We start from the raw sequence: 71,496 nt of genomic DNA, 5'->3' as shown, positions 1-71,496 counted from the left end.
CCCGCGCTGACAAGGTACATATCTGTCATTCTGCCCCTGAACAGGCAGTTAACCCACTGTTCCTAGGCCGTCATTGAAAATAAGAATTTGTTCTTAACTGATTTTAAAGGTAAAATAATAAATTTAAAAAACGGGCCACTAAAAAAAAAAAAAAAAAAGTACATTTTTTCCATCTCAATGTCAGATGATCTGGGCCACGTAGCCTAATCCTATTACATTTGTATTTATTTTATAGCGGACACTGGTGTCCAATTATTTTGAAAGCCAAATTTTATATTTTCTGTACATATATGAATAGGACTTCAGTTTACGCATGCTGGCTTTCTCTCACTGCACTACTTCATGATCAAACCATGAATTTATCTAACGGTCTTCTAAGCTCTCAAAGTTAAGTTGTTTTTGAATAACCCAAAAACATGATAGGCCTACGGTAATAATGAGAGCGGCAGAACAAACAATAGGAAAATAGATACATCTTACAATAGTTTGAACAAACCTTAGAGTTGAGCAAAGCTTAGTCTACTATAAAAGAAACACATGCATCCCCCTCCTTGCGATTGGGAACCAATGCCAAATCCTACTAATTAAAATAGCCTATCAAAAGCTATGCAGAGTATTTCCCAAATAAGCTATTATGTTATGTCCTAAAGTATCAGCTTTCAAATGGGAACTTAAGGTCAGTCTATATGAGACTCTTCACCACAGCTTTATTTTGAAAGACAAATATTAGGGGCAACAAGTGAAACTGAGCAAACAATATCAAAACGGAAAAATTTAAATGAGAAGTCAAAAGAACTTACAGCTGAGCACAGCTTCTGAAATAAATTGTGTAGTGTAGGCCCTTTTCAATGATAGTAGGAGTATAGAAGCCTAGGCATAACAAGAGGGGAAGATTGTGCAAAAATGTGACTCATTGAATGATTATCCTGTTCTGGGGACAGCAGAGTTGCAGCAGGGCTCTGATTCAGAGGGGTTGTGTTAAATGTGGAAGACGCATAGAGTCCTGTGTGGCTCAGTCGGTAGAGCATGGCGCTTGCAACGCCAAGCGTCGTGGGTTCGATTCCCGCTGGGGCCACCCATATGTAAAAGTAGTGGCCCCAGCCGACTTGTAAGTCGCTTTGGACAAAAGCGTCTGCTAAATGGGATATATTATTATATATTACGCATTTCAGTTGAATGCATTCATTTGTACAATGGATTAGGTATTCACCTTTCCCCCTTGGTGATGTAAAAGGCGCTATATGGTCAATCCATTATCTGTATTGATGTGCAGCATTTACGGTGATATGGCCTCTGCAGAAGCCAGGGCATTCATACTACTTGCTCTTCTCCAGCGCAGAGCTGTTATGAAGGAAGTTGTCAAGGTAGTGAGTTTGTGTTTATACAGGACCTCCCGCCCTCACCTACTGTCAACCGGAGCCCTCCGAAATTTACAAAACATTACAGGCGCACAGCGATGTGGTACAGAGCTCAATCTGGCATCTGCGTGCCCCCGGGGGATTCGAAATTACGTCCCACCGTCCAGGGCGCCTCCGACCACATTTCGGATCAAGCATAAATTTCATCTTACAACACTTCACAATATGAACAGCCAGCGAGGGCTCATCCTTGACTGTCACTTGCATTACCGCGCGCACACACGTTTTACGTGCAACAGCTCCAACAGAGAGGAATAGGTTACTAAAAAAGATTAGTCTACAAAATATATTTAGTCATGATTCATGTTTTATGGGTACTTCATCACGATAAGACAAAAGGTTGACATCGCCCAACCCTAATGGCAACATACATTTTTACATGAGCGTAATAAGCATACTTTTACCAGGCTGGGTATTGTTTTCAAACAACTGGGTCATCTGCTCGACCTTGGTCTTCAGTTTCACGTTCTCATTTTGTAAACTCGAGGAAGCCACTAGGAATAGTTGGCAGATTTTACGAATAGCCTCTCCCGTCACCAGATTCATAATTGTGCAAAGCTGTGTAAAGAATAGGGGGGGGACACACGTTACCTAAGAAGCCAGCTTTCCATACGTACTACAGCAAAGATGTGAAACCAAAAAGTAAGCTAGCTAACTTGCTACGTTAGCTAGCTTGATAAGCTAATTGCATGAAGCTAACGTGGCTAGCTTACTTTTGCCAATTACATTAGAGATGATCATATGTGGTTAAACACCAATGTTTGATAAACTATCTAATAGACAACATATTGCAGCTAAAGTTAGTTACCAGTAAATGTTGGTGCAACTTTAGCTAACGTTAACTTGTGCAACTCCGTAACGTCATTAGTCACGCTGTACTCACCTCTCTCTCCGGATTGTACGAGTTTGGCACAACGCGCAAAAATGGACTAATTTCTGTAATTACCGTCTCGACGACAACGGCCATAATCGATGTCGTTTCTGACTGAAACATATTGTAAGCTGTAGCCATTTTGCCCTCAGACTCATTCGCATAGAATAAGAACCAAGCTAACTAAAAACTGTAGCTACCTAGCATGCTGCAAGCAATGTGAAGCTGGTCAGATATGGTCTTGTCTCCGCCCTAACAGGGTTGTTGTCCCAAAGGCGGGAAGGAAGGGGTCTGTCTAGAAGGGATACGGTTTTTGTCAAAATTGACTTTACGTAGCAGGTTAGAACGTACACAGCAGATAAAGAGAATTATAGGTTAGGATTAGCAAAAATTCACATAACAAAAATGTGACGTTAAATTACTGTATCCATTCTAGACAAGACCGGAAGGCATGTGTCCTTGCATGCCGCCACCAACTGTGTGGGCTGTGTCCGCCTACTGTTCTGGAGTGTGAATTCATTTCACTTTGTGACAGAAAGGGAATAGGGAACAGGGAATAAAAATAAAAATAAATCATTTGGGGGTGCTTTTTATTTGTCCTGTTTTTATGTGTATGTGAATAACTCAGGTCGGAAAGTTTGGTTAAGTTCAAGCATAATCCTTTACTCAGGTATAACATGTTACAGGTCACAACGTCCCAATCAAATCACATTTTATTTGTCACATACACATGTTTAGCAGATGTTAATGAGAGTGTAGCGAAATGCTTGTGCTTCTAGTTTCGACCATGCAGTAGTATCTAACAAGTAATCTAACCTAACAATTTCACAACAACTACCCTATACACACAAGTGTAAAGGAATGAATAAGAGTATGTACATAAAGATAAATGAATGAGTGATGGTCGAACGGCATAGGCAAGATGCAGTAGATGGTATAGAGTACAGTATATACATATGAGATGAGTAATGTAGGGAATGTAAACATTATATAAAGTGGCATTGTTTAAAGTGGCTAGTGATACATTTATTAAGTACATTTTTCATTATTAAAGTGGCTAGAGATGAGTCAGTATGTTGGCAGCAGCCACTCAATGTTAGTGATGGCTGTTTAACAGTCTGATGGCCTTGAGATAGAAGGTGTTTTTCAGTCTCTCGGCCCCTGCTTTGATGCACCTGTAGTGACCTCGCCTTCTGGATGATAGCGGGTGAACAGGCAGTGGCTCAGGTGGTTGTTGTCCTTGATGATCTTTTTGGCCTTCCTGTGATATCGGGTGGTGTATGTGTCCTGGAGGGCAGGTAGTTTGCCCCCGGTGATGCGTTGTGCAGACCTCACTACTCTCTGGAGAGACTTACGGTTGTGGGCGGAGCAGTTGCCGTACCAGGCGGTGATACAGCCCGACAGGATGCTCTCGATTGTGCATCTGTAAAAGTTTGTGAGTGTTTTTGGTGACAAGCTGAATTTCTTCAGCCTCCTGAGGTTGAAGAGGTGCTGCTGCGTCTTCTTCACCACGCTGTCTGTGTGGGTGGACCATTTCAGTTTATCCGTGATGTTTACGCCAAGAAACTTAAAACTTTAAACCTTCTTCACTACTGTCCCGTCGATGTGGATAGGGGGCTGCTCCCTCAGCTGTTTCCTGAAGTCCACGATCATCTCCTTTCAATCAGACACTCATAATGCACCTGTTTATATATCCTAGATAGGTGCCCCACTAGCACCATCTCTGGGTTGGCATTATGCCCATTATCTTAACAACACACAAGTGTGTAATGGAAATGTGTTCCTTGCATATCCCAAATCCCAATGAGACACCTGCAGGGAGTGGGGTCAAGGCCAGGGTCACCATTGCCCAGCGCCCCTGGAGCAATTGTGGTTGTGGCTTGCTCAAGGGCACAGCGACAGATTTTTTTTCTTCTCTCACCTTGTCAGCCCTGGAATTCAAACCACAACCTTTCAGTCACTGGCCTAATGCTCTAACCTCGAGGTTACCTGCCACTCTTAAATTGCCCTACACTATTAAAACTACAACACTATTCCACTACCTTTTCCCCATCTCAGTAGCAGATTTAGGTATGAGCGACATGGGCAGCTGCCCAGGGCGGCATCTTGCCGGGCCTAGAACGGGTGTCCGCACAAAAAAAATCGGAATTGGTGACATTTGCGCAATCAGTTTTCTATCTCTTATTTCCATGTCACCTCAATGATATCATGTCACCGTGTAGGACTGTGGGTCAATTAACCTTGTCGGAATGGGCGCCCTGATTCTAGTTTGTGAGCTAGGCAGGCCATTGCCTGGGAAGGTCTCCCACTCAGAAGTACGAGATGGGGAGGGGGGCGGGGGTATGTTGACCTCAGGTCTCCCCACTGGAAGCCCGAGGTAGGGGGAGCTGGGGAATCTATCAAATTGCACACCTAACTTTGTACAGTACTAATGCAATTAGTAAAATCATTCACACTACAAAATGCTACCACAATTTGGTCCCACTCCTCTTTGCAGATCTTCTCAAACTCATTAAGGTTTCGAGACTGACGTTTGGCAACTCGAACCTTCAGCTCCCTCCACAGATTTTCTATGGGATTAAGGTCTGGAGACTGGCTAGGCCACTCCAGGACCTTAATGTGCTTCTTCTTGAGCCACTCCTCTGTTGCCTTGGCCGTGTGTTTTGGGTCATTGTCATGCTGGTATACCCATCCACGACCCATTTTCAATGCCCTGGCTGAGGGAAGGAGGTTCTCACCCAAGATTTGACGGTACATGGCCCTGTCCATCGTCCCTTTGATGCGGTGAAATTGTCCTGTCCCCTTAGCAGAAAAACACCCCCAAAGCATAATATTTCCACCTCCATGTTTGACGGTGGGGAAGGTATTCTTTGGGTCATAGGCAGCATTCCTCCTCCTCTAAAGACGGCGAGTTGAGTTGATGCCAAAGAGCTCCATTTTGGTCTCATCTGACCACAACACTTTCACCCAGTTTTCCTCTGAATCATTCAGATGTTCATTGGCAAACTTCAGACGGGCATGTATATGTGCTTTCTTGAGCAGGGGGGCCTCGCGGGCGCTGCAGGATTTCAGTCCTTCACAGCGTAGTATGTTACCAATTGTTTTCTTGGTGACTATCGTCCCAGCTGCCTTGAGATCATTGACAAGATCCTCCCGTGTAGTTCTGGGCTGATTCCTCGCAGTTATCAAGATCATTGCAACTCCACGAGGTGAGATCTTGCATGGAGCCCCAGGCCGAGGGAGATTGACAGGTCTTTTGTGTTTCTTCCATTTGTGAATAATCGCACCAACCGTTGTCACCTTGTCACCAAGCTGCTTGGCGATGGTCTTGTAGCCCATTCCAGCCATGTGTAGGTCTACAATCTTGTCCCTGACATCCTTGGAGAGCTCTTTGGTCTTGGCCATGGTGGAGAGTTTGGAATCTGATTGATTGATTGATTGCTTCTGTGGACAGGTGTCTTTTATACAGGTAACAAACTGAGATTAGGAGCACTCCCTTTAAGAGTGTGCTCCTAATCTCAGCTCGTTACCTGTGTAAAATACACCTGGGAGCCAGAAATCTTTCTGATTGAGAGGGGGTCAAATACTTATTTCCCTCATTAAAATGCAAATCAATTTATAACATTTTTGACGTGAGTTTTTCTGGCTTCTAGGGTCTCTGTAAGGCATGGATATAATATGACACTGTAACAGCAACTGTTCTCTATCACCTCCTCTGTTAAGTGGCTGTACAACTTCTAAGCCCTGGAACCTGTTGGCACACAGGTGTGACTGCCTTAAAATGTGTGGCTACAGGGGACTTATCTCACCAGTTCTGATGTTGCTCTTGTGTTCTGTAATACAAACTTTTGTTGGGTAATTGTGTTTCTAAAGTACATAATGATACACAGGACAGCTTATTTCCCCCTAAACCTATCTCTCCTAATGATCAACCTACTGTATTTGTGTCCACTAAAAAGCATTGGTATATTCTGTTTACGACACCTCTGCAAGCACGGCTTTTCAGAATATCACTCCAGTCGATTTTGAACGTGCTAGAAACCTTATTTTACCGTATGTGTACATTAGTACGCGGTAAATTGCCGCGTACCACTCCGGCCGCCCAGAGTGGTTCGCCTGTGGGTGGGCTGGCAGCATATAGCAGCACGTTCGATTAGGCATCAAACATTTTACATAACAATTAAGTATATAAAGGTCTGGTTATTAAATGGGTAAATAGTTTAATCCAGTCTCCATTTTATGAATTTATTCACAGGAAAATAGTAATATGCTCTAACATTTCTAAAAAACAGTGTTTTTCTTTGTCATTTTGGGGTATTGTTAGCCCACAATGACAAAGCAATTCATTTAGCACATTTCTAAAATTAAAATAAATTAAAATGAAATATTAAATTTACATCAGTACTTTGTTGAATTACCTTTGGCAGCGATTACAGCTTTGAAGCTTCTTGGGTATGACGCTACAAGTTTGGCTCACCCGTATCAGGTTAAAATTTGGGGAGTTTCTCCCATTCTTCTCTGCAGATCCTCTCAAGCTCTGTCAGATTGGATGGGGAGCGTTGCTGCACAGCTATTTTCAGGTCTCTCCAGAGTTGTTTAATCGGGTTCAAGTCCGGGCTCTGGCTGGGCCACTCAAGGACATTCAGACGTTTGTCCCAAAGCCACTCCTGTGTAGTCTTGGTTGTGTGCTTAGGGTTGTTGTCCTGTTGGTAAGTGAACCTTCGCCCCAGTCTGAGATCTGGAGCAGGTTTTCGTCGAGTATCTCACTGTACTTTGCTCCATTCATCTTTCCCTCAATCCTGACTAATCACCCAGTCCCTGCAGCTGAAAAACTTCTCCACAGCATGATGCTGCCACCACCATGCTTGGCATTCAGGCCAAAGAGTTCAATCTTGGTTTCACCAGAAAGTCTTTAGGTGCCTTTTGGTAAACTCCAAGTGGGCTGTTATGTGCCTTTTACTGAAGAGCTGCTTCCGTATGGCCACTCTATCATAAAGGCCTGATGGGTGGAGTGCTGCAGAGATGGTTGTCCTACAGGAAGGTTCTCCCATCTCCATAGAGGAACTGGAGCTCTGTCAGAGTGACCATCAGGTTCTTGATAACCTCCCTGAACCAGGCCCTTCTCCCCTAATTGCTCAGTTTGGCCGAGCGGCCAGGAATAGGAAGCGTCTTGGTGGTTCAAAACTTATTCAATTTAAGAATCATGGAGGCCACTGTGTCTTGGGGACCTTCAATGCTGAAGAAATGTTTTGGTACCTTTCCCCAGATCTGTGCCTTGACACAATCCTGTCTCGGAGCTCTATGGACAATTCTTTCGACCTCATGGCTTGGTTTTTGTCATGTCCAATCAATTGAATTTACCACAGGTGGACTACAATCAAGTTGTAGACACATCATGGATTATCAATGGAAACAGGATGCAGCTGAGCTCAATTTCGAGTCTCATTGCAAAGGGTCTGAATACTTATGTAAATAAGGTATTTCTAAATAGCTGTTTTCACTTTGACATTATGGGTATTGGGTGTACATTGATAAGGGAAACATTTATTTAATCAATTTTAGAATAACCCTGTAACGTAACAAAATGTGGAAAAAATGAAGGGATCTGAATACTTTCCAAAGGCACTGTACATGCAGACACAGCAGCATTCAAAGACCGGAGTTTGATACTCCTGATATTGGATATGACTGAAAAATAATGTCTCTCAGACATTCATACCTGAACCGCACCTTTATTTGCCAAGGAAGGATACATGATCAGTGAATATATTCAATGTACTGGCTTGGTAATAACTACATGTATATACGACTTGCACCCTTGGCACAAGTTATATTCTACTCAATCCATTGGCTTCATTGATGCCATTCAGACTGTTTTGAAGTCGATACAACCGGCTATGATAGCTGAGGTTCATAGCTAGATTCTGAACTAATATTTATACCAAACATTTTAGGGTCCCTACACAGATCGGCTACATAGGCCGCTACACTTCCATACGCATATAGTTATTTTAATCATCCACTACACAATAAGCAAGAACATAGTTAGCTATGTTACTTCAGGTGCATTGCATGGCGAGTATCAGCAAAGCAAGCGTACAAAATTGTATGCAATTTCAGTAAATGCTTAAGCTAGCTAGATTATTTACATCCACTGTTTAACAAGGCAACCCGATTTGGTGGTTTTCTCAGGAGTCCCGAAAACATTAAACAACACAAATTACAATTTCATAACCTACTCAATGCCCATTCAAGCTAGCTACGTTAGCTAGCTGGCTAATATTAGCTAGTCAGCTAGCTTGCTAAATAGCGATTTTCGTAAATAAATAAATAATATGTCATATTCATATGTGTAAACATACTGAATTGTAATTAGATGCATTTTACCGCCATATCATACTGTGCTATGATTGGTTAAGACCACCCAAATGGTTAAGTCATGGTCAGTTTGATTCTAGTTGGCGATACTTGAACATGCCACTTATAGCTAGCTTAATGAAGAGCTACGTTGAGAAATATCCTGTAGTACTGCCTTTTATTATTTTGTACAAAGTGTGCAAAACAAGACATAATTGTTTGTCTCTATGTTAACTAACATATTACTCTCGACTGTAAATGTTTTGCATGATTCCTAATTTAGTGATAATGCCCGGTGTTTGGAGGATATATTGGTACGGGTTCGTCTCGGGCCAGCAAACCGTGCCAATATATCCTCCAAACACCGGTTTTGAGGGCATTATCACTTTTATTCAACGGGTTACCAACATATTCAAATAATGACTTATATATTTTCATTTTTTTTATGATTAATTTATTCATTCTATTTCATCCTTCCACAAGATGTAGTCCCGACACAAATATAGGGTTACAGGAGACGCGACTATTGTTCCATTGCCATACTGGCTGGCAACCTTGTTATCTCTTGCTTACTAGCCATGCCAACTACGGCTAATTTAGTCATCAAAATAACAGACAGAATAACAGCAAAGTAGCTGCATTTGCATAAACTGTTTTCTAGTGACATTTATGGGTGATTATGCAACTTCGAAACTTTCAGAAATTAAAACTTATTCAAACACCATTTTACCAGTATTGTACTCTTCTTTGATTTGTCTAGAAACAATATCTGATAGTGGCTGCGATCGTACTATTCAGGAATGTATATATTTTTGTCATTTTTCCCAGACAGCCATAGACAAATGTAATTTCCATCACGTCATTAAACATCCATTTTAGTTGGAAATGAAATATCGAACAGTTGATTTATAACGGATGTCTTATACATTTGTACATGAACTTGTACTGAATATTATTTAAAATGATTCTTAAGGTTTTCCTAATATGAATAATTCAACACGATGCGTGAATGTATAAACTTGCCTTGGTGACAGCTGAAAACATTTATTTTTCATGAAAAATAAGATATTTCCAGCCAACCTTTTTGTGAGATTATGATAACAACCATATGATTTCCATATCTAAAACAAATAAATGTATGAAATTATGCATAATATATTAATTTACCTCAAAAAATGGGGTGTGGTGGAAATGACATCTATGTAAAAAAATAATGTATGTATGAAAACAATATTTTATTGCAAACATTTTGAACAAAACACCAGAACAACATGAGAACAATGTGTTACAGATGCTACAAATAGAAATTCTAGCACATATATAGAGGGAAGAGTTCATTGAGAGCTACACATTTTATTTAATGTATGACTTTATGCCCTGCTTTGTATGTACTGTATAGTGAGTTTCCAAGTGTATCTAAGGCTTAGAAAGAGAGCTAAGTTCCTCCCAGACCAAGGCATCCAGCTCCATGTACCTTTTGGTCACTGGATGGGGCTCAGGGACAAGTCCAAGGACATGCTGTGGTCTGTACCATATGATGTCGTCTCTCATTGGCCAAAAAAAAAACGGTTGGGCCAATGCGACTCATGGTTTTCACAAAAGCCCCACTCTCTGCGTGAACGTCTTGCACGATACCAGGGTAAACGTCCTGATCATACTCAACTACATACCACTTTCCATTCAATGCTTCACTTAGATCTTCAATGGGCTGGTAGGTGCTTTGAGATGAGAATTTTCCATCTTGGTCTGCCTCAGTTTTTTTCAACCAGAGTCACAGTCTGTGGGCTGAAATAGCTGCAGTGATGTGGAAAGGAACAGAAGCAACTGAGTAGCCGCCAAGTTATCCCCCCAGGACTGTCGGTGACGATCTGGAAACACAGGAAATTCAAAAAGTTATGCACATTCGGAATATGTAATCATAACATAGTCTAGTGATACAAAGTGTAGTGATAATATGTTTGTATAACAAATGTGAAATCAACATAAAATAACCCACAATTATTACCTGGTGTATCTTCATTGTCCCACTGATTGTCTCCAGGTGATCCGGTAGGAGGGCCTCGATGCTCTCTAGCTCCTCCTCTGAGATATATAAGAGCTTGATAGCTGACTGGTCTTTTGACAGTTCCTCAAATAGTTTTTGCATTTGGGAGGTCCTTGCCTTGTGCCACAATTTCATCCGCTCTTCATTTCACAGCTGCTCCTACCCCATCAGCTGGGCCCTTTCCATGTCCAGCTTCTAGGAATTTCCACGTAACTCTCTGGAGGCCCATTTCAAAGGGGAGGGTGGAGAGAGTAAAAATTATTTTTAGACATATATTGGGTTGTATGCCCATCACTCACAAAGTGTACAGCAGTAGCCGATGGGCAGAGCTCAAGAAAGTAGGCCAGTGTTTTTGAGAGATGGGCCCAGATAGCAGAGGGGTCATGCCGCATAGAAGAGCTCAGTGAGCAAAGTGAAACTGTATCATTTGTGGTATATCCAACACAGGTGTGGAGGGTCACCTGCTTGTGAGAATCACCAAAGTGAACTGCCTGGATTTCACTGGTGTATTTACACAGGTAGTTCTCTGCAAAGTCAATATGCACAATGATCTCTTCCCCCAGATTCTCTTTTAATTCTCTCAGTTTGGAGTATTGGTGTCGAATGTCGTACACGTATTTCCCCAACTTCATTTCAATCCTTTGGCGAGGTCCTCCAATAGAATCTGCAGTGTGCCACATATATTTTATTTTACTGTCAAATGTACAGTGAATTTCTCCATGTTTCCCTCTTTGTTTTTCTTCAGCTTTGTTTTTCCACTCAAACCACCATGTCTGCTCACCAGCATCACAGTCAGATGTTTTAAGCTCTTTTGCTTGGCAAAGGGAGAACTATTTACATGCACTCTTTTTATCAGGTTCCCACAGCACAAAGACTCAATAACTTTCTCAACGTTGCTGCAGCTGATCGCTTTGTGATGCTGTAGTTTGTCCGCCATGAACTGGAGGTTGGCTTGGGTTTTGCAGAGACGTGTCCCTATCCTGGACTGTTGGCTTGACAACCCAAAAAGGATGTATTTTGCAGAAATCACAGTAGGACATTTTAATTTTCTTAAACTTCTGATAAATGTTCTAAATTGTGCCATTCAAGAAGCGCTTCTGCTTTTTCTTCTTGTTCCTCATTAGAGTGTCCTTTTTCCCTGTTGTTGCTCTGCTGTTGTCATCACGTTCATAGAATCTAATGATTTTCTCTTCTGTGGCAGTGCTAATTCTGTTACACTGATTTTTCCTGGAGTTATTGAAGACTTGATGGCTTGTTTTCACTTGCCCTTATTGCTTTTGCTGAAAATCCAAATTCTATGTTTGCGGCTTTGACAAGGCCATACTTTCTCAGGATGTTGCCTCTGAGCATTTTTGAAGCCACTTGTTTGTCCTTGGCACTGCACATTTTTTTATACTTTTATTTTAACTCTGCAATTATGGCATTTTGAAACAATAAAATCCTTCTGAAGATCTTCGGAGTTCCCTTCATTTGCTATTTTGTCTTTGTTGGAATCTTGTCTCTTCCTTTTGTTCATCAGTCAATCATACCTTTTTTGTATTTCTCAGCTTTCCGTAAAGCATTATCAAGTTTGACATATTCTCATACTAAGATCTCTGTATGCTTTTGAGCGACCTCTTCCAACCCTTTTCCTTCCAGCAAGTATTTGACTTCTCATTCCTGTTGCAGATGATGAGGAAGGGGTATCAGGATGTGCATCAGGAGCAGGTAAGTTAGGGGAAGGTATGATGGCTGCAAGTCATCTGGTGACTGAGGTGTTGTGTTGCCTGATAGGTAGGTCTCCATTGCAACTGTTCTCTTTAAACTCTGATTTCTAGTCTGTTGGTTACATTTCCATTGCCATCTCTTGTTTCTTTGTTTTCGCGTTGTTCTTTGTTTTCACTTCTCCCTTCTCTTTTTTATTCCAGTATCTCTCCCTGTCTTTTTGCAGATGTTCCTGGTATCATATAGGATCATTTTTAAAATGTTGTTTCTATACAGTGGGGAGAACAAGATTTGATACACTGCCGATTTTGCAGGTTTTCCCACTTACAAAGCATGTAGAGGTCTGTCGTTTAAAAAAAATCATAGATACACTTCAACTGTGAGAGATGGAATCTCAAACAAAAATCCAGAAAATCACATTGTATGATTTTTAAGTAATTCATTTGCATTTTATTGCATGACATAAATATTTGATCACCTACCAACCAGTAAGAATTCCGGCTCTCACAGACCTGTTAGTTTTTCTTTAAGAAGCCCTCCTGTTCTCCACTCATTACCTGTATTAATAACTGCACCTGTTTGAACTCGTTACCTGTATAAAAGACACCTGTCCACACACTCAATCAAACAGACTTCAACCTCTCCACAATGGCCAAGACCAGAGAGCTGTGTAAAAACATCAGGGTACAATTGTAGACCTGCACAAGGCTGGGATGGGCTACAGGACAATAGGCAAGCCGATTGGTGAGAAGGCAACAGCTGTTGGCGCAATTATTAGAAAATGGAAGAAGTTCAAGATGACGGTCAATCACCCTCGGTCTGGGGCTCCATGCAAGATCTCACCTTGTGGGGCATCAATGATCATGACGAAGGTGAGGGATCAGCCGAGAACTACACCCAGAACTACACGGCAGGACCTGGTCAATGACCTGAAAAGAGCTGGGACCACAGTCTCAAAGAAAACCATTAGTAACCATTACCATTACACTACGCTATCATGGATTAAAATACTGCAGCACACACAAGGTCCCCCTGCTCAAGCCAGCGCATGTCCAGGCCCGTCTGAAGTTTGCCGATGACCATCTGGATGATCCAGAGGAGGAATGGGAGAAGGTCATGTGGTCTGATGAGACAAAAATAGAGCTTTAAGGTTTAAACTCCACTCGCCGTGTTTGGAGGAAGAAGAAGGATGAGTACAACTCCAAGAACACCATCCCAACCGTGAAGCATGGAGGTGGTAACATCATTTTTTGGGGATGCTTTTCTGCAAAGGGGACAGGACGACTGCACCGTATTGAGGGGAGGATGGATGGGGTCATGTATCGTGAGATCTTGGCCAACAACCTCCTTCCCTCAGTAAGAGCATTGAAGATGGGTCGTGGCTGGGTCTTCCAGCATGACAACAAACCGAAACACACAGCCAGGGCAACTAAGGAGTGGCTCCGTAAGAAGCATCTCAAGGTCTTGGAGTGGCCTAGCCAGTCTCCAGACCTGAACCCAATAGAAAACCTTTGGAGGGAGCTGAAAGTCCGTATTGCCCAGCGACAGCCCCGAAACCTGAAGGATCTGGAGAAGGTCTGTATGGAGGAGTGGGCCAAAATCCCTGCTGCAGTGTGTGCAAACCTGGTCAAGAACTACAGGAAATGTATGATCTCTGTAATTGAAAACTAAGGTTTCTGTACCAAATATTAAGTTCTGCTTTTCTGATGTATCAAATACTTACATCATGCAATAAAATGCAAATTAATTACTTAAAAATCATACAATGTGATTTTCTGGATTTTTGTTTTAGATTCCGTCTCTCACAGTTGAAGTGTACCTATGATAAAAATTACAGACCTCGGCAGTGTATAAATTACTTGTTCTCCCCACTGTATGTCTGTGACCTCTGGTGCTGTTTTATGTGGTATCTTCTAAAAATAAAGACAAATACTACTTAGTTTTCAACTTGTGCACACCTTGGAGCATTTTCTAGATCAAATTAATTTAAAACATGATTAAATAAGCCAAGTTAAAAATAAAACAATTAAGTAAAAACGAATAAGATAATGGATTTGTGTCATTTCCACCACTTTCTGTTATTTCCACCACACTTAAGTTTGTGATGGAAATGACATTTCTACAGATTCTGGAGAAAATTGACAGACAGCTTAGCATGATAAATGCTTTGATTAGTATTACAGCTAGCATATCGTTTACACTAAATACATCAAATATATACAAAAATATATATAAAGTTCTACCACAAATGAAATAAATTATAGCCTGTTTGAAACTGACTGACAATTAGAATATTCTCTACACAAGCAATATTTACCTCGATTTTTCTTCAACTTCTGGACATCACATCTGGAACAACTGTCCACTGTTTCCATGGTAACTAAATTAACATTCTCTTGAAAAAACTTTATTAATGAGGAATTTGTCCCAAAGGACAGGTATATTTTGTGTAAAAAACAATATAAAGGGCATACTCGCAATAAATATTGATATAGATTTTATTTAATTGACTCTTTCTGTAGTACATAACATTATATAATGTGAGTATGGGGTGATTCCAGTGTGAACGTAAACATACAAGTATTTGTTTTATTTTTTCATAAAATCCCCAAAATTGACCCGAGGACATGGAAGTGTCCGTAGTTGCAGATTCACCCTTATTTGGATACATCCATAACAATGAGCTAATGAGGCGCAATTTCGCCTTTCATAGAAAATGTGCTCACTTGTCAGGACACTGTTGTTCAGATGAGCTAGCCAACAACACAGCTACAGTAACACAATCACTTCAATCTGAAGCTGGAAAGACAGGCAAATTAGCTGTGTTTAGTTTGACCTTTTTTCAATTGACCTTTTTTTGTATATATCCATAAAAATTAAGCGAGTTGATACATGATTTCGACTGGCTAAGAAACACTGCCTGCATGCCTGTCTGTCTCGTCCCAACTCGTTCTTTAAAATGGGACAGCAGGAGATCGAATTTCAATATTGAAACAATGTTGCAAATGTCAAAGAGACAGACAGCAAGGTTTATACAAATGTCCGCTGTTGAAATCTAAATATTAGTCTAAAAGAAATGTGAGATAATGTCTAGATGCTTTTTATAGTGGAGATTAAGTTTATAAATTCCCTGGCTGGGTTGATGAGATAGTGGATTGCACAGTCAAACGGAACAGAGTAATTCGGCATTTTCAATGTCATAGATTTAGCCAGTGGCAACTGATGGAATGGACACCGACTGGAATGCGGTTTTAACCAATCAGCTTTCAGGATTAGACCCACCTGTTGTATAAGATGTTATAATTACTAACATTTGCTTCCATCCTAGTATTTTTGTCAGCCATCATTGCTGAAGAAAGTCTGAACTTTTTCAGTGGTGTAAAGTACTTAAGTAAAAATACTTGAAAGTAATACTTAAGTCGTTTTTTTGGGGTTATTTATATTTTTGACAACTTTGACTTTTACTTCATTACATTCCTAAAGAAAATTATGTACATTTTGTTTTGTTTGTTCCTTGTATAATTACAAACCGGGCATAGGTTTAACATTTAATAGACAGATACTTCAGCTAGTAATGTCCTTGTATAGCCATGTAAGGCAAAATTCAACTCCACCACCCTCACATAGCTTGCTGGGTAATGTAGTCTTAATGTTATTAACACATCTTCCTTCTTATAAAAGAAAACATATTTTCCTCTGTAACTAAACATGTCACATATCAAATCTCACATTTGTTTACCCAACCTGAATAAGATGCAATTTTCAAGAACACACATTTCTTTTCCCTTTTTAAAATAAATGTTTTATCTCTCTTTATCACTTAAGAGGCAAGAAACATATTTTGAGTGTGTTTATATATATATTTTACTAAATGCAGTCTCTGTCCAACAGTAATCTATTGTGGCTCTATTTGTTTTCACATAAACAAAAACATTCAGTCCAGGTGCTTTTAGTTGTTGTTGCAATTCTCAATAATCCTTTCAGGGGCTCTGACAGTCTTTTTTGGTCGTTCTGCTGAAGTGCTTACTGAAGCAGTTGGACAGTGTTCATTGTCAGTCAGGGTGTTCTGACTGAATTGTCCATTGCTAAAGGCATTTGACGCTTCAGCAGTATCCTCCTGATGAACCTCAATTCCCAGGCTGTCATTAAAAATAAGAATTTGTTCTTAACTGACTTGCCTAGTTAAATAAAGGTAAAATAAAAAATACCTTGAGTGAATGACTGAAGCCTTAGATCCACTCTGTTTCGTTTCAGTTGTGATCCATGCTCCATTTGGGTCTCACAGGGTCGTGGTGCAACTTCTCTCTGCACACCCCCTTGCTGCATCCAGGTTCCTGCAGTGGCGTCTCAGAGTTGTACATGATTTCCAGGTTTCAGTTCAGGTAAGTGTCTTGCACTATTGTCCTGTCTCTGTTTTTGTTTGTCTTTCTGTTTTCCCTTTGCGAGTTTGACTTCGTGAAAAGCTCTGGGTGTTAGCAAGTCCTCATGGATGGGTAGGTTGGTTCGTTCCAATGCGACGTTCATTTAACATTTGTGCAGGTGAAAGTCCGTTCTGCAGCGGTGGGCTGAAGTAGATCAGACTTTTCAGGAAATCCTCCTTTCCACCGTGTGCCTTTTCCCATCAGACCTTTGACAATTATGACTGAACTCTCCGATAAGCCATTGGGTTGGGGCTGGGGGTGTCGATTTCAGGTAGGTGATTACAGCTTTGCTGGAGGTAGTTGGCAGTGTTGCTACTTCAGGGTAGTTTGAGTAGTAGTTGGTCAAAATAATGTGACTTTTGCCATTGCAGTCAAAAAGGTCAATTCCAATTTTGTAGTAGGGTCGTTTGGGTACTGGATGAGGTATTAGCGGCTCTGCTTGCTGCATTGGCTTGTACAGTTGTGGCCAAAAGTTGAGAATTTTCACAAAGTCTTCTGCCTCAGTTTGTATGATGGCAATATGCATATACTCTAGAATGTTATGAAGAGTGATCAGATGAAGCCCCTCTTTGCCATGCAAATTAACTGAATCCCCAAAAACATTTCCACTGCATTTCAGCCCTGCCACAAAAGGACTTTCTCGTTAACACAGGTGTGAGTGTTGACGAGGGCTCGGCTGGAGATCACTCTGTCATGCTGACTGAGTTCGAATAACAGACTGGAAGCTTCAAAGGGAAGGTGGTGCTTGGAATCATTGTTCTTCCTCTGTCAGCCATGGTTACCAGCAAGGAGAAACGTGCCGTCATCATTGCTTTGCACAAAAAGGGCTTCACAGGCAAGGATATTGCCGCCAGCAAGATTGCATCTAAACCAACCATTTATTGGATCGTCAAGAACTTCAAGGAGAACGGTTCAATTGTGGTGTAGAAGGCTTCAGGGCGCCCAAGAAAGTCCAGCAAGCACCAGGACCGTCTGCTAAAGTTGATTCAGCTGTGGGATCGGGGCACCACCAGTACAGAGCTCGCTCAGGAATGGCAGCAGGCAGGTGTGAGTGCATCTGCACGCACAGTGAGGCGAAGACTTTTGGAGGATGGCCTGGTGTGAAGAAGGGCAGCAAAGAAGCCACTTCTCTCCAGGAAAAACATCAGGGACAGACTGACATTCTGCAAAAGGTACAGGGATTGGACTGCTGAGGACTGGGGTAAAGTCATTTTCTCTGAAGAATCCCCTTTCTGATTGTTTGGGGCATCCGGAAAAATCTTGTCCGGAGAAGACAAGGTGAGTGTTACCATCAGTCCTGTGTCATGCCAACAGTAAAGCATCCTGAGACCATTCATGTGTGGGGTTGCTTCTCAGCCAAAGGAGTGGGCTCACTCACAATTTTGCCTAAGAACACAGCCATGAATAAAGAATGGTACCAACATATCCTCCGAGAGCAACTTCTCCCAACCATCCAGGAACAGTTTGGCGACGAACAATGCCTTTTCCAGCATGATGGAGCACCTTGCCATAAGGCAAAAGTGGCTCGGGGAACAAAACATCGATATTGTGGTCCATGGCCAGGAAACTCCCCAGATCTTAATCCCATTGAGAACTTGTGGTCAATCCTCAAGAGGCAGGTGGATAAACAAAACCCCACAAATTCTGACAAACTCCAAGCATTTATTTTATTTTACTAGGCAAGTCAGTTAAGAACAAATTCTTATTTTCAATGACGGCTTAGGAACAGTGGGTTAACTGCCTGTTCAGGGGCAAAATTACAGATATTGTACCTTGTCAGCTCGGGGATTTGAACTTGCAACCTTTCGGTTACTATTCCAATTCTCTAACCCCTAGGTTACCCTGCCACCCCATTGATAATGCAAGAATGGGCTGCCATCAGTCAGGATGTGGCCCAGACGTTAATTGACAGCATACCAGGGCAGATTTCAGAGGTCTTGAAAAAGAAACACTGCAAATATTGACTCTTTGCATCAACTTCACGTAATTGTCATTAAAAGCCTTTGACACTAGTAACATCTGACAAAAATATCTAAAGACACTGAAGCAGCAAACTTTGTGGAAATTAATATTTATGTCATTCTCAAAACTTTTGGCCACGACTGTAGGTAAACACAGTTCACATAAAGCAGTGGTCTGGCCGATTTTCTTGGTTCATTATTGCCCAGTACATTTATATTATTCCTCACTCAAGTGGGCCACCTTTCTTTTTTATTTATTTATTTTGCATTTCTTTGCGTAGTGTCATGGGAATGACAATCTTGTTGCCTTTGAACACTATGTCATTCACAATGGTGAGCTCCGCTCTGCACATCCAGTAATCCTGTATACTTCTTGGACAGTTGTTTTTCTGTGCGGGCCATCCTATCGGTATTGTTTCTTTCAACTCTGTCATTGTTTGGTCAGCTGAGGTCCCTCGTTTGATCTGCTCCATTCTCTCAGAAGACACAGGAAATGGTGCTACGGTCATGTTGATGTAGGCCTGAGTCTCAGTGTTTCTATGTGTCGGCGCTCTCTTTTTTGTCGACTGCTGGAGAAAGAGTGTCAGTGGCAAACATGAACTTTCCCAGGGTGGAAATCATCTTCACATCATACTTTTGCAGTCTGATCAACATTCTCTGGATTCTCATTGGACAATCATTCAGTGGCTTAGACATGATTGACACCAATGGTTTATGGTCTGTTTCTACTTCGAAGGCTTAGCTGTGTTTTTCTGTGAATAGGTGCTGACTTAACATAATCGTTTGTGGTGCTTTCGCTATAAAGCCTATTCTAAATCGGACACTGTGGTGGGATTAACAACAAGAGTAGCTTTAAAATGGTATAAAATACTTGTATGTTTGAGGAATTGTAATTATGAGATTTCTGTTGTTTTGAATTTGGCGCCCTGCACTTTCACTGGCTGTTGTCATATCGATCCCGTTAAAGGGATTTCAGCCCTAAGAAGGTATTGGCAAAGATACTTCAGCTAGCGTTATCCTTATGTAGCCATATAAAATATTTGATTTGTTTAACACTTTTTTTATTCCATGATTCCATGTGTTATTTCATAGTTTTGATGTCTTCGCCATTATTCTACAATGTAGAAAATAGTCATAATAAAGAAAAACCCTGGAATGAGTAGGTGTCCAAACTTTTGACAGGTACTGTAAATAATTCTAAATGTATAATTGTAAATGTAATAATTATAAAAGTAGAACTGATGCAAGGTTTTCGTTGAGAAGGATTGTAAAAATTTTTTTTTTTTAAATCCCAAGCTGATTCCAAATTCCCAATTTAAATTAATCAAGCACCAAAAGAAAGTGAGTGACGCCACTGTACATCAGTGTGTAAAAAAAATAAAGGGCTTCAGGTGCATTAATGCCAAGAGATCTATCTGTATAGTGAACAAAAATAAACACAACATAAAAAAATATTGCATTTTACTGTGTTACAGTTCATAAGGAAATCAGTCAATTGAGATAAATTCATTAGGTCCTAATCTATGGCTTTCAAATGACTGGGCAGGGGTGTAGCTAGGGGTGGACACTGGGGAGCCAGGCCCAGACAATCAGAAGAAGTTTTTCCCAACAAAAAGGGCTTTATTACAGCCTGAAACACTCAGTTTCATCAGCTGTCCAGGTGGCTGGTACCAGACGATCCCCCAGGTGAAGAAGCTGGATGTGGAGGTCCTGGGCTGGCATGGTTACACGTGAGGCCGGTTGGATGTACTGACAAATTCTCCAAAACAAAGTTGGAGGCAGCTTATGGTAGAGATATTAACATTAAATTCTCTGGCAACACGCTCCTTCAAAACTTGTGAAAACTGTAGCATTGTGCTGTGTGACAAAATTGCACATTTTAGAGTAGCCTTTTGTTGTCTCCAACACAAGGTGCACCTATGTAATAAGCATGCTGTTTAATCAGCTTATTGACATGTCTCAGCTGTCAGGTGGATGGCAAAGGAGAATGGACGTAAAAGGATGGAAAAAAATTCAGGCCAAAATTTCAGAGAAATAAGTACACTTTACATGTTGCGGTTTTTTTTATATATAAAAAAATAAAAATTGTATCCCTTTTTCTCCCCAATTTCGTGGTATCCAATTGTTTAGTAGCTACTATCTTGTCTCATCGCTACAACTCCCGTACGGGCTCGGGAGAGACGAAGGTTGAAAGTCATGCGTCCTCCGATACACAACCCAACCGCACTGCTTCTTAACAAAGCGCCATCCAACCCGGAAGCCAGCCGCACCAATGTGTCGGAGGAAACACTATGCACCTGGCAACCTTGGTTAGCGCGCACTGCGCCCGGCCCGCCACAGGAGTCGCTGGTGCGAGATGAGACAAGGATTTCCCTACCGGCTAACCACTCCTTAACCCGGGCGACGCTAGACCAATTGTGCGTCGCCTCACAGACCTCCCCGTCGCGGCCGGTTACGACAGAGCTTGGGCGCGAACCCAGAGTCTCTGGTGGCAATAAAAAGTATGTACAGCTCAAACAGAAATCCTATGGATTATCTTGGCAAAGGAGAAAAAATGACAGAAAATGTGAATGACTCACATGAATTAGGTGTTTAATGATTTACACAATAAAATGAAAAATCTTAAACAATTCAGTACACTGTCAGAAATAAACAGTCATGTCTTTATGAGGAATTTGGCCTCATGAACATTGACCCTAAGACAGCAATATCTCCAAGCATTACAGCAGGCACTCATCTCATTTCCTAAAGCACACAATTTCCTATGAGGCTTTCCAGAATCCCATCCCAGAACATTTAACCCTACAGATACATCCCCATTGTTCCTGATGTCTGAAAGCAGGAAGTTGCCCCACTGTGAATGATAGAAATTATATCACTGAGTCGACATCACAGCAGCATTATGGCAAGCACTGCTGTCTTCACCTCCTTTCTTATTTCTGAAAGAGCGGTCTGAAGATTTACGAGACCGATCACATGTTGCTGCCACACCATTACAGCTATGGTTTTTGTAGTGTCTTATGTCAGAAAAGCCCTTTCCACATCTCTTGCAATAATAAGGCCTAACTCCAGTGTGGACTTGCATGTGGGCTTTGACGTTGTTGGCTTGGCTGAAACCTCTCCCGCAGACGTCACATTTGAATGGCTTCTCTCCCGTGTGGACTCGCTCATGCCTTTTGAGATTGGTGTTGACTGAGAAAGTCTTGTCACAATAACTGCATTTGAAGGGCTTTTCACCTGTATGGGTTCGTTCATGTCCTTCGAGAGCTTGCTTAAGAACAAATTTCTTTTCACAGAATTTACAAGCATAGGGCTTCACGCCACTGTGAAGTCTCATGTGATAGTCCAAAGTATTTTTATAGGCAAAGTTCTTTCCGCAAATGGAACAAGAGTATTGCTTTTGTCCCGTGTGACTTCGTTGATGGTTTTTCAGAGTTAGCATGGAGCTGAAGCCGTTCAAACATATGTCACAACTGAATGGCTTTGTTGAGGTTCCCGCTCTTCTGGCAGTTCTCTCTCTCGTTCTCTCTCTTCTCTGTCGTTCCCTCTGCTTCTCTCCTTCAGCTGTGTGCCATTTTAGATTGTGTCGTCTCATTTGAAAATTGTACATAAAAGTCTTCCCACATAGGTCACACATAAATGGTTTGGTTGCCCCATGACGGTGCATGTGAGCTTTAAGGTCGGTGGACTGAAGGTAGCTTTTCCCACACACTTCACATTTGTACGGTCTCTCACCTGTGTGAAGAACTTGGTGTCTCTGAAGGTTTGCTTTATGGCCGAAAGCAGCTCCACATGTCTCACATTTAAATGCCTTCTCCCCTGTATGAACAACCATGTGGTTTTTGAGGCTGCTGCTCGTCATAAAACCCTTACCACACTCTGAACAAGAATGCGGACGTACACCTGTATGTGTTCGCATATGAATATTTAGGCCACCATGCTGTCTGTAACTCTTTCCACATACAGCACAGGTGTATGGTTTTTCACCGGTGTGGATTCTCTCGTGCTCGATAAGCAGTTTCCTTGACGTGAAACCCTTGTCACAAGTCAGGCACTTGAACGGTCTCTCCACTGCATGAACAAGCTGATGTCGTTTCAGATCTTTCTTGGTAGACAAAACATTTCCACAAACTTTGCAACTGAGTGTTTTTTCTCTGTGAAGCAACATGTGATGTTCGAGCTGCTTGGACACTCTGAATGTTTTGCCACATTGACCACAAGTGAATGGCCTCTCTTCTGTGTGAATTAGCATCTGATGTACCAGAGTGTGAATTAGCTTGTGAGCTTCCAGTGACCCCTTCCTGCTGAAGGTCTTTTCACAAACATCACACTTGAAGGGTCTTGTGTGAGTTAGCTTGTGTTGTACCAGTAGGTTTTTCCGGCTGAAGGTCTTCTCACAAACATCACACTTGAAGCATTTGTTTTCTTTGGATCGCATCCTTTTAGTAGTATTGCTGTTTTTCTGGCTTTCATGGCCGTCTCTCTCGTTGATCCCTGGCAGAGCAGCTCTCATATGCTCAACGTTGGATTCAGTGTCTCTTGGTGAGGGGTCTGTATTCAGTCCGTCTGTGTCTCCCAGAGAGGAGTCATTCTCCAATGAAGACATCTCTGTGGGTTTGCTGCAAACCTTTGCAGGACCTAAAGACAAAAGGATTATGAGTATATATATACACATTTACACACACACACACATACACACAAAAATATAAATTAAGCAGGTTTTACAAATGAGGATTACACAAACTAATTTCATTAATTAAAAATAAGTACCGTTGTCCGAGCTAGAAAGGCCGGAGCCTTTAGATCTTCTGTTTATGTAGCATGAGGCATCTTGATTATGTACAAATAAAGCAGCTGGACAGGACGCCAGTCTGAATTTTTTTTATTTTTACATAAGCATTAAAATAAACATACATTTACCAGCGTGTGAATTTTTTTCAAACAACTGGTCCATTCATTAGTGCACACTGTAGCAAAACGTTTTGCAAAGGAAAGTGAAAACAAACATTCAGCTAGTCCCTTCCCCATAGGCAGCGAATCCAATAGGTTAGCTAAGCTTCCCCCTAAGTCAATTTAATTACATTTGCCCATAATATGTAAATTACTCCTGTCTACAGAAATAAATCAAATTATTCAAAATACTAAACCAGAGAGCATGATATAGCCACAGAGGATCATTAGGGTCTCCTAAAATACAATTGTGGATGGTTTTAAAAATCGCAAACGCATAGCCTAAAGTTGGGAAGCGCGCAATTTCAGCTGCTTGGCAAATTCTCCGAATGTGTGCGAAGAAAACGTAAAGCATTGTTCAGAATGTTATTTTTTGCAAATTGAAAGTTATTATAATCTTAAATTTATGACTACCCAATTAGAGGTCTTCATGGGTACAAAAAGTTGGACCCCTTCCGAAATGGACCTGGGGCTTTCCCACCCGGACCCGAAATACACTACCATTCAAAAGTTTGGGATCACTTAAAAATGTCCATGTTTTTGAAAGAAAAGCACTTTTTGTCCATTAAAATAACATCAAATTGATCAGAAATACAGTGTAGATATTAAATGTTGTAAATGACTATTGTAGCTGGAAACAGCTGATTTTTAATGGAATATCTACATAGGCGTACAGAGGTCCATTATCAGCAACCATCACTCCTGTGTTCCAATGACACGTTGTGTTAGCTAATCATTTTAAAAAGGCTAATTGATCATTAGAAAATCTTTTTGCAATTATGTTAGCACAGCTGAAAACTGCTATTCTGATTAAAGAAGCAATAACACTTGCCTTCTTTAGACTAGTTGTGTATCTGGAGCATCAGCATTTGTGGGTTCAATTACAGGCTCAAAATGGCCAGAAACAAAGACCTTTCTTCTGAAACTCGTCAGTCTATTCTTGTTCTGAGAAATTAAGGCAATTCCATGCGAGAAAGTGCCAAGAAACTGAAGATCTCGTACAACGCTGTGTGCTACTCCCTTCACAGAACAGCGCAAACTGGCCCTAACCAGAATAGAAAGAGGAGTGGGTGGCCCAGGGGCACAACTGAGCAAGAGGACAAGTACATTAGAGTGTCTTGTCTGTTTCTCAAACTACTCAAAAGTCCTCAACTGGCAGCTTCATTAAATAGTACCCGCAAAACACCAGTCTCAACATTCACAGTGAAGAGGCGACTCCGGGATGCTGGCCTTCTAGGCAGAGTTCCTCTATTCAGTGTCTGTGTTCTTTTGCCCATCTTAATCTTCTATTTTTATTGGCCAGTCTGAGATATGGCTTATTGGCCAGTCTGAGATATGGCTCTGCCTAGAAGGCCAGTATCCCGAAGTCACCTCTTCACTGTTGACGTTGAGACTGGTGTTTTGCGATGACTATTTAATGAACCAACCAATGAGCTGGGCTTTATGGGAGTATCCGGAAACCATGTCTCGGTCGCAAAATGTAGCTTCTAACCTTGTACAACAGCATGCCTTTTCATTTTGGACAAAAATTATAAGGATATTCAGAGTTATGAAGTCAGGAAAACTGGTTGTTTTGCAAACGTTGAACTTATATGGCTACTAATACTTGAAAAGCTAAATCAAAGTCCAAGTATACAGATTTGACGATATTCTTGCAGAAAAATGGAATATGAATGAGACGTCGCTTTCACGATTTGCTCAAATGGAACTGGGGACTCACACCAAAGTCCTGTTGTTCAGTTATCCGTCTGAAACTTTCCACATGATGCTGCCATCTTGTGGACACTATCGGAATTACAACCAGAGTGATGGTTATAACTATGACCATTATCTTGCATTTCAAAGATGGTGGTAGAAAAAGACCAGTTGTTTTTTTTCTTTGTATTTTCTTCTACCAGATCTATTGTGTTATATGGTAACTATAATCAATTCAAATTTCCACAAACTTCAAAGTGTTTCCTTTCAAATGGTACCAAGAATATGCATATCCTTGCTTTAGGGCCTCAGCGACAGGCAGTTAGATTTGGGTATGTCATTTAGGAAAAAAAAGTAAAAAGGGGGGCTATCCATGTGATAAACAAATTTTTGTTTGCTTTTCTTAAAAAAATAATAATAATCTAAGTGACCCCAAACTTTTGAACGGTAATGTACATAAAACATTTGAATATAGAGAGAGACCTGTTCCATAGAGACAGGTAGGATCCAAACCCGGTCCAATTCGAGTGAAGGTAGCAGAAAAAGAAAAAAAAAACTAATTTATTAACCAGGGCTGCGCCACAGTAGGGAGAGAGGTGCCTCTCTAGGAAGCAGGGGAGGGGCCTTACTGTGACCAAGTGATGCAGGGAGCGAGAGACCGCAACCAACCAAGCTGACTCGTGCTATAGATGGGTTAGCTGACAACGTCACGCAAAACTATGCACATGGTTCAATAGGGCAGAAGTCTGAGTTGTGTATTCTGGATGGCCAGATAGCTACCAACGATGACAAGAAACTGCCATGTGGGGAATCGTGACTCGTTTCAGTTCATGATTGTCAACATCATGATCTGTATCTAAGTGACTAGTTTGATTTTCTTGTTCTCATCAATTGAGTCCACTTTGATAGACAAAACATATATTTCATCCATAGACACAGTTTCCAAGACCATTGATTCAGAATCTTTTGTTTCAGCTTGACCATTATCTTACATTCAGGTAACAGGTTGCTGTAACACCCCCCATTGACTTCGTCAACTTCTATAGTTTAAAAACAGTACAGAAGCAAACGTGTGGATATGAACATCATCTTCAAAACATGTTTAAATCCTGTTTTGTTAAGAATTGACAGTAGTTAAAAACCATAAAAACTTCCAGCAAAATTACTCAACGACACCGACAGATTTTTCACATAGTTGGCTTGGGGATTGGAAACAGCAACCTTTCACTTACAGGCCCAACACTCTTAACCGCTAGGCTACCTGCCGCCCTAGTGTCTTCCTTTCTTGGTATAATATACCACCATGTCCTCAGTTATTGTAACATTTGAATTTTCTGGGACTGATTCTGAAAATTTTTGCTTTACCTGAGAGAATACGTTTCATTCAATTGCCATGAAGCAATATATCCTCTATTGATTCAATTTTGATAGACATCATGGTTTCAAAGTTAATTAATTTAGAATGTTGCATGCGTTTCATTTCAACATTTACTGATGACTTGACACTCCCATCCTCTATATCTGAGCTACACTATACATACAAAAGTATGTGGACAACACTTAGAATTAGTGGACTCGGCTATTTCAGCTTCACCCGTTGCTGACCGGTGTATAAAACAGAGCACACATCCATGAAGTCTCCATGCCTCACCCAATGTAATGTGGTACAGATGTTTTTTTTTTAAATTCCTTATAACTGGAACTTCCACCAGGAGCTAGCCAGCTAACTAGCTGCTAGTCTTTGTTAGCGGTCCTCGCCTTTCTCCTCCCGGAATCAGCCAGCCTAAGCTTGGACAATCACCTGCCAGTCTACACAGCACGATATCAACCCAGAGCATGTTGGACGGCCTCTCTCCACCATATCACCGGATTCCTGCCGCTCTGGATCATTACTCCGGATCATCGCAGCTAGCTAGCTGCAAACGAGTGGCTACTGTTAGCTAACGCCTCTGTCCCGAAGCAAGCACCAGCTAGCCTTGAGCTAGACCCATATACCAGCTAATTCTAGGGCAACAATACATCCTTTGCCAGTTGGCCTGGATCCAATCCTTTATTGTCAACACGGAGCCCCGCCGATCCATCACGACTGGACTGCCGACATGATTTCCCGATGTGGTCTCAACAGGCTATTCTGTTACGATATCGCAGCAGAACCATCTATTAGCCTGGCCCCGCTAGCTTTTTCTGAACGCGGTGTCTTCTGCTTGCCCAGCGCAGTAGTGACTACCGAACAGCACCCTGAATCCACTATTGCTACTCGTTTGACCCTATGATCACTCGGCTACACAGCTGATGCACCCTGGACTGTTTCAATAACATGATACCTCATTTTGTTTACCTGTCGGCCCCAGCCTCGAACTCAGGTCCTGTATGTACCTAACTGACCCGCTCTGCCCATTCATCGCCTGTGATTGCTTTATGACTCTCTCTCTCTATGACTCTCTCTAATGTCAATATGCCTTGTCTACTGCTGCCTTGGCTAGTTTTTATTGTTTTATTTCACTGTAGAGCCCTCAGTCCCGCTCAAAATGTCTTAGTTCTTTCGGCTCAACCCACACATATGCGGAGACCTCACCTACGTTAATTGATGCGTGACGATGAGAGATGTTTCGTCTCTGGAGGTAACGCATCGGTTTATCTCCACTGTACTCACATCCTACCATACCCTTGTCTGTACATTATGCCTTGAATCTATTCTACTACACACAGAAATCTGCTACTTTTATTCTCTGTCCCCAACGCACACTTATAGCCTTTAGCCATACCCTTATCCTACTGCTCCTCTGTTGATGTAGAGGTTAACCCAGGCCCTTTAGCCCCCAGTTCCACTCCTATTCCCCAGGCGCTATCATTTGCTGACTTCTGTAACTGTAAAAGCCTTGGTTTCATGCATGCTAACATCAGAAGCCTCCACCATAAGATGCTTTTTCCCCCACTGCTTTAGCACACTCCGACAACCCTGATGTCCTATCCGTGTCTGAATCCTGGCTTAGGAAGGCCACCAAAAATTCTGAAATTTCCATCCCCAACTACAACATTTTCCACCAAGATAGAACTGCCAAAGGGGGTGGAGTTGCAATCTACTGCAGAGACAGCCTGCAGAGTTCTGTCATCCCATCCAGGTCTGTGCCCAAACAGTTTGACCTTCTACTTTTAAAAATCTACCTTTCCAGAAATAAGTTTCTCACTGTTGCCGCTTGTTACAGACCCCCCTCAGCCCCCAGCTGTGCCCTGGACACCATATGTGAATGAATTGCCCCCTATTCATCTTCAGTTTGTACTGTTAGGTGACCTAAACTGGGATATGCTTAACACCCCGGCCGTCCTACAATCTAAGCTAGATGCCCTCAATCTCACCCAAATTATCATGGAACCTACCAGGTACAACCCCAAATCCATAAACACAGGCACCCTCATAGATATCATCCTGACCAACCTGCCCTCTAAATACACCTCTGGTGTCTTCAACCAGGATTTCAGCGATCACTGCCTCATTGCCTGCGTCCATAACAGGTCCGCGGTCAAACGACCACCCCTCATCACGGTCAAACGCTCCCTAAAACACTTAATTGAGCAGGCATTTCTAATCGACCTGGCCCGGGTATCCTGGAAGGATATTGACCTCATTCCGTCAGTAGAGGATGCCTGGTTATTCTTTAAAAGTGCTTTCCTCACCATCTTAAATAAGCATGCCCCGTTCAAAAAATGTAGAACCAGGAACAGATATAGCCCTTGGTTCACTCCAGATCTGATTGCCCTTGACCAGCACAAAAACATCCTGTGGCGTACTGCATTAGTATCGAATAGCCACCGCGATATGCAACTCTTCATGGAATTTAGGAACCAATATACACAGGCAGTTAGGAAAGCAAAGGCTAGCTTTCTTAAAACAGACATTTGCATCCTGTAGCACAAACTCCAAAAAGTTCTAGGACACTAAAGTTCATGGAGAATAAGAGCACCTCCTCCCAGCTACTCACTGCACTGAGGCTAGGAAACACTATCACCACCGATAAATCCACGATAATTGAGAATTTCAATAAGAATTTCTCTACGACTTTCCACCTGGCAACCCCTACTCCGGTCAACAGCTCTGCACCCCCCACAGCAACTTGCCCAAGCCTCGCCCATTTCTCCTTCACCCAAATCCAGATAGCTGATGTTCTGGAAGCACTGCAAAATGTGCACTCCCCCCCCCCCCAAAATCAGCTGGGCTAGACAATCTGGACCCTCTCTTTCTAAAATTATCCGCCGCAATTGTTGCAACCCCTATTACTAGCCTGTTCAAACTCTTTTGTATCGTCTGAGATCGGAAAACTGCCGTGGTCAACACCCCCCTCTTCAAAGGGGGAGACACTCTAGACCCAAACTGTTACAGACCTATATCTATCCTACCCTGCCTTCGAAAGCTAAGTTAACAGATCACTGACCATTTTGAATCCCACCGTACCGCTATGCAATCTGGTTTCCGAGCTGGTCATGGGTGCACCTCACGCTCAAGGTCCTAAACGATATCATAACTGCCATCGATAAGAGACATTACTGTGCAGCCGTATTCATCAACCTGGCCAAGGCTTTCGACTCTGTCAATCACCACATTCTTATCGGCAGACTCAACAGCCTTGGTTTCTCAAATGACTGCCTCGCCTGGTTCACCAACTACTTCTCTGGTAGAGTTCAGTGTGTCAAATCGGAGGGCCTATTGTCTGGGCCTCTGGCAGTCTCTATGGGGGTTCCACAGGGTTCAATTCTCGAGCCGACTTCTCTCTGTATACATCAATGATGTGGCTCTTGCTGCTGGTGATTCTCTGATCCACATCTACGCAGACGACACCATTCATTCACTCACTGGTGGTGACACGTCTCACGGGCTGCCCATGCCCTGTTTTGGCCCATTTGCTTCTGTTTGGTTCCTAGTGATTAAGACTTTGGTTTGCTAACAATTATTCAAAATAACACAATTTGAAGGATTACCTGCACAGACTGACATCGCATTAGTGACAGTGTTTGCTTGACTGACATTCCCTGGCAATGTTGAAGCCGCTGTCATTCCAGAGAACATTGAGAAACCTAAAACATAACAAGCATAATTACCTTTAACACACATTCACCTTTCCCTTCCCACAAAATTGTGTGATTTAGGCCTAAATGTATTTGAAAATAAATTATCAGTAGGGCAAGAACACCAATAACAAGCTTTAGCTAAAGCCTAGGCAGGTAGCCTAGTGGTTAGAGCGTTGGGCCAGTAACCAAAAGGTTGCTAGATCAAATCCCCGAGCTGCCAACATAAAAAATAAATGTTGTTCTGCCCCCGAGTAAGGCAATTAACCCACTAGGCTGTCATTGTAAATAAGAGGTTGTTGAATTTAAAAAAGAATGACTACTGGCTAGCTAGGTCTATAACACTCACCAACTGGTGGAATTGCAAAAATCATTCCATTAAGCAGAATATGCGTGGGTCCTTTTGGTTCTGCTTGTGTCTGCATTTTAGCCAGTAATGCTCTATAATGTTCAGCCTTCTCAGTCAATGCCTTCATATCTTCATCCATCTGCTCCACCTTGGTTTTCTTATCTTCATCCATCTGCTCCACCTTGGTCTTCAGTTTATCGTTCTCATTTTGTAAACTTGAGGAGACCACTAGGAATAGTTGGCAAATTTTACGAGTAGCCTCCCCTGTCACCAGATTCATAATTGTGCACAGCTGTGAAGAGAAATTGAGAAGAAAAAAACGTTACCTAAATAGTTAGTTAACGTTAACTTAGTTGTCTGTGCAGTCAGCTACGTTGCAAAGAAAATTATGTGACGCGGCAGGTAGCCTAGTGGTTAGAGCGTTGGTCCAGTAACCGAAAGGTTGCTGGATTGAATCCCCGAGCTGCCAAGTTACAAATCTGTCGTTCTACCCGTGAACAGTCAAGATTTTGTTCTTATCTGACCTGCCTAGTTAGAATTTTTTTAAATTTATTTAAATAACACACTTAGCTAACTAGCGAACGAGCTAACAACTACCGTAGATAAGGAAATTGCAGGAAGCTGGCTAATTTAGCCATAGTTACACCAAATATTCGCAGTGGTTACACAACGTTGGATAAACTACTAGACAACGCATCTTTAACTAGTTAGATAACGTTACGCGTTAACAGTACTATACGTTGCCACAGAACAATGAGGCAGATCTTTTTCCGGATGTATAACTAATTGGGTTACTTTAAAAACACATTTGACGCAGTTAGCTCAACTCTGTACTCACCTCTCTCTCCGGATTGCAAACGTAAGAGTTTGGCACGGTGGTCAAAAATTTGCCCATTTCTGTCATTGTCGTCTCGACGACAACGGCCATAATAGATGTTGTTTCTAACTGAAACATATTGTAAGCTGTAGCCATTTTGCCCTCAGACTCACTCACATAACAGCTAGCCATCTGTCACTTAGCATCGGCAGTTCCTTCCTGTACGCCTAATTTTCAAAATAAAAGTACTCCTTCCTGACTTTTACTTGACATTATTTTCTGGATAAAAAAAAAAAAATCAGAAAATTATACTTTGAACTTGCTTAAACATACATTTATTGAAAATGCAAACAATTAATTATATACATAAATTAGCAAATATATAACGAAGTTAATTTTAAATAAAGTTTTGATTGTACTATTACATTTTAAAAACTATATTGGTGATGCTTTTCATTATAACCCCCTATGAAAAACAACAACAATAACACGATACCAACACTGTTTCTGGAAGTTTTAATGGTTTTTAACTGATGTCAACTCTAAACCTTCAAGGTGCATACTGGACCCTATTCCAACTACACTAATGAAAGAGCTGCTTCCAGTGTTTGGCCCTCATATGTTGAACACAATAAACGTCTCGCTATTCACCAGATGTGTACCAAACTCACTAAAAGTGGCAGTAATTGAAAAACCTAAGAACTTGACCCTGAAAATGTAAAAAACTATTGGCCTATATCAAATCACCCATTCCTCTCAAAAAAAAAATGAAAAAGCTGTTGCGCAGCAACTCACTGCCTTCCTGAAGATAAATAAGATATACGAAACGCTTCCGTCTGGTTTTAAACCCCATCAAAGCACCTTCACGAGACTGCACTCGTGAGGTGTTAAATTACATTTTAATTGCGTCAGACCAAGGCTCTGCATCTTTTCTCGTGCTCCTAGACCTTAGTGCTGCTTTTGACACCATGTTTTACACCAAGGTAAAGTTGGTTTTATATTCACACATTCGAACATTCAACAGACATTCGCCAAAATCCATTTACAAATGTAAAAATCAATAACTAATTAATTGATTGTCACAGAAACATGAAAATATATATGGTTAATTCTATAACTGTCGAGCATACTTTTAAAAACTTTGTTTTGAATACAAATTCCAGTTTTGATTTGATAGAAATACATAACATCTTTAAAATGCAATTTAAAGTTGTATAAATCAATAACTAATTCACCGTTTGTCACAGAAACATTAAACTAGATATGATTTATTCTATAAATGTGTAGCATGCTTTAACAACCTTTGTTTTGAATGAAAAAACAAGTTTTGATTTGATGGAAATACATAAACTATTTAAAATGCAATTTAAAGCTGTACAAATCAATAACTAATTCACAGTTCGTTACAGAATCATCAAACTAGATATGATTTATTCAATTTATTCTGTATTCTTACAACCTTTGTTTTGAATACAAATTCCACTTTTGGCGAATGTTTGTTGAATGTCCAAATGTCTGAATATAAAACCAACTTTACCTCGGTATCGAACACCACATTCTTTTGGAGAGATTGGAAACCCTAATTGGTCTACACGGACAAGTTCTTGCCTGGTGTAGATCTTATCTGTCGGAAAGATATCAGTTTGTCTCTGTGGATGGTTTGTCCTCTGACAAATCAATTGTAAGTTTCAGTGTTCCTCAAGGTTTTATAACCACTATTGTTTTCTACCTCTTGATGATGTCATTTGGAAACGTAATGTTAACTTTCACTGCTAAATTAAATCAAATTTGATTGGTCACATACACATGGTTAGCAGATGTTGCCCACCCTGGAAGCCTGTGTTTCAACTCGGACAAAACAGAGATTCTCGTTCTAGGTCCCAAGAAACAAAGTGATCTCCTGTTGGATCTGACAATTAATCTTGATGGTTGTACAGTCGTCTCAAATAAAACTGTGAAGGACCTTGGCGTTAACTCTGGACCCTGATCTCTCTTTTTGACAAACGTATTAAGAATATTTCAAGGACAGCTTTCTTCTCTCTTCGTAACATTGCAAAAATCCTAAACCTATTGTCCAGAAATGATGCAGAAAAGCTCATCCATGCGTTTGTCCCTAGATTAGACTACTGCAATGCTCTACCTTTCGGCTGCCCGGATAAAGCACAAAATAAACTTCAGTTAGTGCTAAACATGACTGCTAGAATCTTGAATAGAACCCAAACATTTGATCATATTACTCCAGTGCTAGTCTCTCTACACTGACTTCCTGTTAATTCTAGGGTTGATTTCAAGGTTTTACTGCTAACCTACAAAGCATTACATTGGCTTGCTCATTCTGTCAATAACAAACATAGCTCAGACAGAGGATGGAAGTCATCAGTAAATGTTGAAATGAAAGAAATGCAACATTCTAAATCAATTAACTTTGAAACCATGATGTCTATCAACATTGAATCAATAGAGGATATATTGCTTCATGGCAATTGAATGAAACATATTCTCTCTGATAAAGCAACAATTTTCAGAATCAGTTCCAGATAATTCAAATGTTACAAGAACTGAGGACATGATGGTCTAAATTCTATCATCATAAAAAAGGAAGACACTAGGGCGGCAGGTAGCCTAGCGGTTAAGAGTGTTGGGCCTGTAAGTGAAAGGTTGCTGTTTCCGATCCCCAAGCCAACTATGTGAAAAATCTGTCGATGTGCCCTTGAGCAAGGCACTTAACCCTAATTCCTCTGAATAAGAGTGTCTGATAAATGGCTAAAATTTAAAAAACGAGAATGCACTAGGAATTGAATCCTTACTCAAAAAACATTAATGCAGTGTTGCAAATAAGAGGAGATCCAATGCACCCTTCCTTAAGATAAAATGTTATTGCTACCAGAAATAATTTGAAATGGAAGGACTGTAACCAAAAAAATGTATAGATATCATTCTCTTACAAAGGAAAAATAGTACACCAAGGGAACAGATTAAAGACTACCCACTGAGCACAGATGTCAGTTCAATGTCTAGTTTTGATTTACATTTGGTTGAGTTGTCCACTAACTGTGAATTCAACGTGAAATCAACAACGAATGTCACCATGTCATTGGATTTAGGTTAAAAGTTGGGGGGAAAAAATACAAAATGCCCTTACGTTGATTACTTTTTGCAAATCCAATCAGTTTTCAACTTTCATTCAACTTCATTGGTTGAATTTCATTGGTTGAAATTATGTGGAAACAACGCTGATTCAATCAGTTTTTGTCCAGTCAGTAGGCCCTTTAAGGGACCTGAGCAAAAGGTGGTAGCTGAAAAGATGAAAAACATAAAAGCTTTTAAATATTACAATGAGGCACTTTCCAGTGCAATTAAAGTCACTGTCTGCTTTTAACCAGAATGGAGTAGGTTCTAGCACTGATGTGCTGCTCAAAACGTAATCGGGCAATTTAACAGTCGAAACCTCGAACTTCCAATAACTTAGACAGCATAAATTACAAGCCATGCTGAACAAATTATTTTTGAATGTGGAAACATTACTGTTGTGTACAGTATGTGGTGGTGAATCAAAAAGGCAGACAGTGTGCAACACATTCCCACATATTTTGTTAAGTAGACTTTCGAGAGCACAGTTAAGTGAATTGAACACCAATTAGAACCCCAAAAATTGCATCTACCCTCTTCTCATGGAGAAAGGGAATACAAAATATGATCAATTATCTTCCAAAAATGTCAAACAAGATTGGAGGACAAAACTGGGCTGTATCATTTGACAATTTAAATAACAAGCAAATGACTAACAAAAGCAAAGGGTTGCCCAGGGTGCTTTGCGAACCATCCTGGCAAAAGTTGTGAGCTAAAAATACTAAAAAGGAAGTTAATTTAAGTAAAATATTTTGCAGAATACGATTTTTTGTGATCACACAAAAATGTTATTGTAGGCCTGTATGTCATGGGCTGGATCTGAACTCAGGTCTCCCATGGGAGAAACCAATTCCCTCTTGGTGCAACGTTGACACTGATGGTGAAGTCGCAGGGAGGATTAACTTTATACATCAAACCCAAAGAAGTTCATAATTAGAATTCTCTGTTTTCTTCATCCATCTGATGTTCCAGAGACAGTGTATCAAAAGTACAGTAGATGGTGATATTGTATCTTATATATTTGCACCCTGACCTGTAATACTGTAACAAGACAAGACTTGTTCTCAACTTTTAACATAACATACTGTAGCTTAGATACATATAAGAAAGCCTACTAACTTAGTTCACTTTCAAACGTCTCATTTGGAAATGGCCCACAGGATTGATTGTATGCAGAGTATCAAAACTCACTGTTTTCACAACTCCACACCTGTAGTTCCCTATCAGAATCATAACTCAAATAATGTAATCATAGTTTAGTATTAAAACACATAACAGTTATAGAAACACAGACATGTTTAAGACTCTTGAAATGAAATGAACCATTGGATGAAATTGCTTTGGCAAGATGAAATTGATTATCCTATTGAAACTGATTATTGATTAGGCCTATTGTAATTCTGTAGGCTGTTAGAAAGGAGGGAGGGGATACCTAGTCAGTTGCTCAACTTAATGCTTTCAACCGAAATGAGTCATCCCCATTTAACCCAACCTCTCTGAGGGGAGGTGTTTTACGCTGAGTTGCAATATGCAATCATCCAACCAAAATGTGTTTAGGGCCCTCATGGCTAGAGCCCGCCCTGCACACAAGGCTATAGAGACAGTAATGATTCGTTAGATCACTCTAAAATCAAACAAACACAGCACATGACAGATGTCACAGCTCAAACATGAGTTCCCTGGATAATCAGATGGGTAAGTACACTTAGTTAATAGTATATTAACGTTCTTGTTGTATATATGATACTTGTATGAAAGGAAGTTAAATGTAATAATATCATCAACTAGAATTGGTATTTATATCAGTAGACTATTGTAGTGCAAACCCATCAGGTCAATGCAATAATACTTTAAATATTTTGTTCAGTTATCGTTAAACGGGTCAAAGTACACAAAAAGTATGCTCCTTTACACTAACTTTTCATTCAACTAACAGTAAACATGTATAAATACTGCTGTCAAACATACTGTATATTAAGTATATCCAATATAGTTCAGTTCAATTCAAATGACTTCATTGTGAAATGCCAGATCTTCTTTTGTGGTTGACACAATCATTAATAAATACAGAGACAGTCACTGTTCATCGACAAGAACATCCGTTCATAATGGAGTCTCTGTGCATTGTCAATATCTGTAAAAAAAAAAATTAAACTTATAAGGGTGCTGTCCACAAACAGGAAAATATTATCTTCTTAAGTTAAACATTCAAGTTGATTATTTTATTAATTAATAGATAAATAACTTAACTGAAACACAAGCCAGTACCCAGTTTCCAGCTTTTCATTGCTTTTCTCTTTTTTCTATGTTAAATGTGTCGGGGTAAAAAGGACACCATCAGCTGCATGTTTAATTAGCACAGGTCTCTTAGTTTCCTGCACATTTTTTGCATATGTATTGAATTATGGCAGTACCTGCCCTGCTTGTAATGTCATGTGGATGGCTGTTTGGTGTGTTTGAACTGTACCCAAGTCATTGGAGAATTAAAAAATATATTTTGTCTCTTAAAAGTAATATATGATTTTTAAGAAGATGTTGAGACACTTTTTAAAACATACAATAAAGAGCATTTTTGATACTGCAAAATTATTTGATTTGGACATGTCATGTGATTCAGTGGGATCTCCATGGAATATCGGAAGAATAATATGACTCAAAGTAACATCACATGAATCTATGGTCAATAAAATATACCGTAACCAAAAGGACAATGCAAATGAATCGAAACCTTTAAAAGGGGCAAACATTGCAAACATACAATTCTGTGCCAATAGTGAAGAACTTCTCTTTGTCATCCAACAGAGCAGCCAAAGAAAAATGATGAGCTGAGGATTGTTTTGGTTGGGAAGACTGGAGTTGGGAAGAGTGCGGTAGGAAACACCATCTTGGGAGAAACCACTTTTACGTCTAAGTTATCTTCCTCCTCTGTGACATCGGTGTGTGACAAAAACAAAAGGAATGTGGATGGGCAAATGGTTGCTGTCATCGACACTCCAGGCTTGTTCGACACCCGATCTACCCAAGAGGAGATACTGAACGAGATCAAAATGTGCATCACTTTTGCTGCTCCTGGTCCCCATGCGTTCCTGATTGTGATCCAGCTGGGTAGATACACAAACGAGGAGAAAGAGGCGGTGAACATCCTCCAGCAGATCTTTGGCAAAGAGGCAGAAAAGTACACCATTGTGCTTTTCACTCATGAAGATGATCTAGAGGGAAAAAGTATTGAATCATTCATTATGGGAAGTGAAGTCTGTGTAGATTTAAAAACCTTGGTCTTTGAAGCATGTCATGGGAGATATCATGCCTTCAACAACAGAGACCGCAATAATCGCTCTCAGGTATCTAAGCTGCTTGAGAAGATCAACAACATGACCATAACGGATGGAAGACAGCACTACTACACCAACAAAATGTTCCAAGAGGCTGAGAGAGCAATTGAGGAGGAGAAAGATATGATTCTGAAAGAGAAAGCAGAGCAGACAAGGAGTGAAATGAAAGCACTGGAAATGAAATATGAAGGACCCGTTCTGGAGGAAGAGAAGAAGAAGTTGATTCAAAAACTGGAGAACGACGCAAGATGTATAGCTGAAAGAAGAAATCGAGTTTTGAAAATGGCAGGCTTCACTCTTGCTGGAGCAGCTTCTGTTGGAGCAGTTGTGGCTGCCCTCAGGAAAGGGACCTGTGGAATACAATGACAGACAACAGTTTTGCCAGACTTTTAGTGTTTGCTGAAATGTTCAAACCATAATGATTAGGGGGAGCACACATTATACAGAAACACACTTATTTGACATAACATGTACATTTAAATATACTAAAGATTTTAAAGATAAAAACATTTGAGGTGTTTAGTCTGAGGTACAGTTGTTCTTAAGCTATGTAATTGTAGCATAATGTTATTATTACATTTAAATATACTGAAGTTTTTAAAACACATTTGAGGTGTTTGGTCTGAGGTACAGTTGATCCTAGGCTATGTAATTGTAGCATAATATCCTACTTTCTAAGATTTACAGCTACTGTATATCCATTTATGCAATATGCATATTTCCCAATATACTTCAATACTTATTGTTTTGTAACTTTTCACTTTACAGTTTAAACCTGAAAGTTTTTCTTGATAGAGTATCATTAAATACATGTTTTTAAATGGTTGTAAAGACTTCAATATAGCCTATTGCATGCAAAATATGGTTTTAAATAAAAGATTCAGTGAACTGTGGAACTGTAATAAAATCAAAGCTAAGACAAAAAAATTATTGAATTGAGTTTATGGTTTGGAAATAATTTTGAAATAGAAATGGTGTTGAATTTAATATGCAACATACAACAAAAATGTGCTGTGTTGTCAATAATCTACTTAATAAATGAATGAATAAACACCAAAAATAAAAGTGAAAGGAGACTGAGAGGATATAAATAATGGCAGTGAATACCGGTGTTACAAAAATATGGCACTGATCAGTAGCAGGAACATATTTGGATTTAACACAGTTCTTCAGTCTGTCTAAAGCTATAATTCACATTTCAGTATTTCACTTCTGAACTCTTGCTTCAGGTGCTAACAGCAATGACCTGAGACTGGTGTTGGTCGGCCTGAGTGGAGTGGGGAAGAGTGCAGCTGGGAACACCATTCTGGGCCAAAAGGTGTTTGATTCCAGAATCAGTTTCAAAACAGTAACACTGAAGAGTGAGAGACAAGAAGGAGAGGTGTGTGGGAAGAGAGTGATAGTAGTGGACACTCCAGGTCTGTCCAACAGTGACCTCTCTGAGGAGGAAGTGAGAGGGGAGATGAACAGGGCCGTGACTCTGTGTGAACCAGGTCCCCATGCCTTCTTCCTGGTCATTCAGCTGACATGGTCTCTTCTGTCCCTGACATGGTCTCTTCTGTCCCTGACATGGTCCCTTCTGTCCCTGACATGGTCTCTTCTGTCGCTGACATCATCCCTCCTGTCCCTGACATCGTCCCTCATGTCCCTGACATGGTCTCTTCTGTCCCTGACATGATTCCTCCTGTCCCTGACATGATCCCTTCTGTCCCTGACATGATCCCTTCTGTCCCTGACATGGTCCCTCCTGTCCTCGACACCTGTCCTGTCCCTGACATGATCCCTCCTGTCCCCGACACCTGTCCTGTCCCTGACATGGTCCCTCATGTCCCTGACATAGTCTCTTCTGTCCCTGACATGGTTCCTCCTGTCCCTGCTACTGTCCCCCCTGTTCGTGAGTCAATTTGGGAAATGGTGAAGTCAAACAACAACATTATTTTCACAGCGGGAGTAGGACTGACTCTATTGGTCATCGTAAGAAAAAGAATTAGGAAATAATGAGAGGTTGGTTGAATGGGACATAATTTCCCACATGCGTGAGTGCCAAATTAAATGAATGCTACAATTATACACCCGTTAACGCTTTTTGACATTTTAGAACATTTCTTATTGAATGTTAAGAGAATGGGTGACAGGTTGTATTTGAAGAATCATAATAAAATATAAACATGCGAAAACTGATTTAGAAAGACTGGTTATTATTGCTGGATATTATGCATATAAGCTATTGTATGGTTTTCATCAGGTCTGTTGTCACATGAAAAACAAGTGAGGTCATACTGATGTGCATGTACTTCTACTTTGCAAACATAATCTGGGCTTCTATTGTGAATATGATTCTAGCTTTAAAGATAAGAACGTTCCAATTTTGATAGTCAAAATGTCCTGACATTTAACCATTTCCTCAAGAAGAACAGGTGTTTGACAATTATAACCGAAAGATAATTTACAGTGACATGGAATCCTTTTGTCGAACCTTATGTCACTTACTTAGGGTCCAGTTAGGGTGAGTAGCCTAATAAAATACCTGCAGCCAAGATGCATAACAGGCATTGTTAAAAGACCTACACACAAGTTCAAACTAGTTGAAGTGTCTCGGGGCGTTGAGAGACATGGGTGTTGAGAGTGATGGCATGTCTAAACCACCAGTGATTGTAACTAATGGCTCTTTGCCATCATAAACCCTGCATTAGGTTCAGCACCACATCCTCCTCATAACCAGAGTGAAACTATGCTGTAAACAATGTTTAAGTAGTTCATGTCGAGGTATTGTGTGCATTGCTGGGCCTCAGGTTGCTGGGCCTCAGGTTGCTGGGCCTCAGGTTGCTGGGCCTCAGGTTGCTGGGCCTCAGGTTGCTGGCCTGTCCTTAGTCTGTCTTTATACATTAGTTATGATGCAAAACATTTACATTGCCACTATGACCAGTGGTTTGCTGTTGGGAATTTTGGGCAGAGTTTAAGCAAACTATTTGGACAAATGCATTTGTTAAAAGGTGAAATGCAAATAGTTGACTGGATTTTTTGATTGTTTGCTAAGCTTACACTAAAGTTGTATGCCCAAATTTGATGCAAGATAAAATCCTTCACCTCGCAGTAGGATATAGAAGGAAAAACTTGAAAGTGTAACTAATCAAATCAAATTTATTTATATAGCCCTTCGTACATCAGCTGATATCTCAAAGTGCTGTACAGAAACCCAGCCTAAAACCCCAAACAGCAAGCAATGCAGGTGTTGAAGCACGTTGGCTCCCTAGAAAGGTCAAAACCTAGGAAGAAACCTCGAGAGGAACCAGGCTATGAGGGGTGGCCAGTCTTCTTCTGGCTGTGCCGGGTGGAGATTATAACAGAACATGGTCAAGATGTTCAAATGTTCATAAATGACCAGCATGGTCAAATAATAGGTCTGGGACAGGTAGCATGTCCGGTGAACAGGTCAGGATTCCATAGCCACAGGCAGAACAGTTGAAACTGGAGCAGCAGCACGGCCAGGTGGACTGGGGACAGCAAGGAGTCATCATGCCAGGTAGTCCTGAGGCATGGTCCTAGTGCTCAGGTCCTCTGAGAGAAAGAAAGAGAATTAGAGAGAGCATACTTCAATTTACACAGGACATTGGATAAGACATGAGAAGTACTCCAGATATAACAAACGGACCCTAGCCCCCCGACACATAAACTACTGCAGCATAAATACTGGAGGCTGAGACAGGAGGGGTCAGGAGACACTGTGGCCCCATCCGATGATACCCCCGGACAGGGCCAAACAGGAAGGATATAAACCCACACACTTTGCTAAAGCACAGCCCCCACACCACAAGAGGGATATCTTCAACCACCAACTAACCATCCTGAGACAAGGCCGAGTATAGCCCACAAAGATCTCCACCACGGCACAAACCAAGGGGGGAGCCAACCTAGACAGTAACAAACAGATTGTTTTCAGATAGGCCAGAGTCGAAAAAGACTTCAATTGGGTACATTGTAAGTAAACAGATCACGCTACAATGGATTACAAAAATATATTGTTTACTACAGTGTCATTACAATTTCAATAATTCAAGCAAGGGTAGGCATGAGACCTTACGATGTTCATAATATATTCTAGACAATTATTGCACTTAAATTGTAGGACACAGCACTCTGTATAAGATATACTGTAGTGAAAGGAACAATATGATAACATCAGAAAGGTAATTAAAGAGTAGCACAGCAAACAGTAGTAGGCCACACCAAGCTACCAAGTTAACTACAACAAGTACAACTAGTCATAAGGGAGGCCTGAGTCCATTACAGAATATAAGGTTTCCCCCTTTCAAAATAACAATGAACAATGAAATGTTGTGCACTATCTGGCATTGCTCCAAGATGCCACATCTAAACACAAACCATTTTTGCTCTTACTTTAATAAACTTAACAATACACTAAACAACACTACTGTAAAATCACTCCTGCACTGGCACCGCAGCTTGGAGTCCACCTTTCCCTGATATGGCTCGGGCTCAGAACGCACCGTGCTCCCCATTTAAAAGGAAGGGGCGCAGGTGTGCGCAATCACCTCTTTGCCGAGAAGAAAGAAGACATTGTCAACAACTGGGCTTCCACTAGTTACCACAGCCACAAAGTCCATATTGGCTATAATCGTAAAAGTTCACGAAAACTCAAATTAGCCTTTTGGTCTTAATTTAAGGTTAGCAGTGCGCTTAGGGTTAGGGTTATAATCACTTTTAAAGATGATCATTTGTAGAAATAGGCGGGTTAAAGATTTTGTGGTTGTGATAACGAGTGACGGCCAGCATAAAGCACATTTTCCATGATACCAACATTCCAAAGGAATACATGTAACCGGGGCTGCGTTCACAGGCAATTCTGATATTTTTCCCAGTAATTTCTTTTTGGATTTTAAAATATTTTTTTACATTGATTTTTTTCAGATCTAAATGGTTAAAAGACCAATTAGTAAATTTTAAGATCAGAAGTGAACTGCCTGCGTAAACATTTTACATTTAAGTCATTTAGCAGACGCTCTTATCCAGAGCGACTTACAAATTGGTGAATTCACCTTCTGACATCCAGTGGAACAGCCACTTTACAATAGTGCATCTAAATCATTTAAGGGGGGGTGAGAAGGATTACTTTATCCTATCCTAGGTATTCCTTGAAGAGGTGGGGTTTCAGGTGTCTCCGGAAGGTGGTGATTGACTCTGCTGACCTGGCGTCGTGAGGGAGTTTGTTCCACCATTGGGGGGCCAGAGCAGCGAACAGTTTTGACTGGGCTGAGCGGGAACTGTACTTCCTCAGTGGTAGGGAGGCGAGCAGGCCAGAGGTGGATGAACGCAGTGCCCTTGTTTGGGTGTAGGGACTGATCAGAGCCTGGAGGTACTGCGGTGCCGTTCCCCTCACAGCTCCGTAGGCAAGCACCATGGTCTTGTAGCGGATGCGAGCTTCAACTGGAAGCCAGTGGAGAGAGCGGAGGAGCGGAGCTGCTCTGGCCCCCCAATGGTGGAACAAACTCCCTCACAACACCAGGACAGCAGAGTCAATCACCACCTTCCGGAGACACCTGAAACCCCACCTCTTCAAGGAATACCTAGGATAGGATAAGTAATCCTTCTCACCCCCCCTTAAATGATTTAGATGCACTATTGTAAAGTGGCTGTTCCACTGGATGTCAGAAGGTGAATTCACCAATTTGTAAGTCGCTCTGGATAAGAGCGTCTGCTAAATGACTTAAATGTAAATGTGAGAGAACTTGGGAAGGTTGAACACCAGACGGGCTGCGGCGTTCTGGATGAGTTGTAGGGGTTTAATGGCACAGGCAGGGAGCCCAGCCAACAGCGAGTTGCAGTAATCCAGACGGGAGATGACAAGTGCCTGGATTAGGACCTGCGCCGCTTCCTGTGTGAGGCAGGGTCGTACTCTGCGGATGTTGTAGAGCATGAACCTACAGGAACGGGCCACCGCCTTGATGTTAGTTGAGAACGACAGAAACGCAGCAATGGTCATCTTGGCCCTGTTATAATAGCATTGCTGAAAATGTCTCTTCATATGCTCCATCTACTTTATCTGCGACTGGTGAAAGTCATGCCATATGGGCATATATAGCACTTGTCTGAGAGGTAGGTTAAAGTATAAAGATCAATATTGTAAACTCAGCAAAAAAGAAACGTCCCTTTTCAGGACCCTGTCTTTCAAAGATAATTTGTAAAAATCCAAATCTTCAGTTTTCCATGCTTGTCAATGAACCATAAACAATTAATGAACATGCACCTGTGGAACGGTCATTAAGACACTAACAGCTTACAGACGGTAAGCAATTAAGGTCACAGTTATGAAAACTTAGGACACTTCAGAGGCCTTTCCACTGACTCTGAAAAACACCAAAAAAAGATGTCCAGGGTCCCTGCTCATCTGTGTGAATGTTCCTTAGGCATGCTGCAAGGAGGCATGAGGACTGCAGATGTGGCCGGGGCAATAAATTGCGATGTTCGTACTGTGAGACGCCTAAGACAGCGCTACAGGGAGACAGGCTGGACAGCTGATTGTTCTCACAGTGGCAGACCACGTGTAACACCTGCACAGGATCGGTACATCCGAACATCACACCTGCGGGACAGGTACAGGATGGCAATAGCAAATGCCCGAGTTACACCAGGAATGCACAATCCCTCCATCAGTGCTCAGACTGTCTGCAAATAGGCTGAGAAAGGCTGGACTGAGGGCTTGTAGGCCTGTTGTAAGGCAGGTCCTCACCAGACATCACCGGCAACAACGTTGCCTATGGGCACAAACCCACCGTCGCTGGATCAGACAGGACTGTCAAAAAGTGCTCTTCACTGACGAGTCGTGGTCGGGTTCACATTTATCGTCGAAGGAATGAGCGTTACACCGAGGCCTGTACTCTGGAGCGGGATCGATTTGAAGGTGGAGGGTCAGTCATTGTCTGGGGAGGTGTCACAGCATCATCGGACTGGGTTTGTTGTCATTGCAGGCAATCTCAACGCTGTGCGTTACAGGGAAGACATCCTCCTCCCTTCCTGCAGGCTCATCCTGAACTGCACTACAGAAACCCGCTAACCAAACAACAGTACAGGGCATGCTCACTGCATTAAAGGATAACTACATAAAAAATATACATTTCATCCATTTTTCCCAGACCTCAAAACTTATCCCCTGATGTGGTTTAAGCATTGTGAACAACGAAAATCCAAATTTTGTTGTTTTTATGGAATGGAAATAGGCAACAAAAAAAAAACGGATTTTAAATGGCCTAACCAACATTTTTTGCTGTGCATGACTGCACTTTAGAGTCTGTCATCTTGCAGCACAGCATTTTGTGGGAAACTGAGGTCAGGTCCATTATTGACTACGCACCTAAGAGGTAAATAGGTTGTGCCATACTAGAAATGTTTTAGTAAAATATAATATATACAATTTACCAGACACTTATCCAAAGCAACTTACAGTCATGCGTGAATACATTTTACATATGGTTGATCCCGGGAATCGAACCCTGTTTCCTGGTTTTACGACTCAATATTAGTTTGTGTCTTTGTGACAGGCTTTATAAATGTCAGGAATATTACCGAAGGTGACTCCCCTTCTTGTTCGGGTGGCGCTCGGCGGTCGTTGTCGCCGGTCTACTAGCTGTCACCGATCCTTTGTTCTGTGTTCGTTTGGTTTTGTCTAATTGGTTTCACCTGTTCCTTGTTTGGTTGTTAGGGTGGGGTTATTTAAGTTCGTTCAGCCCGCTTCTGTTTGTGCGGGCTTGTTCATCTTTATGTGTTAGAGTGGTTCGTGGTTTCGTTGGGTTTCTCGCTGTCCTTGTATTTCACGATAGGGTACATTTTTGTTTTGTAGTATTACCTAGTTGGGGTATACTATTTTGTTCCTGTGATTATTTTGGACATTAAAGCATGTTTTTTCCCGCCTCCTTTGCTCTCTGCGCCTGACTCCACACCTATTCACTCATTGAGCGTTACAATAAATAAATGTAATTGATTGTTAATGTTTTGAACACTCAGTGTATAAGCCATAATAAGGGTGCACAACTCCAGTCCTTGAGGGCTGAACATTATGCTGGTTTGTGTTCTTTTTCAAAAAAACATTTTTATTTTAACTTGGTTGAACTCAATATCAACTTATTCTAATAAAATGTAAACCAACAGGAGTGAAGTTTTCAGTTGAGGACTGGAGATGAACCAAAATAGGAAAAGTAAGCTAACAGGTAGTCATGAGATGATCCTAGTGTGCTGGTTTCTTGTTACCCTCCTTTTCTCCAGGGGATGCGAGCCCTCCTCAACTTGACCACAAAGAACCCAACGTCCACCAGCAGACTAAGGATGAAGCACGTCATTAGGAAGATGAGCAACAGCACACTTCGTGCATTTCTTCTGTCTCATCAAAGCTCCCTGTGAATGAGACCACCAGATTTAGCCTCTTTCATTCATATCTATTTCTGGCTTACACTGTGGTGCCTAAACATACGAGACACAACAGGATCAGTATGCAGCAGTAGCGTGCCGTGGTTCTGGGGCCTGGGCCTTCAGTGAAGTCCTACACAGTCCCACCAGAATTAATCCACCTCTTATTACCATCCTTATGATGCCATGGCTCTAGACACTACATTTAGACAGAAACACAGTATAACCAGGCGTTGCGTCACCTTGAAATTGACATTTTTATTCCGAGAATTGCAGGGGAAGAGTACAATACAGTACAGTTCAACTAATAGGCAAGAACATAGTCGAGTGCAACAGAGTTATATTAATATTCTTCTATCCATTTCTGGTCCACAAACTTTGAGCTTTAAGTCCCCCCCCCCAAAAAAATACAATGTGTTCACTAAACAGCGCATTGTCGCACCCAAAGCAGTTTCACCGTGATGATAAAGACATAACTATTCACTGAAAATAAAAGAAAGAAAACAAATGATTTGCAACAGACTATTTGCCATTTTATTTTGTTAATATATAGGCTATTTAATATTAACGAAATAAAATGCGAAACATACATACACATTTAATAAAAATAAAATGCATTGTATGCCTACTCGCCAAAGACTGATTATTTGAACACAAAATCCTTCCTCCTTTCTTTCCTCAAGAAGACTTCAATGACTCTGTTGTACAGTCTATCTGTGCGTTTTAGTTCCACCAATAAGTCCTTTTCTATCGACATGGAGGCTAATGCTGAAAGCCTAGTCTGTCCAGTAGGATTTCTGGAATACGTTTTGATTCGCTTTAAGGCCGAGAATGACCGCTCGACAGAAGCCGTGGACACAGGGATGGTCACTGTCACACATGCCAATGTGTAAAGTTGCCCCATGTCCTCATTCAGATTTTTCTGCTTAAGGAAATCAAGGAGATCAGAGGGACTTTTCCCTTCAAAATCAGTCATAGCATACATTACAGTCAGTTCTGTTTTTAGCTTGGATAGGTCGAACAGTGTTCCGTGACTCTCTGTTAAGCTGGAGAAGGCTGTTTGCGGGAATTTTTTCCGGTAGGTCTGAAAGTGCTGGGGGTCCAGGGGGGAAAGAAACATACATTTTTCGTGGTCTTGAAACCTGTTTCGTATCTGGCAAAGAATGTTGTCCAGAATATTGCTGTGGAGTTGTTGGTAGTATGTGCGAGGGTCTCCTTGTGCTGGGCCTCTGCGTGTGCTGGGTGAACTTGAGATGCGCGCTGTGTCATCGTAGATTTGACTGAACTTGTGCCTCTCTCGCTCAATTGTGTCACAAAACTCGTTCACCCTTGTCAGGCAGAATTGTACATCCAAAGTTTGTTTCTGTAGAATTCCAAAAAGCACATCCGAATAATTAAAAATCCCATTGAATGTTTCAAGCAAAAAACAAAACTCAAAATCATCCAAACGTGCATTAAATCCATCAGCCATAAGCACAGTATCCCCGTCATGGTCATCATGATGTTCCAGTAAGTGGTTAAACAGATCCTTTAGGGCAACTCTCTTTTCAAAGACTGCATTGACCAATCTAGATGTATATTGCCACCTCGTTGGTGCAACCTTAGGAAGACTACGCTTGCAGATATCATCCAGCAGTTGCGTGCGCTTAGGGGATCGTGAGAAAAATGCTGCAAGGCCATTGAGGTTGGCAAAGAAGACCTTGCATTCTTTAAGCTTTGAGGCTCCTTGAGTCAGTACTAAATTTAGTCGATGTGCATAACAGTGAATGAATAAGGCCATCGGTGCCCTCTCCTTAACTTTAGCCTGCACCCCATTGAGTCCAGATGCCATGACTGCCACGCCATCAAAACACCGTGCCACAACTTTATCCAGACTACATTCATTTTCCTCCAAGAAACGGAAAATAAGATCGGCAATGTCATCAGCTCGCTTCAAATCGGATAAATTGCTCCTTGACTCCTGTGTCCGTCACATAACGCAGTACGAGTGAGAGCTGTGCTGCATTTCCCACATCTGTTGTCTCGTCCACCATAACAGCAACAAAGGGAGCTTTTTTAATCTCCCATTTTGATCTCTTCTCCCATCACTTCAGCAATAGCATAAATGAGGTAATTTTGTATTTTGCCTGACGTCCACCATACACTTCGTTAGTGGACAGGTGGTATTGTAAATCTGTGTTGCTTTCAGAAAGAAAAGAAAGAAGCTCCACGTAGTTCCCTTTGCTTGTGGAGTCAGCACTTTCATCGTGTCCCCTAAATGAAAGTTCCTGTTTACCCAAAAACATGACACAATCAATGAGTCTTTTCAATATTTCCCTATTTTTCTTCACCTTTTCATTGTGCAGCTCCGTTGCCCTGCACGCTTGTTCGTTGAGCTGTAGATCCACTCGGGTGTCCCCAAAAGTTTTCAAAAGCACCATTGCTTGTAAGTGCCCAGCCGTACTTTGGTGTCTCGTTGCTGCCTTGCTTAGACAACTCAAGTTTGCAAAGCCAGTGTGGCTCCAAATCGATCACTTGCAAATAATAGGCATTCCCAGCAGTAGTTTGCAGTGCTTCTCGGAGCCTGTGAGCCATTGATAGCGCTCGTAGTTGGAACTTTGAAAGTGGCGAACAAACCCCTTTCCCACCTGTGACAGGTTTGTAGCGTCAGGCGCCCTCTCCTTACAATGTCTAACTTTTGTTGAAAAGTTCATCTTGAGAATGGCGTTATAATTATATCCTCGATCCAAATCGATATCTTCTCCTCCTTCCGCCATTGTGGGTTGAAAAAACAGCTTAGTAGTACGCGAATTAATTTGTTTATCAAATTCAGTTTCCTAGTTCTAAGGTTCTGCATATACCTGCCCATAGGACCTACCTCTCAATATTGGTAATCCAATCAAAAGATGAGCACGCACTACGCCTGCTAGCTGGCTCCTGTGGAGCCAGCCAGCAGACGTACAATAGCCAACTCTAAAAGCTGATTGGTTGACACTAAATTTTAATTTCCATTCACTTTAAGCTACAAGCGTCCGCACTGTTGATTCTGAAGGCCTGAGGGCAGATTTTAGACCCCTGGCAACACATGATGGCTGAATATGATTGGATAAAAGATCTAACATAAAGACCAGCCCTCCAAATCTCAACCTGGGGCTGGAAGCAGTGCAACCAAGAGGAAAACTATGAAATGAAGAGTATAACTCTTACTCTGGGGAATAATTTAATACATATTTGTGGGAAAATATATTTAAAAAAATATATATATTCTGATGATGTTTAGGCCAGCAGAGAAGGCCTTGCTGGCCCTGACGGCCCACCACTGGTATGCAGGGAGGGAGTCTGAGATGAATAGTAAGTCTTACCTACAGCACTGGTCAGGGGCGGACTGGGAAAAGAAAATACACACCAAGCCACATCACTGCATGCGCTGACAATCCCCCCCACCGTCAACCTACACACCCTACTTACACATGCAGTACTGCTGACACAACAGTTACAGTAGAGCGTTTCTGAACCATTTCTGTACCAGTGACTGGTGAGACATGGTCCTCCTCTTTTTTTTTATATGTTGCTCATGATAAAAAATACAATATGTAAAAACATCACTAGAGATTCACAGCTATAACTGTCCCTCTGTCTGGAGATACAACTCACCACTATAACTGTCCCTCTGTCTGGAGATACAACTCACCACTATAACTGATCCTCTGCTCCAGCCATTTGGTTGGCCTCCCTGTTGTTCTGTCTGTCTCACTGGCCAATCAGAACATGCTCCATGGCTAAATATGTGGTTGCTTCAAGTTGTGTATTTGCGGACTTTTATGTATTGCGTCCAATTTGAATGTTCATTATTATTATTATTTTATTAGCAAATTAAACAAAAACGGTTGAAACCTTAAAAAAAAGTTTCTAAGTACGAGATTCACCGGCACATCTTTCCTCCTATGGTCTCTGTGCTTCTGCTCTCAAAATCCATGCCATTCACTGTTACCGTTAAGACCTGCTTTTTGCCTTAATTAACTTCCCATTAGCATTGCATGGAATGGTCACATTTGCGCTTGTTTTTAAGGCCACGCCTCAAGCGAGCTGATGTTAGACCGGTAAATTGTCAAACCTGGCATTTGGGCTGGAAAATGCCAGTGCGCCAGTTTTTACACAACGAACTTGCAAACGAACGTACGTTTGACACTTGCACCACCACAGCCGAAAATAGAACCCCGAGTGTTACAAAGCTCCAGAATAACACTTCCCCCTGCTGTCAGCTGGTGGAACCAGCCCATGATTTGGCCAACATCGCGCTTTATTAAGAAGTACGACACATAAGACTACTGAGGTGTTCAATAAATAAGTAGTTTCATCGAACAAGTCCAAGCTGGAATACATGATTCAATATATTTTTGTGCAACCTAATCCAGTGACGTTCATGAATTTTGGGTTGACAATTAGATTATAGTTGCTATTTGTTACTGTCAAAATAGGAATCCAGAATTTCCAGATTTGTTCAATAGAGATTAATTACATACATCTTTATGTGCACTAATTAATATCGTAGATATTAATTCATTATAAATGGAAAGAGGGCCTGTGACTGAATTTACGCTTTTGGAAAGAAACACAGTACAGGCGAGACTCCATCTTAACTCCCCCTCCACATTTACTGGATTGGTTGAACAGTTCAGAAGAGAACCTACCGCAACATAATTTATTGTCTGGACCAGTATGTAGGGGGATCTAGTTTGAGGAGTTTATTTTACACCTGCTATGTGAGGTTAGCTGCACGGTTACATTTGTGACCTGGATGAATACGTCGCTACTAGCAGTGGGTATTGTATTTAGAGTTAGTGGTCAAGTTAATGTTTGGAGTTTCCACTCCCTCAATTGTTGAACCATAAATTATTTAGCCTATGATATTCATCAATAACGACTCAATATAACAGTGTTGTGTAGCACAGCATCTCAGAGCGCACAACTCCACGGTCTTTGTCACAAATGGGTTATTGCTGCAGACAGCCACACCAGGTTCCACTCCTATCAGCCAAATAAAACAAGTGGCACCAATGGGTACACGATCACCAACACTGTACAACTGAGGAGTGGAAAAGCATTGCCTGGTGGAACGAATCACAGCACCTGTTCCGTCATGCTGTTGGTAGTCAGGATTTGGCCTAAGCATGGCGCCATCCTGTCAGGTGTCAACGGCACAGGCTGGTGGTAATAGTGTGGAGAATATTTTCCTAGCACACGTTAGGTCCCTTGGTACCAATTGAGCAATGTTTCAACGACCCGAAGAATTCAGGCTGTTTCGGCAGCAGCAAGGGGTTTGACCCGGTACTAGATGGGTGTACCTAATACACTGGCCTCCGTGTAAATGCATTTTTTTTATACATAAAGTATAAAAACAAGAATTCCTTAAATTCCTGCCCAATTAGTCACCTGAATAACTCACCCAGTGGTCCTATGTAGCTGACAGACAAAAGGTGAATACCTAGCTTGATACTTTCACACAAATTACATTTAATGATTTACACAATAGAAAAAATAACATATCGGAATTAATTCGGCATACTGTCAGAAATAAACAATGCCTCTATGAGACTGAACATTGACCATAAACTTTCCAAGCATTATGGCGGCCTGCATCTCATTTTCTACAAGGCTTTCTTGAAACTCACCACAGAACTTTTAACCCTACTGAATACATCCATGTTGTTCCTGATGTCTGAAAGCAGGAAGTTGCCCCACTGTGAATGATAGAGATTATATCACTGAGTCGACATCACAGCAGCATTATGGCAAGCACTGCTATCTTCACCTCCTTTCCGACTTCTGAAAGAACGGTCTGAAGATTTACGAGACCGATCACATGTTGCTGCCACACCATTACAGCTATGGTTTTTGTAGTGTCTTATGTCAGAAAAGCCCTTTCCACATCTCTTGCAATAATAAGGCCTAACTCCAGTGTGGACTTGCATGTGGGCTTTGACGTTGTTGGCTTGGCCAAAACCTCTCCCGCAGACGTCACATTTGAATGGCTTCTCTCCCGTGTGGACTCGCTCATGCCTTTTCAGATTGGTGCCGACTGAGAAAGTCTTGTCACAATAACTGCATTTGAAGGGCTTTTCACCAGTATGGGTTCGCTCATGTCCTTCTAGAGCTTGCTTAAGAACAAATTTCTTTTCACAGTATTTACAAGCGTAGGGCTTCACCCCACTGTGAAGTCTCATATGATAGTCAAAAGTATTTTTATAGGCAAAGGTCTTTCTGCAAATGGAACAAGAGTATTGCTTTTGTCCAGTGTGAATTCGTTGATGGTTTTTCAGAGTTAGCATGGAGCTAAAGCCATTCAAACATACGTCGCAACTGAATGGCTTTGTTGAGGTTCCCGCTCTCTTGGCAGTTCGCTCTCTCGTTCTCTCTTTTCTCTCTCGTTCTTTCTGCTTCTCTCCTTCAGCTGTGTGCCATTTTAGATGGTGTCGTCTCATTAGAAAATTGTACATAAAAGTCTTCCCACATAGGTCACACATAAATGGTTTGGTTGCCCCATGACGATGCATATGAGCTTTTAAGAGGGTGGACTGAAGGTAGCTTGTCCCACACAATTTACATTTGTATGGTCTCTCCCCTGTGTGAAGCACTTGGTGTCTCACAAGGTTTCCTTTATGGCCGAAAGCAGCTCCACATGTCTCACATGTAAATGGCTTCTGCCCTGTATGGATTACCTTGTGTCTTTCAAGGCTGGATTTAGTCATAAAGCGCTTACCACACTCTGAGCATGAATGTGGACGTTCACCCGTATGTGTTCGCATATGATAACTCAGGCCACCACTCTGTGTGTAACTCTTCCCACACACAGCACAGCTGTATGGTTTTTCACCGGTGTGGATTCTCTCATGCTCAATAAGCAGTTTTCTTGAAGTGAAACCCTTTCCACAAGTCAGGCACTTGAATGGTCTCTCCACTGCATGAACAAGCTGATGTCGTTTCAGATCTTTCTTGGTAGAGAATGTATTTCCACAGATTTTGCAACTGAACGTTTTTTCTCTGTGACGCAACATGTGATGTTCGAGCTGCTTGGACATTCTGAATGTTTTGCCACATTGACCACAAGCGAATGGCCTCTCTCCTGTGTGAATTAGCTTGTGACGTACCAGCAAGCGGTTCCGGCTGAAGGTCTTGTCACAAACATCACACTTGAATGGTTTTGTGTGAGTTAGCGTGTGAGATTCCAGTGACCCTTCCATGCTGAAGGTCTTGTCACACACATCACACTTGAAGGGTCTTGTGTGAGTTAGCTTGTGTTGTATCAGTCGTTTGTTCCGGCTAAAGGTCTTCTCACAAATATCACACTTGAAGCGTTTGGTTTCTTTGGATCGTGTCCCTTTAGTAGTATTGCTATTTTTCTGGCTTTCATGGCCGTCTTTCTCGTTGCTCCCTGGCAGAGCAGCTCTCATATGCTTAACGTTGGATTCAGTGTCTATTGGGGAGAGGTCTGTATTCAGTCCATCTGTGTCTCCCAGAGAGGAGTCATTTCCCAATGAAGACATCTCTGCGGATTTACAGCAAACCTTTGCAGGACCTAAAGATAAAAGGAATGAGTATATACACACACAAAACTATAAAGTGGGCTTTACACATTAGCAAGCTCATTTCAAAATAAGTTCTCTTGTATTAATTGATTTCAGTGTCAAATCATTAAAAACATTTATTTTATGAATTCAAATGATTCAATTTATGCATTACACATTAAAAATATTGAATTCAAATGGTTTCTGTTGTTGGCACTGAAAGTGCTCAATACAGAACGCCCCATTGGGCCAGAGCCTATAAATCTCCTGTTTCTGTTGCATGAGGCATCTTGATGTAGAAATAGACAAGCTGGATACTAGTCTAATTTATTTGGTCAAATAAGTCAACCAATATATGGTGGTCCATGCGATCCAGTTCCTTGGGACGTCCTAAACCCAATGAAGTTGGAAATTAAAATGGTTAGGGGGTGGACGTGCCATGGATTCCAGATTGCACTGACCCAACCCTTATGGCAATTTCAATATTTTTTACATGAGCGTTAAAATAAGCATACTTTTACCAGGCTGTGTATTGTTTTCAAACAACTGGGTCATCTGCTCGACCTTGGTCTTCAGTTTCACGTTCTCATTTTGTAAACTCGAGGAAGCCACTAGGAATAGTTGGCAGATTTTACGAATAGCCTCCTCCATCATCAGATTCATAATTGCGCAAAGCTGTGTAGAGAAATTGAAAAACATTTGTTTTTTTTTGTGAACAGTTTATTTCTATTCTGCCGAAGTTTGAAACAATTAACCAGTCATGGTGAAACAAGTATACGGACAAAATGACTCAATTACACCAGTATATAACAGAAGGCATCTTTAGACATTGATACTTAATGCATATAAATGAGGGCTAGCACAGCTAATGGTTATAGATGAAGACAGTAATGAAAATACGGATGGTCTATATTGACAAGCAAGCAAGAAATTGAAAAACATGTTACCTAAGTAACTGGCTAAACTATACGCTGCTACAGCAAAGAAGATGAGAAACCAATAGGTCAGAAAACTAGTTAACGTTAGCTAATAAGCTTAGCCGAAGGCTGAGATAGCTTGCTAGTAACGTTAGCCTGCTAGAGAAGCAAATTGCAGGAAGCTAGCTAATCTAGCCCTAGTTACATAATTCATTATGTGTGTAAAAATCAACGTTGGATCAACTAGATAGCTAACGTTACGCGTAGACACCAGTATATTGACGTAACTTTAGCTCACCTCTCTCTCCGGATTGCTAACGTTAGCGTAAGAGTTTGGCCAAAGTTTGTTAATTTCTGTAATTGCCGCCTCGACAACAACGGCCATAATCGATGTTGTTTCTGACTGATACGTGTTGTAAGATGTAGCCATGTTGCCTTCAGACTCATTAGCATAGAATAATAACCAAGCTAACTATATACTGCCAGCAACGGGAAGCTAGTCGTCAGAAATACTGAGACGGCCGTGTCCCCGTTTAACAATGAGTCGTTGTCCCAGACGCGGGAAGGCAAGGATTTGGCTAGAAGGGATACTGTTTTTGTCCAAATTAACTTTTCGTAGCAAGTTAGAAAGTACGCAGAATATTTGGATAATTAACGTAACAGAACATCAGGACATTATTTGATTAAGGTTAGGCAAAGTGTTCGCTAAAATGCCCCCAATCTTTTCTCCAAACTGTATACCAAAGTTTTTTAAATATAACTAACCCAAGAAAGACCACAGCCTATCGTTTCCAATGAGAGCTAATTAATCCGAGTGGGCAGAGGAAGGACGAGCTAGCGAGAGCCAATCAGCGCGTTCTAGCACGTATTTGCATATTTCCGTCAGGGACCGCCTACTTTGAATTGAGCGTGTAAAAATAACTAAATTCACCCTTCCACTCCTTCTAAACAACACAACTTAGTCCACTCTGTCCGTAACAGATGTTAGTATTGGGAACAGAAAATTACGGAGATCAAGTGTTTCATCGATGAGAAAATGAGCAGAATATAAGCCAAAATCCATCTTCTCCCACTGCCGGCCATTGTGCTTCCTCTCTCACCACCCTATTTGGTGGTGAGAGAGGATTTGGTGGTGAGTGGAAACGCCAAACGGACACTTCACATTTATACATCTGGTAAAATCTCTCTCATATCTGCGTATACCTTCTGGACATGACCGGAAGGCAGGTAGTCTTCTGTTGTTGCTAGTTACCACAGCCACAAAGTCAACATAGGTTATATCGTACAAATTTACTAAAACAAAATATAGCTTCATTTACAGTTTGTAGTGTGGTTATGGTTAGTCTTAAAAATCGAATTTTAATTCAATATTGTAGAAATAAACCGGTGTGTGACTTTGTTAACTAGTGACAACCTCAGTCTTTTCCTTCTATGGTATTATGGCAGGCTGCAAACATACGTTAGATGTGCATGCTGCCACCTACTGTGTGGGCTATTTTGGAGTGCGAATTCATTACACTTTGTGACAGATAAAGGACTAAGAGTTTCTAAACCCAGAGGTGACACTTGTGAAACAGACAAAGCCGACTCGGTGGGGTTTGAGAAGTCAATGAGAGAAGTAAAAAATTATTCCATAAGTAGTTGAACATGTAACAACTAAGACAATGATATTTGTGAGTCTAACTTTCTCATTCATTCACAAGTCATCAGCTCTATCTGTACTGATGGTAGCAATCACATTCACGTAGCAGTGTTTAGAAATATATGATATTCTTATTTACAATAAAAGTGACTCCAAAATGACACAATACATTATTTACCATTCACCTCTATTGGGCACAAAATAAACAAACATCCAAAACAAATAGTAAAACGCATCCAACAAATTTGACTGTCATTCATATTCCATTCAAACCAGCTCAGTGTAACATCGATAGGTTAAGGCTACTACACGATACTAAAATTTTCCCAGTACCCATCATGAGGTTTCTACAACCTACCCTGTCTCCTCCCCTTCATCTACACTGATTGAAGTGGTGACATCAGTAAGGGATCATAGCAACAAAAGAAGCCCCATATAGACTTGAATGGTATTCTTCATTCCCTCCACCACCAGAGAGAGAAGATAGGGGAGAAATCACTATTTACCTACAGGCTGCTATTGCCTATATACAGTGGGGCAAAAAAGTATTTAGTCAACCACCAATTGTGCAAGTTCTCCCACTTAAAAAGATGAGAGAGGCCTGTAATTTTCATCATAGGTACACTTCAACTATGACAGACAATATGAGGGGGAAAAAAATCCAGAAAATCACATTGTAGGATTTTTAATGAATTTATTTGCAAATTATGGTGGAAAATAAGTATTTGGTCACCTACAAACAAGCAAGATTTCTGTCTCTGACAGACTTGTAGCTCCTTCTTTAAGAGGCTCCTCTGTCCTCCACTCGTTACCTGTATTAATGGCACCTGTTTTGAACTTGTCTGTCATAGTTGAAGTGTACCTATGATGAAAATTAGAGGCCTCTCATCTTTTTAAGTGGGAGAACTTGCAAAATTGGTGGCTGACTAAATACTTTTTCTCCCCACTGTATTTATTTAGTTGTCCCCCATGATATGTAGCAGCTATGGACAAAGGTCTCAAACAAATATTGTCTAGACTGGTACTTAAAACACAACCAATAAACATTCACGTCGGCGTGGTCTGGAACAGAAATGCATATAAATCAATCCAGGATATTGTTATTGTAACAATTTGGTACACATGTTGCGAACACAGTCAAGACTCAACATATGTAAGAACATTCATATCAACCACACTGTAGCGCTCTAACAGGCACATGTTTATATCTCGATCTGTTTGAAATATGGCACACATGCTCAGGGATATGAGTCTAGCTATCCCACGCAATATCAGACACCACTGGCCCAATTTTGACAAAACTTGGATGAATGATGCGTCTTGCCATAAAGATCCTGCATTTACGAAATTACACTGATTGGCCCAGGGGGGGGGGGGCTGCAACATTTGTGGGAGATGACGTTTACTGTTGCTTTGTTTTGTAATTGTATCGTTTTGTTTTCATGGAATTATATTTAGAATTGATCCAAAGACATTTTCCATAATTATTTTTATCAGCTCTGTGAAAAGAGTGATGGAGCGCTGCTCTCCCACGCTGTGGCAGCAATACATCCGTTCCTTTGTCTCATACACTCCTGCACACTTCTCACATCTTGGAATCCACTTCCTACACACTGCTGCAACATGACCATAAACTTGTCACCTAAAACCTTGTAATGGGTTCGGAACAAAAGCTCTCACAGGATAACTGACATTGATGGGTAACGATGCCATCAAAAGTCGGCGTCTATTCGGTTTCACCATGCTCTCCACCGGTTCTGCATTACACCAAACAGTGGGTATCATTTGATCCTCCTCAACACTTAATGCCACTCCAGTTATCACTCCTTTCAACAGGGGCATGCTCCGGAGAGCAAAACAAGTCACCAGTCTTATCCCAAGCTGCGAAGCAAAAAAATAAACACAAGTCCACAAAGAGATACAATCCCCAACCTCTTTTCCAGTTTTAGAATAAGGCTGTAACGTAACAAAATGTGGAAAAAGAGAAAGGGGTCTGAATAATTTCCGAAGGCACTGTACACACAGTATATTTGGGAAAGTATTCAGACCCATTGACTTTTTCCCTCAATCTACAACGCAGGAGTGGCTTCGGGACAAGTCTCTGTAAAATACCTGTGCGGCGACGCTCCCCATTCTACCCGACAGAGCTTGAGAGAATCTGCAGAGAAAAATGGGAGAAACGCCCCAAATATAGGGGTGCCAAGCTTGTAGCGTCATATTCAAGACTCAAAGCTGTAATCGCTGCAAAAGGTGCTTCAACAAAGTACTGAGTAAAGGGTCTGAAAACTTATGTAAATGTGATCAATAGTGTATTAATTTTATAAAAAGTGAAAAAAAATGTATAAAAACCTGTTTCTGCTTTGTCATTATGAGGTATTGTGTGTAGCAGCTTGATAAGGGGGGGAAAACAATTTAATACATTTTAGAATAAGGTGGTAACAGAATGTGGACAAGGTCAAGGGGTTTGAATACTTTCTGAACGTACTGTAGATGCAAAGGTAAAGACAAATTTGAGAAATCAAGGCGACAGACATACACATTCAATAACACCTTGCTCAATCTTGTCTGCATCTTACTGATCTTGGGTGTAATCATTAGTCCAACAGTTGTAAACAAGAGTTTCTATTGGGCAAATGAAGGTGTTTATCCCGGTTTTGTTCACTTCCCTTTAACAGAATTGGCAGAATGAATACACTTGAAAAAAAAAAACAACAACTTTCTTACCCAATTTTGTGGTATCCAAATTGGTAGTTACAGTCTTGTCTGTCCGGGAGATGCAGCGATGAGACTCGGGAGAGGCGAAGGTCGAGGGCCATGCGTCCTCTGAAACACAACCCAACCAAGCCGCGCTGCATCTTTGACACAATGCCCACTTAACCCGGGAAGCCACACCAATGTGTCGGAGGAAACACCGTACACCTGGCGACAGTGTCAGTGTACACTGCGCCCGACTCGCCACTGGAGTCGCTGGTGCGCGATAGGACAAGGACATCCCTGCAGGCCAAATCCCCCCCTAACCCGGACGACACTGGGCCAATTGTGTGCCACCCGATGGGTCTTCTGGTCGTGGCCGGCTGCGACAGAGCCTGGACTCTAACCCAGAATCTCTATCTCTAGTGGCACAGCTAGCACTGTGATGCAGAGCCTTGGATCACTGTGCCACTCGGGAGGCCCAGAATGAATACACTCCTGATCATAGCAGCCATATTAAAACAGCCGGACCCCTTTAATCACTTGATAATTCCTTCTCGCCTCTACGCACCCTTTCCCTTCATTTGTGGACATGAGACATAACAGGATCATTATGCATGGAAGAGAGTCTGAGATTAATGGTAAGTCTTACATACAGTACTGGTGGAGTTGCTTCCTGTACCATTATGAGGTGTTTTCTTTGTGATCCAGGACACTGATGACCAATAAACAGGGAATCACAGCGGAATGAACGCATCACACCACTCAAATTACAGTAACCTTAAATCAGGAGGATATGGCACAAACGTGTTGATAAAAATGAAATACTGTTGTAACAATTGTAATGACCCTCATAAAATAGCCTGCGATAGTATGTACGGAAAGAAATGAACCGTTGCCATCTAAGGCCGAGAAGTTATTCAGTCCACAATTACAAAACAAATGAGGCAATAGGTCTAGGTTGAGGTCAAGGTCTATTGCTTCACTATTATTCACTTTGACTTAAGATTCTTCATAGAAAAAGACCAGTAACACGGAACCCAAGCCGGCTGCACGAGTGGCTATCGTGCATAAATGTATTTTGCCCCCCACACCAAACGTGACTACGACACGCAGGTTAAAATATCAAAACAAACTCTGAACAAATGATATTAATTTGGGGACAGGTCGAAAAGCATTAAACATGTATGGCAATTTAGCTAGCTAGCTTGCTGTTGCTAGCTAATATGTCCTGGGATATAAACATGAGTTATTTTACCTGAAATGCACAAGGACCTCTACTCCGACTATTAATCCACACATAACGCGGCCAACCGAATCGTTTCTAGTCATCTCTCCTCCTTCCAGGCTTTTTCATCTTTGAATTTATAAACTTTCATTGTATTACCACGACAACCGGCAACAAAGTTAGTCTTTCAATCAACCACGTGGGTATAACCACGTACCTGCTTCTATAAACCAATGAGGAAATGACTTTCAGCGCGATTTGCGTCTGAAATAGGAACGACTTCTATTTTAGCCCTTGGCGCAATTGAATAACATGGATTTCTACATTTATTTTGCGACGCTCGCGCACGAGACGTGTCTGGTCAGCATGTAAGCCCCTTTGCAACAGTTTGTTTATGGGGCTTTGAACAATTCATGATTATTTCTTCCACACTGCCCTACTAAGCCAATTAAGTGCTGCTTCTACATAAATCTATTACGCACCCTAAATAATGTGAAAGTATTAATTGTAAATGTAATACTTATAAAAGTAGGACTGACGCAAGATTTGTCAAACAGACAGGTAAGAGACGTTTAAAAAAATTAAACTTGGGAATACTGGGAAAAGTTGTCAATTACTTGCCCAATTTAAAATGAAAAATAACAAAAATCCAAGGAGACGACCAAAGTTTAGAAACCAGGAAAAAAGGTCTTCAGGTTCATTTTAATGCCAACATATATACAGTGAGTATACCAAACATTAGTAATACCTTCCTAATATTGCGTTGCCCACCCCCACCATACCCGTTTAAAAGGCACTTACACATTTTTTGATATGCCCATTCACCCAGTCTATGTATATGGACAGAGCGGGTGTTCTTAATGTTTTATACACTTAGTGTACGTATATACTGTATAAAAAAATAAATACAAGAATGAAGGATTTTTGTCCAATCAGGACAATCACCTGAATAACTAATCTAGCGGTCCTATGTACCCGACTGACAATAATGTAAATGAGAAGTTCTGATATTTACACATGAATTAGGTGTTTAATGATTTACACAATAGAAGAAAAAAAATTTGTAAATGATTCAGCAGTCAGAAATAAACACGTCCATGAGAATGTGGGCTAATGAACAATGACCCTAAGACTTACAGCAATATCTCCAAGCATTACAGCAGGCACTCATCTAATTTCCTAAAGAACGTTTTCTAATTTTCTACAAGGCTTTCCAGAAACTCACCCGATAACTTATCACCCTACTGAATACATCCATGTTGTTCCTGATGTCTGAAAGCAGGAAGTTGCCCCACTGAATGATAGAGATTATATCACTGAGTCGACATCACAGCAGCATTATGGCAAGCACTGCTGTCTTCACCTCCTTTCCTACTTCTGAAAGAACGGTCTGAAGATTTACGAGACCGATCACATGTTGCTGCAACACCATTACAGCTATGGTTTTTGTAGTGTCTTATGTCAGAAAAGCCCTTTCCACATCTCTTGCAATAATAAGGCCTAACTCCAGTGTGGACTTGCATGTGGGCTTTGACGTTGTTGGCTTGGCTGAAACCTCTCCCGCAGACGTCACATTTGAATGGCTTCTCTCCCGTGTGGACTCGCTCATGCCTTTTGAGATTGGTGTTGACTGAGAAAGTCTTGTCACAATAACTGCATTTGAAGGGCTTTTCACCTGTATGGGTTCGCTCATGTCCTTCTAGAGCTTGCCTAAGAACAAATTTCTTTTCACAGTATTTACAAGCGTAGGGCTTCACCCCACTGTGAAGTCTCATGTGATAGTCAAAAGTATTTTTATAGGCAAAGGTTTTTCCGCAAATGGAACAAGAGTATTGCTTTTGTCCCGTGTGACTTCGTTGATGGTTTTTCAGAGTTAGCATGGAGCTGAAGCCGTTCAAACATATGTCGCAGCTGAATGGCTTTGTTGAGGTTCCCGCTCTCCTGGCGGTTCTCGTTCTCTCTTTTCTCTTTCGTACCCTCTGCTTCTCTCCTTCAGCTGTGTGCCATTTTAGATGGTGTCGTCTCATTTGAAAATTGTACATAAAAGTCTTCCCACATAGGTCACACATAAATGGTTTGGTTGCCCCATGACGGTGCATGTGAGCTTTTAGGTCGGTGGACTGAAGGTAGCTTTTCCCACACACTTCACATTTGTACGGTCTCTCCCCTGTGTGAAGCACTTGGTGTCTCACAAGGTTTCCCTTATGGCCGAAAGCAGCTCCACATGTCTCACATGTAAATGCCTTCTCCCCTGTATGAACAACCATGTGGTTTTTGAGGCTGCTGCTTGTCATAAAACCCTTACCACACTCTGAACATGAATGCGGACGTACACCTGTATGTCTTCGCATATGAATATTTAGGCCACCATGCTGTCTATAACTCTTTCCACATACAGCACAGGTGTATGGTTTTTCACCGGTGTGGATTCTCTCGTGCTCGATAAGCAGTTTCCTTGACGTGAAACCCTTGTCACAAGTCAGGCACTTGAACGGTCTCTCCACTGCATGAACAAGCTGATGTCGTTCCAGATCTTTCTTGGTAGACAAAACATTTCCACAAACTTTGCAACTGAATGTTTTTTCTCTGTGACGCAACATGTGATGTTCGAGCTGCTTGGACACTCTGAATGTTTTGCCACATTGACCACAAGTGAATGGCCTCTCTTCTGTGTGAATTAGCATCTGATGTACCAGTGTGTGAATTAGCTTGTGAGCTTCCAGTGACCCCTTCCTGCTGAAGGTCTTTTCACAAACATCACACTTGAAGGGTCTTGTGTGAGTTAGCTTGTGTTGTACCAGTAGGTTTTTCCGGCTGAAGGTCTTCTCACAAACATCACACTTGAAGCATTTGTTTTCTTTGGATCGCATCCTTTTAGTAGTATTGCTGTTTTTCTGGCTTTCATGGCCGTCTCTCTCGTTGCTCCCTGGCAGAGCAGCTCTCATATGCTCAACGTTGGATTCAGTGTCTCTTGGTGAGGGGTCTGTATTCAGTCCATCTGTGTCTCCCAGAGAGGAGTCATTCTCCAATGAAGACATCTCTGTGGGTTTACTGCAAACCTTTGCAGGACCTAAAGATGAAAGAAATATGAGTATATACACATTAGAAAAATATAAATTAAACAGGTTTTTACAAATTTGAAGATTATACTAATTTAATTAATTGAAAGTAAGTAGCCTCGTCTGAGCCAGAACGGCCCATAGGTCCGGAGCCTATAGAGTAGGGCTGGGCGATAAGGCCTAAAAATCATCTATTTTTTCTAACCCATTGGCAATACACACTTCATATGTTCTCTAAATTAACTTTGCTGTACAATTAAAAGTCAAATACACTGCATTTCAAACAGTCAGCAATAATCTAATGAATTCAGGACTTCTGAAATTATACAGAGGCTATTAAAAAGCCTTCCACAAGACCCATTGATATGTTAATTATTTTATCAAAATAGTTTAACCTGATTTTTGCAATAATCAGTGATCTGGCTTTTAAGTCTATGAAAATGCCCTTTTGGTTAAACATTTCACCAGAACCATGCATAATTCAAATTCACTAATGACCAACTTCTTGTAGTAGGCGTTATAGAAAATTAACACAGGTCTCAAACAATCTCTCAAGCTCAGGTGCTAGCAAATAGCCAGCTAATCTTTTTTTTTTTAAAGTCAAGCCAACTTGGATCTATTTGCTAGCTTGCTAGTTAACAAGGCAGAACAGTTGAATAGATATGCACACCCTTCTGTCCATCTCCAACTGTTTAAAAGGATGCTAGCCTGTCCTCTTTGTTCAGATGTTGAAATCAAGTGGCCTACCTTATTTCTCAGAATGAGAACGAGTTGCCTATTCCTTATATAGTTAATGCTCATTGCACATTTATAAAACAGACTAGACATCTAGTATTACTGTCTGTGGTTAAAATGCTGCTATCAGTACGTAGTACCGAAAGCAACAGAAGCTAAGCATTAGTTTTCCAGAATCAATGTTCATTGATACTCACGTTTTAAATAGGTTATTCACACAATTTGAGTTGAGACATACAAATGGTATCGTTAGACCTTAACTTCTCCTCTATTACAGTAAAATTGTGTTTCAGTGTCCATATGACCAGTCCTGTTGGCCAAACCTCAATTGCAAATAGAGTTGAAACTACTTGTTGTCAGAGAGGAAGAAGTGATCTTTACTCTTTGTTGTTGTGTCAGGGGGAGGGGCTTGGTGGCAGGGGGAGTGTGCACAGTGCACACAGTACAGGGATGAGCGAAGAAGACGTGACCAATAAGACAAATGCTCATAAAAATGGGAAATAAATTCAGCCTAGATTCTTGCGATACAGGCATTTGGAACGCTGCACTAACACACGTGTTTTAATTAATTTGATATATTGCCCTGCCCCACTAGAGAGCAAACTTTTATGTAGCATGAGGCATCTTGATGTACAAATACACTAGCTGGACAGGACGCTAGTCAAATAAATCTACCAATACATTAATTTATATAATTTAAAACTTTTTTTTTAAATGAGTAAGAATAAACATTTCGTTTTGGCTCATTTGCTTCCTAGTGAATAAGACCCTGGTCTGTTAACCATTATTCAAAATAAAATCCTCTTAAGGATTACCTGCAGAGACTGACATGGCGTTCGTGACTGGGTTTGCTTGACTGACATTCCCTGGCAATGTTGAAGTCGCTGTCATTCCAGACAATATTGGGAGACCTAAAAACATATCAATCACAATTACATTAAAACACGTTCAAAACGCTGTTTCACTTTTACCTTTCTTTCCACAAAACGATGTGTGGTGTAAGTCATGTAGGCCTAAATCCATACAAAAAACAAGCCAAGAATCCTAATCGCTAAAATGCTAGACATAGCTAAAGCCTAGGCAGTAATGACTAGGTAGCTAGCTTGGTCTAACACACTCACCAACTGGTGGTATTGCAAAAATCATTCCATTAAGCAGAATATGCGTGGGTCCTTTCGGTTCTGCTTGTGTCTGCATTTTAGCCAGTGATGCTCTATAATGTTCAGCCTTCTCAGTCAATGCCTTCATATCTTCATTCATCTGCTCCACCTTGGTCTTCAATTTATTGTTCTCATTATGTAAACTTGAGGAGGCCACTAGGAATAGTTGGCAGATTTTCCTAATAGCCTCCCCTGTTACAAGATTCATAATTGTGCAAAGCTGTGTAGAGAAATAAAAAAAAAAGGTTACCCAAGTAGATAGCTGTGCAGCCAGCCACACTGAAATGAGGAAGTGAAACCAGTAAGTCAACTAGCTAGATGGGATAGCAATAGAGTTCGCCAGCCTGTAGTCATAAAAAAACAGAAAAGAGTTACCTCTGGTTCGTTCAGCCATTCCTATGGGGAAAGAATAGGGTTTTGGAATGAACACAGAAAAAAAGGGCTGAGGTTAACACAGGCTTAGGAGATCTTATAGGTTTTGTTCTATGACATAGTCGTTGGTTAACCTGACCTTCATGAACTATGAAGCCTTTGTGATTTTTCTGATAAATGCTTCAAAATTCACAAAAAGTTGTTACCTGATGAAGACTCTCTCACTGAACAAAACGTATAAGAACTCATAAGCCTGCGTTTACCATAGACCTAACTTTTGGCGTTTATCCAAAAACGCGACAAAAATCTCCATTCATTTCCCCATAGACTTTGTCCAAACGAACCATGGCGGTGTTCGTACCTACAAAAAGATGACATTACCAAAGACTGTACAGCATGAAGACAATAGAAATCCCCGATCACGCTTCTAGGCGATGGCATGGCGACATTGGCTAGCTAGGTACATGCGCAGAAACGTCATCGGACCTAACGGTCGTCTCAAGCCATACTGCGCATGTGCAGGCCATCAAATCAAAAGCACTCCGATAAAGATGTTTTTGACTCAAATTAAAACTTGTCAGTTTGTCACTTTCACAAGGTTGGAGTCATAACATGTTCAATTACTGAAAACATTAACTCAAATCTAGGTTGTGGCTAGATTTGTTAGAATTTCTCACTTCCCTTACTGACTTCTCAAACCCCAAACTGGTCTGCTTAACTTCTCTAGGGTAGGGGGCAGCATTTGGAATTTTGGATGAAAAGCGTGCCCAAATTAAACAGCCTTCCACTCAGGCCCAGAAGATAGAATATGCATATAATTAGTAGATTTGGATAGAAAACACTAAAGTTTCCAAAACTGTTAAAATAATGTCTGAGTATAACAGAACTGATTTGGCAGGTCGAAAACCTGAGAAAAATCCATTCAGGAAGTAGGATTTTTTTGTAGTTTTCTATTCAATGCCATTACAGTAACCATTGACTTAGGACTCAAATTGCAGTTCCTATGCCTTCCACTTGATGTCAGTCTTTAGAAATTGTTTCAGGCTTGTATTCTGAAAAATGAGGGAGTAAGAGCAGTCTGAATGAGTGGACCCTGCCGTGTCAGAGCTTTTTCATGAGCACGACCGAGAGAGTGCCTTTCTTGTTTACCTTTTATATTGAAAACGTTAATGTCTGGTTGAAATATTATCGATTATTTAGGCTAAAAACCTGACGATTGAAAATAAACATCGTTTGACATGTTTCTATGAACTTTACGGATACAATTTGGATTTGTCGTCTGCCTGTTGTGACTGTGTTTGAGCCTGTGGCTTACCGAAGAAAACGCGTGAACAAAAGAGAGGTTTTCGGATATAAAGAGAGAGTATCGAACAAAAGGAACATTTATTGAATAAATCAATGTCTGAAAATTATAATATGGCCTAGCAAATGGCAGAAATTATAAGCAGAAAGTTGTCTAAATTAGGCATGAAAGTAGCCAGTAGGCTATACAGTCCAGATTGTTTGAAAACATCACAACACCCATGATATTCAAAACGGGGTACGATGTTAACATGCCACAGTATCAGCATATACCAGGCATCTTGTCCGGGTTTCTCATAACCGTGATATTGTAAACGGGATATGCTGTTTACATGTCAATTTAAAAACAGAACACTTCGAGTATCCCGAATAATAACAGGACATTGGTGTGCATGTAAACATGGTCAATGAGACAAGTGAAAAATTATTCTTTAGTTCCTTTTCTCAAAATCTAAAAGGCACAACACCGATGACACTGCTTCTCAAAGGTCCAATACTTTGACTGCTGATACCTTAAGAGTAGAGTAAATGTTCCTTTAAGTAGCTGAACATGTTATTAATCAGACCTCCTGAAAGTTATAAACTGACACGTTTATATTGAAGGAGTGTCTGAGTTGACGGCCTGCACATGCGCAGTTAGGTGTGACGACCATTAGACCCGATGAGCTTAATGGTGCATTCAAGACAACTGGGAACAGATAAAAATACGAGGTTGAAATTATGAAATCGGTAATCTTCAATTCGGATCTCAACAAATAAACCAGAGTTCCCGAGTTGGATGACAATTTAAAACGATATTCCCAGTCGAAGCTTGTCTATTTCCGGTTTCCCAATTGCTTTGAACACACTGAAGTCAGAAATTACTGAGTTACCAGTTCCGAGTTGTTTTGAACGCGGCATAGCTAGCCAACGTCACATTGACATAGCTTCCAAGCGTGATCGGGGATTTCTATAGGAGAAGCAGTTTCTGTCCATCTTTATACTGTACTGTCTTTGCTATTGCACTCTAGAACTAACGTAATCATAGTTACGCCAAAGACTATCATAGTGGATAAACTATTAAATTAGCAAAGATTATGGATATACTGACAAGATACTTGTCTCTTGCCCTAACAATTGAGTGAGATGCTATGCTACTAGGCCTCATGCTATAAATATGTACAGCCATTTCGAGACCACTACCGATGGTTCTCTCGCTGAGTTGCTGGTTTGTCACGTGTCCTACTTATGCCAGTACACTCGTAACAACCTATGACCATTACAAAACTTCCAATCAACTTTTTTATGCCCAAATTCGACGCTTATTGACCTCCATACAAAAACTCCTTGCTTGGTTGGCGAAAAAAAAGCTTCATGCCGTACGGACTTCCCGCCGAATTAGGCCTCTAATTTTTACCTCGTCCTCTCTGTTATTAGACAACGTAACGTGTAACAAAATATTTGTTTTAATAATTGTTCTGTGTGGTGTAACTTTAGCTAGTTAGCTAAAGTTAAACGTTACGTAGGAAGCTCAACTCCGACCGTTGCCAGAGATCCAGTCTTTGCTGTAGTGCAATATGCACTGCAGGCTACAGCTACTCACCTCTCTCTCCGGATTGCTAACGTTAGGGTAAGAGTTTGGCACGGTGGGCAGAAATCGGCTAATTTCTGTCATTGCCGTGTCAACGACAACGGCCATAATCGATGTTGTTTCTGACTGAAACCCATTATAACAAGTTGTAGCCATTTTGCGCTCAGATTGTACGCCACAAATTCAAAATAGTCAATCTAGTGGAAACCCAGCACCTGTCAGCAATGAAGCTCGTTCAAATTTGGTCACGTGATCATATGCCTCATTCAAAATAAAAGTCACCCGACTTGGAAATGGAAACAATTTTTTTTGTCAATGAACAAAGATTTCACTGTATTATTTAAAAGTATATTGGTGACGCTTTTAATTATAATCCCCTGTATAAAACACGGGTGATGGTTTTAAACGTTAATCCTATTTGACATTGGTTAACATGTTTGAAGAGAGCATTTTCATATCCACACGTCTGCTTCTGTACCGTTTCAAACTATAGAAGTTGTCAAAGTGAAAGGGGCGTTTCAGAATCCTCAGACCCTCCACTAATAGTGCCACGTTCAAGACAACTCGAAAATGTCAGACTTGGAAACTCATTGTAGAAAGATGGTGAAAAATATCACGAAGTGCCCTTGAGCAAGACTTGTAAACCTAATTGCTCCGACTTGTAAACCTAATTGCTCCTGTAAATTGCTCTGTATAAGAGCATCTGCTAAATAACTCAAATGTGTCATACCATTAAAGTTTGCATTTATCGGGTACAGCTACGGTTACCTGAACCTAGATTTTAATTGAATTAACTCGGCACGTAAATTAAGAACAAATTCTTATTTACAATGACAGCCTCCCCTGGCCAAACCCGGACGACGCTGGGCCAATTGTGCAACGCACTATGGGACTCTCAATTGCGGCTGGATGTGATACAGCCTGGATTTGAACTAGGGACTGTAGTGCCGCCTCTTGCATTGCGATACAGTGCCCTAGACTGCTGCGCCATTTGGGAGCCAAAATGCAGGATGATGGTCAAGCTAAAACAAAAGATTCTGAATCAACGGACTTGAAAACCATGCCAATGGAGGACATAGATTTGTCTATCAAAGTGGAATCAACGAATGAAAACAAAGATCATTATGGAACATCAAACAAGTCATGATGTTGATAATCAGACAGATGCTCATGTAGAGGATGAAGGTGTAAGATTACCAGTAAAGACTCAACATCAATGTTCTTGGAAACCATGCCAATAGAAAAGCTGAAATTCTATTTCCTCTATGTGGAATTAATTGTTGAAAATAAGATGAGCACAGCAACACAAACTAGTAAACTATATAATGATTGATGTTGAAAGTTCTGATAAAACATAACTCAGAGGATGGGATTGTCAGGTCATCAGTGAGAGATGAAACAAATTCAACATTCTAAATCCACTGCGGTCTATCAAAATGGAATAAAATGAAAGTGAATTTAGAATGAGTGAACAAAACATTAAGGACACCTGCTCTTTCCATGACATACCAGGGATCATCAACTTGACTGAGCCATGTACCGATTTTTGTTCTTGATCGGATGGTCGGGCAGCCGGAACAGAATTACAAATCATTTGCAATGTCAAATCGACTGCAAGAAGCCCAAACAGATCAAATTTGACTAAAATAATTTCAAAACTTGCTTCCATTTGTATACGATCACATCTGTGTTGTGTGGGAACATTTGGGAACAGACTTCCAAAAATGTAATAAAGAGCCGATTTCCTGTTTTTTTAAATCTGTTATATCCAACAATGAAAACTGTTTGTTTTTTTTTTGCTCAACAAACTTCGGGGGCCAAATAAAGCCGCCCACGGGTCACCAGTTGTGCAACCTTGAGATAGCTTGACCAGGTGAAAGGCATTGAGGGTGAATGGGCAAGACAACATATTTAAGTGCCTTTGAATGGGGTATGGAAGTATGTGCCAAACACACTGGTTTGTTGTCAAAAACTGCAACGCTGCTGGGTTTGTCACACTCAACAGTTTCCTGTGTGTATTAAGAATGGTCCACCAGCCAAAGGACATCCAGACAATTTGACAACTGTAGGAAGCATTGGAGTCAACATGGGCCAGCATCCCTGTGATACGCTTGACAGTTTGTAGAGTCCATTCCCTGACGAATTAAAGCTGTTCTGAGGGCATAAGGGGTGTGATGCAACTCAATATTAGGAAGGTGTCCATAATATTTTGTACACTCCGGTGCGATTTCGCAGACACCGATTAAGCCTAATCCTAGACTAACTGCATTTAAACCAGACTAACTGAATTGGCTTTTCTCAGACATGGTTTAATAGTCTGATTTGCCCTAGTTTTTTTTTTAAGTCCGATTTCCAGAAGGACTATGAGAGTTTATCTAGATCGAAGTGAAAGCTTACATTAAACCTGTCCAGAAGTAGGTTTAACTTCAGATTAATGGATGTTGGCCCCCAGGTTCACCTTGGCACACGAGTGGCGCAGCGGTCTAAAGCACTGCATCTCAGTGCTAGAGTTACTACAGACCCTGGTTCGATTTCAGACTGTATCACAACCGGCCGTGATTGGGAGTCCTATAGGGCGGCGTCTGGGTTAGGGTTCGGCCGGGGTAGGCCGTCATTGGAAATAACAATTTGTTCTTAACCAACTTGCCTAGTTAAAGCCAGGGCTTTCATCTGACTCTTTACAGAAGGCCCATCCCTCCTACTACGTATCACCTTGAGAATTTTGGCATCTTGGACCTTCATTGTGAAA

The 71,496-nt window shown here is 41.1% G+C and overlaps 5 protein-coding genes across 9 annotated transcripts in view; 1 reads left to right on the top strand and 4 right to left on the bottom strand.

The window, feature by feature from the left end:
- The window catches only part of LOC135518323 (F-box/WD repeat-containing protein 2-like), a 24,702-nt gene extending 21,959 nt beyond the window's left edge, over positions 1 to 2,743 (bottom strand). The window contains exons 1-2 of one of the 2 annotated variants that reach the window (XM_064943416.1): positions 2,302 to 2,743; positions 1,817 to 1,976 (exon numbers count right to left, since the gene is read on the bottom strand). The gene's annotated coding sequence lies outside the window, so the exon portion shown is untranslated. The remainder of the gene's footprint in view (positions 1 to 1,816; positions 1,977 to 2,301) is intronic. The other variant, XM_064943417.1, reaches the window with a different exon arrangement.
- Positions 2,744 to 21,347: 18,604 nt separating this feature from the next.
- On the bottom strand, positions 21,348 to 31,860 carry LOC135518322 (zinc finger protein ZFP2-like). Of its 2 annotated transcripts, XM_064943412.1 has the most exons (4): positions 31,670 to 31,860; positions 30,832 to 31,123; positions 30,396 to 30,491; positions 21,348 to 23,414 (listed from the first exon to the last, which is right to left on the bottom strand). In XM_064943412.1, exons 1-4 carry the CDS (start codon positions 31,838 to 31,840, stop codon positions 21,652 to 21,654), a joined length of 2,322 nt encoding a protein of 773 aa, XP_064799484.1. In that variant the 5' UTR covers positions 31,841 to 31,860; the 3' UTR covers positions 21,348 to 21,651. The 2 variants fall into 2 exon arrangements, with proteins under 2 accessions (XP_064799484.1, XP_064799485.1); XM_064943413.1 differs by lacking the exon at positions 30,396 to 30,491.
- A 4,561-nt stretch (positions 31,861 to 36,421) lies between these two features.
- Positions 36,422 to 38,534, top strand: LOC135518321 (GTPase IMAP family member 7-like). The gene is made up of 2 exons (XM_064943411.1): positions 36,422 to 36,472; positions 37,580 to 38,534. The coding sequence occupies exons 1-2, from the start codon at positions 36,448 to 36,450 to the stop codon at positions 38,473 to 38,475; spliced, it is 921 nt and encodes a 306-aa protein (XP_064799483.1). The 5' UTR covers positions 36,422 to 36,447; the 3' UTR covers positions 38,476 to 38,534.
- A 13,466-nt stretch (positions 38,535 to 52,000) lies between these two features.
- Positions 52,001 to 56,034, bottom strand: LOC135518320 (zinc finger protein 345-like). 2 transcript variants are annotated; one of them, XM_064943408.1, is made up of 3 exons: positions 55,287 to 56,034; positions 54,587 to 54,746; positions 52,001 to 54,082 (listed from the first exon to the last, which is right to left on the bottom strand). In XM_064943408.1, exons 1-3 carry the CDS (start codon positions 55,416 to 55,418, stop codon positions 52,269 to 52,271), a joined length of 2,106 nt encoding a protein of 701 aa, XP_064799480.1. In that variant the 5' UTR covers positions 55,419 to 56,034; the 3' UTR covers positions 52,001 to 52,268. The 2 variants fall into 2 exon arrangements, with proteins under 2 accessions (XP_064799480.1, XP_064799481.1); XM_064943409.1 differs by having other exon boundaries at positions 54,593 to 54,746.
- A 5,178-nt stretch (positions 56,035 to 61,212) lies between these two features.
- On the bottom strand, positions 61,213 to 68,996 carry LOC135518318 (zinc finger protein ZFP2-like). 2 transcript variants are annotated; one of them, XM_064943406.1, is made up of 4 exons: positions 68,760 to 68,996; positions 65,465 to 65,723; positions 65,159 to 65,254; positions 61,213 to 63,619 (listed from the first exon to the last, which is right to left on the bottom strand). In XM_064943406.1, the coding sequence occupies exons 1-4, from the start codon at positions 68,901 to 68,903 to the stop codon at positions 61,863 to 61,865; spliced, it is 2,256 nt and encodes a 751-aa protein (XP_064799478.1). In that variant the 5' UTR covers positions 68,904 to 68,996; the 3' UTR covers positions 61,213 to 61,862. The 2 variants fall into 2 exon arrangements, with proteins under 2 accessions (XP_064799478.1, XP_064799479.1); XM_064943407.1 differs by lacking the exon at positions 68,760 to 68,996 and adding an exon at positions 65,879 to 68,743.
- Positions 68,997 to 71,496: the final 2,500 nt, after the last annotated feature.

Source organism: Oncorhynchus masou, chromosome 28 (genome assembly GCF_036934945.1).
Source record: "Oncorhynchus masou masou isolate Uvic2021 chromosome 28, UVic_Omas_1.1, whole genome shotgun sequence".
NCBI lineage: Eukaryota > Metazoa > Chordata > Actinopteri > Salmoniformes > Salmonidae > Oncorhynchus > Oncorhynchus masou.
Note: the sequence above shows the minus strand (reverse complement) of the source record. Positions and strands in the feature narration are given on the sequence as shown.

Bases quoted from the DNA above. Each gene is read 5' to 3' on its own strand.
- LOC135518320 (XM_064943408.1), bottom strand. From the start codon at position 55,418: ATGGCTACATCTTACAACACGTATCAGTCAGAAACAACATCGATTATG. The intron at 54,747-55,286 runs GTGAGCTAAAGT...TTCTCTACACAG, and splicing joins TTAGCAATCCGGAGAGAGAG to CTTTGCGCAATTATGAATCT. The intron at 54,083-54,586 runs GTATGCTTATTT...TTTTATCTTTAG, and splicing joins CAATACACAGCCTGGTAAAA to GTCCTGCAAAGGTTTGCTGT.
- LOC135518318 (XM_064943406.1), bottom strand. From the start codon at position 68,903: ATGGCTACAACTTGTTATAATGGGTTTCAGTCAGAAACAACATCGATT. The intron at 65,255-65,464 runs GTGAGTGTGTTA...ATATGTTTTTAG, and splicing joins TTTTGCAATACCACCAGTTG to GTCTCCCAATATTGTCTGGA. The intron at 63,620-65,158 runs GTAATCCTTAAG...TTTCATCTTTAG, and splicing joins CGCCATGTCAGTCTCTGCAG to GTCCTGCAAAGGTTTGCAGT.
- LOC135518321 (XM_064943411.1), top strand. From the start codon at position 36,448: ATGAGTTCCCTGGATAATCAGATGG. The intron at 36,473-37,579 runs GTAAGTACACTT...GTCATCCAACAG, and splicing joins TTCCCTGGATAATCAGATGG to AGCAGCCAAAGAAAAATGAT.
- LOC135518322 (XM_064943412.1), bottom strand. From the start codon at position 31,840: ATGGCTAGCTGTTATGTGAGTGAGTCTGAGGGCAAAATGGCTACAGCT. The intron at 30,492-30,831 runs GTGAGTGTTATA...GTTATGTTTTAG, and splicing joins TTTTGCAATTCCACCAGTTG to GTTTCTCAATGTTCTCTGGA. The intron at 23,415-30,395 runs GTAATCCTTCAA...TTTTGTCTTTAG, and splicing joins TGCGATGTCAGTCTGTGCAG to GTCCTGCAAAGGTTTGCAGC.